The sequence below is a fragment of the Triticum urartu genome, chromosome 4A, assembly GCF_056163025.1.
Source record: "Triticum urartu cultivar PI428250 chromosome 4A, HENAU_Tu73, whole genome shotgun sequence".
Classification (NCBI taxonomy): Eukaryota; Viridiplantae; Streptophyta; class Magnoliopsida; order Poales; family Poaceae; genus Triticum; species Triticum urartu.
The window spans coordinates 593,879,845-593,951,933 of NC_141876.1; the positions used below are offsets into that span (position 1 = coordinate 593,879,845).

At 45.5% G+C, this 72,089-nt stretch overlaps 1 pseudogene; it reads right to left on the reverse strand.

The window, feature by feature from the left end:
• Nucleotides 1–5,463: 5,463 nt before the first annotated feature.
• LOC147976968 (uncharacterized) lies at nt 5,464–60,728 on the reverse strand (annotated as a pseudogene).
• Between the last annotated feature and the right edge of the window lie 11,361 nt (nt 60,729–72,089).

The window sequence follows — 72,089 nt, forward strand, 5'->3', positions numbered from 1 at the left end:
GGTGGCAAGGGGAGGTGTTTCACTCTCCATCATCTCCGGAAGAAGATCCCCCGAAGACGAACTCTGTCGAGAAGGCCTACGATCCGAATTGCAAGATATATGCTTCGGTTATTATCTTTAGAAGTAATGTAAGGTATTTTTACTATTAAGTACTTTTTGTTTACTTACAGCTCGGTAGAGGGTTGATCCCCTTGCGGACACTGTGCCGCAAGAGTACCCTCCGAGGCAGGACCCTGTGGCGGAGATTTCTTCCCCCGTTTGGAAACCTTTGTTTCCGGGTCTTTTGAGGTGGTCCTCTTCCTTCCTTGGGGAGAGGGAATTTCAGATTCTTCTCCCTGGCTATCCTCCTTCACGGAGGCGCTAACTCCCCCGGTTTGGACGAATAGTGAGTGAGGCCCGCTTTCAGCCTCTTTATTCCCCCCTTTATCTTCCTATGAGGGCGCCTGATAAGGCACCGGCTCGAGCATTCTGTCTAGTACTGGATTGGCCGAGCATTCGGGAAGGGGGGCCGAACACCTGATCATCTTCGCCTTTGTTATCCAGTCCTGGTCAAAGAGTGACTTTTCATAATGATGTTATGATAAATAGAAAGACAGCATGTTCGGCCATGGGATTACTTACTTGGGTATCGGGGCGATTATAGCTCAGACCCGCATCCTTGGTGGTGTCCGGACACTCTATTTGGGGTCCAAAGAACAATTTGTACATCTCTTCGAGCGTCATGCCAAGGAAGTGCTGAATAGTTCGCGGTCCTTCCGGGTTGAATTCCCACATACAGAGGGGTCGACGTTTGCAAGGCTGGACTCGATGAACTAGCATGACTTGCATTACCATGACCAAGCTGACATCTCTCTCAAGGAGATCTCGGATGCGACTCTGCAATATCGGCTCATCATTTACTGGCCCCTAGTTCAACCCCTTGTTGATCCATGACGTCAGTTGTGGTGGAGGGCCCGAGCGAAAGGCAGGAGCGGCTACCCACTTGGCACTTTGGGGAGCTGTGATATAAAACCACTCCCATTGCCATAAACCGGACACATCAGCACTTTTGCTTATTGCGGCACCTCCGCACTCTGCATGACGCCCCTCGATCATCTTCGGCTTCACATTGAAAGTCTTGAGCCATAGGCCGAAGTGTGGGGTAATGCGAAGGAAGGCCTCACACATGACGATGAACGACGAGATGTGAAGGAGGGAATCCGGGGCCAGATCATTGAAATCCAGCCCATAATAGAACATGAGCCCCCTAACAAAGGGATCCAGAGCGAGGCCTAGCCTCGGAGGAAGTGAGAGATGAACACACCACTCTCGTTGGGTTCTGGAGTGGGGATGACCTGCCCTCGGGCAGGCAGCCTGTGCGAGATTTCGGTGGTTAGATACAGGCCTCTCTCAGCTTCTTGATGTCCTCCTCTGTGACAGAGGAAGGCATCCACTGACCTTGGAGGTTGGATCCGGACATGGTTGAAGGTCTGAAGCTCCTGACCTGAGCCTTGGATGTTGGAACTCGAGGCGGGGGAAGGATTCGATTGAGCACGAGAGGGAAAAAGGACAGGCCTTGGCCTCTTTATAAAGAGGGTGAATATCAAGCGTCCTCCTCGTGGCCGTTTGGGACTTGCCTAAAATCGAGGAGTCATACCAACAGGCACGATTGGGTTACCCACGTCTGTATTGATGAGAATCCCGTAATAAGGGGGACACGATCTCTGCTTTGCCAATGCGTGACAGGAAAACCGCCTCGCGATACGTGCAGTGCTGGTTGAGAAAAACGGTTCGAATAAAGACCGGGCCATGGCATGATGTCATGCTATCAAAACGTGTCAGCAGATTAGATTTGTGGAAATATTATTCTCTCTACGGTGGTATGTGGAACTTATTTTGCAGAGCCGGACACTATCCTTGTGTTCCAAATCTTCTATGGAGTATTCGGAGGAGGAACCCGCCTTGCAATGCCAAAGACAAAACTGCGCGCCGGACTCATCATCATTGAAGCCTGGTTCAGGGGCTACTGAGGGAGTCCTGGATTAGGGGGTCTCTGGACAGCCGGACTATATCCTTTGGCCGGACTGTTGGACTATGAAGATACAAGATTAAAGACTTCGTCCCGTGTCCGGATGGGACTCTCCTTGGCGTGGAAGGCAACCTTGGTAATATGGATATGTAGATCTCCTCCCTTGTAACCGACTTTGTGTAACCCTAGCCCCCTCTGGTGTCTATATAAACCGGAGGGTTTAGTCCGTAGGACAATACAGACAATCATACCATAGGCTAGCTTCTAGGGTTTAGCCTCTACGATCTCGTGGTAGGTCAACTCTTGTAATACTCATATCATCAAGATCAATCAAGAAGGACGTAGGGTATTACCTCCATCGAGAGGGCCCGAACCTGGGTAAACATCGTGTCCCTGCCTCCTGTTACCATCCGCCTTAGACGCACAGTTCGGGACCTCCTACCCGAGATCCGCTGGTTTTGACACCGACAGCCTCCCCCTTCATTTTTCACCGCGGCACTACTCTTACATATCTCTTATTGTACGTTGACAACATCCTCCTCATTGCTAGCACGTCCACCTTGCTCAACACTCTTGTCCCCTCTCTCGCTAGTGAGTTTTCCATGAGTGACCTCGGTGACATCCACCACTTCCTCGAGGTCGATGTCTGACACTCCATCGTTGATCTCTTTCTCTCGCAAGAGCAGTACACGCTTGAGAATCTTGATCGTGCCAACATGCTCAACTGCAGGCCCATCTCCACACCTGGTGGCACTCATAGCAAGCTCTCTAGCACCGACGGGACTCTGTTTCGCGATCCTACCAATTATCGCAATCTCGCCGCCACCCTACAGTATCTGGCCTTGACGAGGCTGAATCATACTTACGCCATTCAGCACCTCGGCCTTGTCATGCACAACCCCTTGATAGACATTGCCTGCTCCGTAAGTGTGTCCTCCTCTACATCCGTGACACTGCTCATTACGGGTTGCAGCTCCTCCGCTCCTCCCACGATCTACTCGCATACAGCGACACCGATTGGGTCGGGTGGCCCAATACTCGATGCTCTACCTCCGGATTTTGCATCTTTCTTGGCGCCAACCTTGTCTTGTGGCCGTCCAAGCGTCAAAACACCGTTTCTCGCTCCAATGCCGACTGTGCGGTGGTCAACTGTGTAGCGGAGTCATGATGGCTTTGCCGACTTCTCGCCGAACTGCATCATCATCCTCGTCATGTCACCGTTCTCTACTGCGACAACGTCACCAGCGTTTACTTATCGTCTAACCTTGTGCAGCATCAATGGGCAAAGCACGCGGAGATTGATCTCCACTTGATCTTGGCGAGGTGAAGATTCTTCATGTTCCCACCTCCTCCCAGTACTCTGATGTCTTCAGGGAGTTGTGCCATGTTGTACCATTCTCCTGATGATGTTCCTGTAGGTTCTAGTCTTTAGGGAGATGGTTATCACCTGATTGTGCACCTCTGCATGTAGGGGCTTAGCTTGTACTCCCTCCGTCCGAGAAAAGTTGTCACCGTGTACATTTTGCAGAAAACACCTCCAGCTTCCCCCGACACAATCCGCACTCCACACCGCCCATTCTTCCCCTCGCTCCCATGTTCTTTCACTGCTTGCTCGCCGGCGACGCCGTGACGCCGCGCCGCCTCGACCCTCCCTGCCTCCCCCCGATCCATGTCACCTTACCCCTCCCTCCCCATCCCCCATCCACGCCGGTGCCACCTTCTTCCCCCGTGCCTCGTTTGAAGCTTGGAATTTTGCCTGAAGGTTGGAGTTTTGCGCGACGGCCTAGCGAGGCGTCCATCCCCGAGGGCCCCTGGCCATGGCGCCCACCGTCCATGTCTACCTCCTCCGTTAGCCGCCTCCTCGAGTGCTCCCACCTCCAATTATCGCCTCGTCGACCCAACCTCTTCTCCTTGCCGTGGCGCTCCCCCTCCTGCCTGCCCATCTCCACTCCTCCCCCCTTGCCTTAGCTGGCACCTGCAAACTACCCGTCGACCTGGACTCCGTCGACCCCTGCTGGCCCCCTCGCCAGACCACCTTCTCACTGTCGACCACGAAGCTCGCCCCCTCCATGGACGTCGTCGACCCAAGCACTGGGAAGCGCGGGTGGTGAAGGTGGAGGAGCTCACAACCGAGCTCGCCGGGGCACTACGCGCTCAAGGCATCCACAACACCTCCACGTGCTCAAGTCCATAGCTCGCCGGAGCTTCAGATCCAGATTAAGCTCAAGTTCATGCTCTAGTTCTTTGCTGAAGTTGTACTCAAGTTCATGCTATATTTTGAACTGAAGATTATTTATACTGACAGATTTGGACTGGATTTTGCTCAATGAATATGGAAAATTATGGTGCACCAGAGTAGGGAAAATTTAGCTACTGCCTGAGCTTTTTTGTTTTCTTTAGTAATCTTAGTCAATGTCAAAACTGTGAAAACTGAAAACAAATTCAGTAATCTTGGTCAATGTCAATGAGAAACCAGTAACTACTGAAGCCAAAATTCAGTAATTTTGATCTCTATTACTGGCAGGTCTGATTTTTGATCTTTTATGTTGCATTGCTGAAAATTGACAGTAAATTTTCATGTACTGAAGTGAAGCTCAATGCTGCATTGCTGACTGGCATATCAGGGGCAAGTAGCAGACCATAAAACAAACATGTGTAGATTAGAAGTTTGACACCCACTTTTAGCTTCTCTAGGAATTGTACTCATGTTTGCACCTTAATTATATCCAGGGATAGATTTTCACTTTGACTGCATCGGGTAAAATTGAATGAAGAAAGCAACTAAGCCTTCAGAGAATATATTGTTGTTTTTATAAAATGAATACTGGTGTACTGTCAATATTCAGTAGCAGAAATTAAACTTCAGAGTATATTGTACTATCAACATTCAGAAGCAGAAATTCAGTGTTGTACCATTAAATTTAAAGTACTCATGCATATAATCTGAAAAATAAACCATTATTTGATGAATCATGGTTGATTCAATTTGCTCTACATTTACTGAAAATAAACTTGGCCATTATTTATTGAAAATAAAACTGGATGATTCACTTAAACTACTCATGAAACACTATGCTCTACATTTCAGTTTGATGTACTGCAATTTGATCTACTGAAATTCAGTTTGATTCAGTTTGCTATACTGTGCTCAGGTATTACCCTCTGTTCAACATCATGGATATACCAGTATACAATGGCGGAGCTTGACAAGAATGTCTAGGGGGCCAATGACGAAGAAAAATTTAACCAACGGCAGCAAACAAGAACTTGAAGCCTCCAGGCAAATTTATACTTATATTGCCCATATTGCTCGCAAAATACATGTATGATTAGCAATATATACTCCATAAGAGAACTAATTACACCAAAATATACGACTTGTCTACTTGTACCACTCATCCTTCAAACTTCAAAGACATTCTGTGAGCCAATTAAGAACTACAAAAGGAGTGGTACTACAGATCAGCTTTTCGATCACTTATGCTCTTGAATTCTGCTAAAATGTCCTCAAACGTGTATTTCTCTGTGATTTCACGCTCTATGTGAACAACCAAGTTATTGGCAAGATTCTCATCTTCCATCGTATTACGCAGCCTTGTTTTGATGATCTTCAAACTGGAAAATGCTCGTTCAGCACTAGCTGTAGAAACTGGAAGAGTAACAAGTAGACGGAGTAGCCTGTCAATTAGATGGTAGATTCTATCTCTTCCAGTCTAAACAAGGAGTTGGCAGAGGTCAATCAATGTTGATATATATTTCAACTCTACATCACTGGAAGCATCAGAAACAAAGAGTTTTAGTTGGTTTTCCAAGCCATACACGTCTTGTTGACTAAAATCTGCTGGGTAATACTTCTTCACCAACTCACATATACACTACTAGGGAAAAGCTTATACATAGGATCTTACCAGCAGCGAGTTTTAAAATAAGGCGCTGCTGCAATGTAGCAATAGCGCGCTCCATCAATACGCGCTGCTGAAATAGACATACCAGCAGCGCGCCTCCTCTAAGCCGCGCTACTACTATAATTCCCACGACCCCACCGCGAAGCTAGTTCTAGCAGCAGCGCGTTTACTGGGACCGCGCTACTGATAGGTAGTTCAGCAGTAGCGCCTTTGCCTTTGGAGCACTACTGCTAAAACTAGCTATCTCCACACCCACTTACGCTCCTCTCCGCGATCCACACTCACACACTCAGACTCCCCCTCAACCCCCCCGCGCGCCGGTCCTCCCCCGCCGGCCGCCATCGCCCCGGCCAGCCGCCGTTGCCTACTCCTCTTCCCTCTGTGGCGCCGTCAACTCCTCCTCCTCGCTGGACTCGGTACCGCCCTCCTCCTCCGTCCTCCCTCGACTCGCCACCGGCCGGCCCCTCCTCGCTCCATCTTCCGCCTCCGTCCTACTCTCTTCTCCCTCCTCGAGTCGCCCATCCTTCTCCCTCCTCCCTGCTACATTTTGATTTAGTAGGCTAGTTCATATGCAACATTTTGATTTAGTTGATTTAGTAGGCTAGTTGATTTAGAACATTTTGATTTAGTAGATTTAGTAGGCTAGTTGATTTAGTTGATTTAGAACATTTTGATTTAGTTGATTCAGTAGGCTAGTTGACTTAGTTGATTTCATATGAACCATTTTATTATTATTTTTCTGTACATGGATATGTAGATGTTTTTGTTTTTTTTGTAATAAGTTATTTTTTGGCAAAATGTAGGTGCCAATTTAGTTAAAATCACATGCTACTGTTTTTCTTTCCTGTGAAGTGGATCGTTAATCCTTTGCTCATATTGCATTAGGAAAATGGCGCCGCCGCCACCACCACTATGTCGACTGTGCAAGTCAAGGTGCGCCAGCAGCCTTGCAACTGGTAAGCTGTTCGGCATCTACTTCCAGCCGAGTTTTCGTCATGCAGCGGTAAGAAATTAGATGAAATGTAACAACTATTTTATTTTTAGTGTTGACATTCCTGCATTGTGTCATTTTGCTTTTTTTTTTACACAGATCGTCCCATGCAATGTGAGGTTGAAATTCAACAAGCTGACAGGAGACACTGTGACATTTGAGGCTCCTGGGGGGCGGTACACTATGGAGGTTGAGAAAGGAAGCAATATGTCGCAGATTGGAGGAGATGGATGGGCCCGTTTCGTCGCCCACATGCGTCTTACTGGTGGTGAGTTGATCAGGTTCTCCTTCAGAGCAGAAAGACCCAAGATGGCTGTCATTTATCTCAACCTGGTGGAAGATGATGAAGATGATGAAGATGATGAGAACCCACTTCATGAAGCCATCGTAGCTCAAAGAATGAGGCTGAGCGAGGAGGAGGTGCGCAACCTATGGGACATAATTCCGCCACGTGATGACTTTGTCGGGGTGCCATTCATGACCCGCCTGACAAGTACCATCACTAGTGCTGAACCGGGCAATAGCACCGGTTCGTAAGGCCCTTTAGTGCCAGTTCGGTAACCGGCACTAAATTGTGGGCACTAAAGCCCCCCCCTTTAGTACCGGTTCAGCATGAACCAGTGCTAAAGGGCAAGCACGTGGCACGAGCCAGCTTCGGGGGCAGGGAGCCCTTTAGTACCGGTTGGTGACACCAACCGGTATTAAAATGTTGGGGGGGTTGGGTTTATGATTTCTTTTTCATTTAATTTTGTGTTTTCCATTTAATTCTTTTTCGTTTGCTGGTATTTTACGATACTACATATTGTACACGTTATGCATATATATAAATAGAATTTCTAGTAGAATCGATCATAATATATATATATATATATATATATATCATCGAATGTCTCACAACCAGCATTAATTAATTCACACATATATACACACACATGTGTATATATATATATATACAATTAGCTAGCTATCTACAATTTCTCCAAATTGGTGCCTCCGGAGCCAGTGGCATTAGCCTAATTGGTGCCTTCGGAGCACGATAACAATTGGAAGTGGTTCATGGGGGCGGTAGCGGGTAATAGTATTCTCCTTTGGGATCTCTGACCTGGTCGAGCAAAAATCATGTTATTTCCTCTTGAATTGTTTCTATGCCTCTGTTAGGAGCTTCTCCCACACCTCTTTGAACTGTTAAGAAGGAGATCAATATGCATGTGTATTAGTTGTGTGACTAGATATCGATAATGGTGTAAAAATTGTGAATAGTGTTCTGACAAACGTACCCACTCCTGTCTTTGAGATCTGCTCCTTTCGGACGCCATCATGCGAATGTTCTCGCAAACGTAGTATGCACACAGATTATTCCCCTGCGCCTGCTTCAGGGCCTTTACGAGAATGGAATTTGATCAGATAATAATTAATCAAGCATGATAATTAAAGAGATGGCAGCTAGCTAGTACTACTTAATTACTTACCTGGGGTCGATACCATTTCAGATTTTGTTTCCATGGGCCTAGGGTGGCCCTGATGAACTTTGCCCAAGCCCTGCCCGCCGACAAAGGAAATGAATAAATGGGTTATTAAATAGTTGTTATCAGGAAATGACGAACTAATTAAATAGGCCGAGATATAGTTAATAATGATTGAAATTACCTGTTGACTATCCCCTTCACGATGGTGTAGTCACTTGCTTTCTTAAGTAGTGAGTCTAGTACTTCAACTGTTCCTTCATCAACTTTAATGATTAACAAGATCCAGTGAAATCTGCATGCACACACGTTTGCATGTCTTAATTAAGCTGTCATATGTAAGCAAAAACATGTATCTAGCTAGTAGGCAAAAACAGAATTTGTAGTACAAGACAGTGTGACTCACTCGAAGTTGTAAGGAAGTAGTATATCTTCATTGTATTTGAGGCGCTTGAAGAACTCTAGCATGCTTTCCTCTACACTTTTTTCGTAATATGGATCTAATTTCCATGTGTATTCAATAATGGTATTTGGGTCAACGAACCAATGCCATAGCGTCCAACTTTTTTCATTTCATAAATCTTCATCCTGCATAATACCACAGAAAAGAATATAGTGAGGATAATTATAGGTAATGATTGATCAAAATGATCACTACAGCTAGCTTGAGACTTAAATTATAGAAAGAAATCACTTACAGACAATAGCAACTGACGATAGATTTGTCGAGTGTGTCTTGATTGTATAGCTGAAATAGTTCTGAATACTCAACGGTCACAGCTTTCTCATGGTAGTAATGATCCTTCTTGACATTCACCATGAGGGACTCTCGATTGGAAATCTTGGTAATGTCCATGTACCATTGATGCAATTCATACATTCTCGTTGGGAGCTTCTTGACCTCGTCTGACTCGACCAAAGGTTGGCCCCGAACATATTTCCGTTTTATTTCCTCCTCTCTAGTCGGAGACATGGGCTCGATATCGAGGAGTTGTCCAACAGTGATCATGAGCGTTTCATCCTGCTCAATATGCTCCTCGGTTATTACCACATCGCCCAGCCCGGGAACGTTAACGCTTTGCCCACAATAATATTGGCCGCGCCTACTCTCATGTGTTGTTGGCACAACAAGCGGGGGGATTGATTGCGCCGCCTCTTGTCCCAGCTGGGGAACGGTTTTACCGCTCCTTTTGCCAGCTGATTTGCTCGAGCTCGAGCTCGCCTCTTTCTGTAGACATGCTCGATTTAACTTCTTGATGTGGCGCTCATAGTCTGTGTCCACAGGCTTGGGAGCTTGTGCTCTAGCCATATGAATGAAGTGGTCAATCTTTTCCACAGGCACTTTCTCCCTTGGCGGCGGTGGCGGTTTCAGTGCAAAATGGGCTTCCACCTCGGCCTTCGATATGGCTACGTTTTCCTCCTCGGACTTGTCATAAGGCCTCTGCGGAAGAGGCGCGAGGCTTGGACCATATTGAAATCGCTTGCCTCCGCCTGTACCTCTAGTACTACCTCGACTTGTACCGCTACGCACCATAGCTGAGGCGGCTCTCTTCCGTGATTGCTGAGGCGGCGAAGATGGCTGACATGGCTGAGTTGGAGGAGGAGGAGTGGCCTGAAGCTGTGACGGACTTGGAGGAGGAGTGGCCTGAAGCTGTGCCGGACTTGGAGGAGGAGTGGCCTGACGCTTTGCCGGACTTGGAGGAGGAGGAGTGGCCTGAAGCTGTGCCGGACTTGGAGGAGGAGTGGCTTGACGCGTTGATGGACTTGGAGGAGCGGGAGTCTGCTAACTCGGTGGTGGACTTCGACGAGGAGTCGGATGACGCGGTGTCGGTGGCCTTCGAAAGATGATGCAATCCTTTCTCCATAGGATGATACGATGGTTGGCCTCTCCCAGTGTGTGCTCATCGTCACCTCCAGGAATGTCAAGCTCTAGCCCCGAATATTGGTCCTCCACCTCATCAACCAAGACACGAGCATAGCCCGCTAGAATTGGGTTGCAATGGAAGGTTGCCTTGGGGGGATTTTTAAAAGCAAGGGCGTCCTCCACCTTCATGGATATGTTCTTCATTTTGAAGTGTAGCTCGCAGTTAGTGTTCTCCATGATGTCATCCACTGGGTAGCTATCTAGCAATGCGTCGCCCGGGGCGGAACCCATGCTGCTTCTCGGCATGGATGGGACGGTGCTATCCAATGGTGGATCATCCGCTAGCTGCTGAGACCCCCTTTGCTGGCTAAGTGAGTCGACCTGCTCCTGCTGCTGCTGGAATTTGACTGCCAAGTCCGCGTGCACTGATTCTAGGCCTTGAAGGCGTTCATAGTCTAGCTTCCTCTGCTCCTCCTCCATCTTCCTCTTCTTCTCCTCCTCAATCTTCTTTCTCGCATGGGTTCTGTAGTCGGCGTTCCAGTCCGAAAACCCCTCATACCACGGAATAGCGCCCATCCCTCGTGTTCTTCCCAGGTGTTCAGGATTTCCCAGGGCACGCGTAAGCTTGTCGTTCTCTCTGTTGGGCTGGAACACCCCCGATCGAGCCTCTTCTATTGCAACAAGTAGCTTATCTTCGGTTCCGTCCAGACATGCCTTCTTCGAAACTTGGCCTGTCTTCGGGTCCAACTCCCCCCCATGCGCATAGAACCAAGTCCTGCACCTGGGAGGCCAGCTCAATATTTCTGGAGTGACACCTGCATCCTCCATCTCTTTCTCAGACTTATCCCACTTAGGCATTCCCACAGCATAGCCACCTGGCCCCAGCTTATGAAACTTATCCTTTTTTGCGGCATTGGCCTTGTTTATTCTCGACCGTTTCTTAGATAATTCCGAATCCTTGAATTTCACGAAATCGTCCCAATGAGCACTTTGCTTCTCTAGTGTTCCCTCGAATACTGGAGTCTTCCTTCCTCCCTTGACGTACTTGGCCCATTCACGATTCTTGTGGTTCTTGAATGCAGCCGCCATCTTCCTAAGAGCAGCGTCCTTGACTTTCTCCACATCTGCATTTGTGAAATGATCTGGTAGGGTGAAATGTTCCATGAGCGTTTCCCAAAGCAGAAGTTTTTGTCTGTCGTCGACAAAAGTAACTCCTCGACGTGGCTTTGCTGGCTCTCTCCATTCTTGAAGGGAGATCGGGAGTTGGTCCTTCACAAGAACTCCGCACTTACGAATGAACTTGTCCGAAATCTTCTTAGGCGCTAATGGTTCGCTATTAGGTTTGATGGCCTCGATATTGTACTTTACGCCCTCCTTCAACTTTTTGTTCGGGCCTCGTTTCCTGTTGCCTGAAGATTTGCTCGATCCGGATGGCTGAAAGAAGAAAGATTGATTCGTTAATATATCTTCAAGTCATTTAAAACATGTGATGATCACCAGATGCCTGCTTATATAAATATATATACCTCGCCGGTCTTTGTTGTTTCAAGATCAACATTTTCTTTGTCACGTTCATAGTTCATGAATTCATCAATTCGATCGTCGGGATCAAATATCATATCACCCTCCCCGGTGTTGTTTAGATATTCGGAGCTGTCATAATCTTCTTCATTCTGATCATCATCTGGCCCGCGAGGATTGCGTATGATATTGAACAGGGCCTCTTCTCCCTCTCTGTCGGTATTGTCCGCCATAGGTTTTGTTTAACTAATCCAAAAGAAATATATTCAAATTACAATGCATGGATGCAATCAATTAATAAGGAAAAAATGAATCAATCATAGTACATAATAAGCATCATCGAATATAATCTCGAATACGTCGTCTCGAATAATAGACATAATCTCGAATACATCGTCTCGAGTAATATATATAATATCGAATATTATATATCGAATTCATCACTAGCTAGCTAACTAGCTAATAAGGATCAAATACTAGAGAGTAATCTAGGCGGCGAACAACCAAAGTGAAGGAACCATCACTGGATCATAGCTCGGGTGATCTCCCCAAAGAACCTGCCAGGTATTGGAGAACCTGACATCCATAGCAGCCATGTAGTGATGGACGTGCTCGTCCTCCTCCCTGACACGGCGACGTACCACCTCCGACGGGGCCGGCTCCCTCCGCACCGAAAGTGGCCCACGCGAACGCCACCAAAGGAGATGAGGGTCGACGATGGGACCCGGGGCTGGGTTCCTCACCAAGCGTCGCACCCATGAAGGTAGCACCTCCCAGTGCCAGCCCGGCGGAGCCCAGTCCTGGACATGGGTCCTCTGAAGCAGGACGTTGTCGCGAACGGGTCGACGGCGAGGATGCGGGCCGGGCATCATCGACAACAAATACTATATGCCGCAAAAGTAAAGTAACATTTTTTAAATGATGGATTATGATTTCATATATGCAAATTCTAAATTTTATAACTAAAAATATAAGAAACTAAAAAAACATCGATCATCGTCTAACAATTTGAAATTAATCTAATTCATCTAGCTAAAACTAACATTTCCAAAATTTCTAACATTTCTATAACATTTGTATAAAAAACAGAAAAAACCTTTGACATTATATATATTATAACTAACATTTCTATATACTATTTGACATTAATCTTAATCTAATTAATTAATTCATCTAAAACTTTGTATGAAAAAAGAAAAACAGAAAGAAACTAAAAACTAAAAATAGAAAAATTGTGTGTGTGCGCGTGTAGTGTGTGTGTGTGTGCATGTAGTGTGTGTGCGCGCGCGCGTGTGCGTGCGCTACGGCCGGCGTCGGCGCGCGGTGGCTTTGATCGCTTGGAGGGAGGAGAGGGGCCGGGGGAGGGGCTCACAGCGCGCACGGGCAAGGTCGAGGCGACGGCGACGGCGAGGCGAGGTCGATCCAAGGCGACGGCGGCGAGGCGAGGGGACGGCGACGGGCCGGTGCCGCGACCGGGACAGGCTGGCGACGGGGGCGCCGCGGAGTTGACGGGGACGATGCGACGAGGACGGGGGCGTCGCAGAGTCGACGGGGATGGCGCGACAGGGGCGGCGACGGCGCGGGACGGGGCGGCGACAGAGAGAAGTGGGAGATGAGAAACTGAAATTTTTCGAAGTGTTTTCTTATATAGGGGACACCTTTAGTACCGGTTGGAGCCACCAACCGGTACTAAAGGTCTGTTTTGGCCAGGCCAAGTGGCGGGAAGCGCACCCCTTTAGTACCGGTTGGTGGCACCAACCGGTACTAAAGACCCCCCTTTAGTACCGGTTGGAGCCACCAACCGGTACTAAAGGTGGTGCGCTGGCGCAGGTGCGGTGCGAGGGGCGCCCGCACTGGTTTATAAGCCCCAATGCGGTAGCTCTCTCGAGCTCCTCTCTTAAGCAGGCCTTCCGGGCCTACGTCTGCTGCTATGCCCTGATGGGCCTATTGGGCTAGCGGGCCTGCATCCTGGCCCAATTACAATTTGGGTTTCTAGTCATATGCAGGCCGCTGTGGCCCAGTAGGTGGGCTTTTTTCATTTAGTTTTTTCTTTTCTGTTTTACTTATTTTTAGTTGTTTTTTGCTGTATTTAGAGTTTCTTTGTGAATATTTTTGCTTTAGGTACAAAAATTAGAAACTTTCTGTTAGTGCCGGTAGTTTTCAAATTTGAATAGTTTAAATTTTAAATTATTTGAAATTTTTAGTGATTCTTTTTTATTATGTTTAACATTAGTGTGTTTTATCATTATATTCAATTTAGCTGAAAAAATCAGTAAAGGCATGAAAGAATTTGTTTGCACATAAAATTTCTTCGCGTTTCAAATGCCAAAACACATAACTACCCTAACTATTACATAGATTCCCTCCTGGGTGTGAAACACAGAAGAAAGTGATGATAGTGAAGCCAATCACATCCCAGATCTTTGGGTTTGAAACTTTTTCTTCGCGTGTGTCCCTTTGCGCCGTAACCATGGAAAATCTTCATCATTTAACGGGATGCTCGGGTCAATATTCACTGTGAATGGAGCAATTTTATCAAACTTTTCATAATCTCCTGACATGTCTGTCTTGTCATCCACTCTCACGATGTTTCTCTTCCCAGACAGAACTATGTGCCGCTTTGGCTCATCGTACGATGCATTCGCTTCCTTATCTTTTCTTTTTCTCAGCTTGGTAGACATGTCCTTCACATAGAAAACCTGTGCCACATCATTGGCTACGACGAATGGTTCGTCTGCATACGCAAGATTGTTGAGATCCACTGTTGTCATTCCGTACTGCGGGTCTTCCGTTACCCCGCCTCGTGTCATATTGACCCATTTGCACTGAAACAAAGGGACCTTCAAACCACGTCGATAGTCAAGTTCCCATATGTCCTGTATATAACCATAATGTGTTTCCTTTCCCGTCTTGGTTTCTGCATCAAAGCGGACTCCACTGTTTTGCTTGGTGCTCTTCTTATCTTGGGCGATCGTGTAAAATGTATTACCATTTATCTCGTACCCTTTGAAAGTCATTATATTCAAAGATGGTAACTGGGATAGCAAGTATAGGTCATCTTCATAGAGGCGTCATGCATGGTACGTGTCTGCAACCAGCTGGCGAAACTCCTGTTTTGTTCACGTGTAATCCAGTCATCAGACCGCTCCGGGTGTTTGGAGCGTAGCAAATTCTTGTGTTCATCCATATACGGAGCCACCAAGGCGGAATTCTGTAGAACTGTGTAGTGTGCTTCAGTGAGAGAATGTCCGTCCATACATATTATTTGTTCCCCTCCTAGCGTGCCTTTTCCATCCAGTCTGCCCTTATGCCACGATTTAGGAACACCAATCGGCTTAAGGTCAGGAATAAAGTCAATACAAAACTCAATGACCTCCTCATTTTCATGGCCCTTGGAGATGCTTCCTTCTGGCCTAGCATGGTTATGAACATATTTCTTTAAGACTCCCATGAACCTCTCAAAGGGGAACATATTGCGTAGAAATACAGGACCCAAAACGTTAATCTCTTCACATAGGTGAACTAGGACGTGCGTCATAATGTTGAAGAAGGATCATGGGAACACCAACTCAAAACTGACAAGACATTGCACCAAATCATTCTCTAACCTTGGTATGATTTCTGGATCGATTACCTTCTGAGAGATTGCATTAAGGAATGCACATAGCTTCACAATGGCTAATCGAACGTTTTCCGGTAGAAGCCCGCTCCATGCAACCGGAAGCAGTTGCGTCATAATCACGTGGCAGTCATGAGACTTTACGTTCTGGAACTTTTTCTTTGCTATGTTTATTATTCCCTTTATATTCGACGAGAAGCCAGACGGTACCTTAATACTGAGCAGGCATTCAAAGAAGATTTCCTTCTCTTCTTTGGTAAGAGCGTAGCTTGCATGACCCTGATGTATGCCGTCTTTTCCGTGCATACGTTGCTAGTCCTCCCGTGCCTCAGGTGTATCTTTTTTCTTCCCATACACGCCCAAGAAGCCAAGCAGGGTCACACAAAGATTCTTCGTCATGTGCATCACGTCGATTGCGCAGCGGACCTCTAGGTCTTTCCAATAGGGCAGGTCCCAAAATATAGATTTCTTCTTCCACATGGGTGCGCATCCGTCAGCGTCATTCGGAACAGGTTGTCCACCGGGACCCTTTCCAAAGACCACTGTTAAATCCTTGACCATATCATGTACATCAGCACCAGTACGGTGGCGAGGCTTCGTACGGTGATCCGCCTCACCTTTGAAATTCTTGCCTTTCTTTCTTACGGGATGCCTGCTCGGAAGAAATCGATGATGTCCCAGGTACACATTCTTCTTACAATTAGACAAATATATAATGTCAATATCGTCCAAACAATGCGTGCATGCGCGGTATCCCTTGTTTGTCTGTCCTGAAAGGTTATTGAGAGCAGGCTAATCATTGATGGTCACGAACAGCAACGCCTTTAGGTCAAATTCTTTCCCCTGTGCTCATCCCATGCACGTACACCTGTTCCATTCCATGGTTGTAAGAGTTCTTCAACTAATGGCCTTAGGTACACATCAATGTCGTTGCCGGGTTGCTTAGGGCCTTGGATGAGCACTGGCATCATAATGAACTTCCGCTTCATGCACAACCAAGGAGGATGGTTATACAAACATAGAGTCATAGGCCAGGTGCTATGGTTGCTGCTCTGCTCCCCAAAAGAATTAATGCCATCTGCGCTTAGACCAAACCATATGTTCCTTGCGTCATCTGCAAACTCGTTCCCGTACTTTCTTTCAATTTTTCTCCACTGCGACCCGTCAGCGGGTACTCTCAACTTGCCGTCTTTCTTACGGTCTTCTCTGTGCCATCGCATCGCCTTGGCATGCTCTTTGTTTTGGAACAAACGTTTCAACCGTGGTATTATAGGAGCATACCACATCACCTTGGCAGGAATCTTCTTCCTGGGGCGCTCGCCCTCGACATCACCAGGGCATCGCGGCTGATCTTATAGCGCAATGCACCACATACTGGGCAAGCATTCAAATCCTCGTACTCACCGCGGTAGAGGATGCAATCATTAGGGCATGCATGTATCTTCTGCACCTCTAACCCTAGAGGGCAGACAACCTTCTTTGCTTCGTACGTACTCTCGGGCAATTCGTTGTCCTTTGGAAGCATATTCTTTATCATTACCAGCAACTTTCCAAATCCCTTGTCAGATACACCATTCTCTGCCTTCCATTGTAGCAATTCCAGTGTGGTGCCCAGCTTTTTCTTGTCACCTATGCAATTCGGGTACAACAATTTTTTGTGATCATCTAACATGCGCTGCAACTTCTTCTTCTCCAAATCACTTGCGCAGTTTCTCTTTGCATCGGCAATGGCCCGACCTAGATCATTAACGGGCTCATCCGATGCCTCTTCTTCAGCTTCTTCCCGCATTGCCGGCTCAGCTTCTTCCCGCATTACCGGCTCAGCTTCTTCCCTCATTGTTGTATCATCATATTCAGGGCACCCATGGCCTGGATAGCTGTCATCGTCCTCTTCTTCTTCATTGTCTTCCATCATAACCCCTCTTTCTCCATGCTTGGTCCAAACATTATAGTGGGGCATGAAACCGGACTCAAACAGGTGGACGTGAATGGTTCTTGAGGTAGAGTAACTGTGACCATTCTTACAGCCAGCACATGGACAAGGCATAAAACCATCCGCCCGCTTGTTTGCCTCAGCCGCAAGCAGAAAAGTACGCACACCATTAATGAACTCGGGAGAGCATCGGTCATCGTACATCCATTGCCGGCTCATCTTCAATACACAACACCGAAAACACCAAATTAATACAATACATAAAGATCATACAACACTTAAATGCAACAAACAAATAACTCTCTAGCTAAAGAATTTAAATGCAACAACAAATGCGATCAAGATCGCAATTAAGGTAACAATTGATCCAACAGCATAATGATACCAAACCTCACTATGAATGGCATATTTTCTAATCTTTCTAATCTTCAAGCGCATTTTCTCCATCTTAATCTTGTGATCATCGACGACATCGGCAACATGCAACTCCAATTCCATCTTCTCCCCCTCAATTCTTTTCAATTTTTCCTTCAAATCCTCGTTTTCTCTTTCAACTAAATTTAACCTCTCGACAATAGGGTCGGTTGGAATTTCCGGTTCAACTACCTCCTACATACAAATATCTATGTCAACTTTATGGGCATAATTTGTCATAAACACGAAATGCAATGAATAGTTTTAAAAGAGAATATACCACATCCGAATCATAACCCGGACGAGGGCCGACGGGGACGGATATCAAAACCATGGCACTATGTATAAGAAACAACGTATGGGTAAGATAATTATATGAGTAACTATATATCCAAATCACACAAACATCAGTTTTTTATATAAAACTTCATGAACAAGAGGCTCACCACAAGGTGGTGCCGGCGACGGGACGTTGCGAGCGATCGACGGTGGTTACGACGGAGATTTAGAAGGTACTAAGTAAACCACACCTACATATGCAAACTAAGTGTTATTTTTGACCTCAAATTTTCATATAAATCAAATACTAGCACATATATATAATTCCTCCCAAATTACTAAACTCAAAAATCAATCACTATATAAAGCATTGCACGAGCTAATCTAACAATGAGAGATGAAAGGACAAAGTTGCTAACCTTTGTGATCATTTGAATGGATGGGGCCTTCAAGTATTGACAAATTTTGGGCAAAATGTGTGATGAGCTTGAGAGGAAGAGGGAAAAGAACAGAGAGGAGAGGGGAAAGGGGAAGAACAGAAGGGGCTATGTAGGACGACCTTTAGTATCGGTTCGTGATACGACCCGGTACTAAAGGTGCTGGAGGGGCCCCGGACTGGCAACATCCTGCCACCACTCACTTTAGTATCGGTTCATGGCACGAACCGGTGCTAAAGGTTCGCCACGAACCAGTACTAATGAGAGCGGCCGGCTAACCGTTGGAACCGGCACTAATGCACACATTAGTGCCGGCTCAAATTTAAACCGGCACTAATGTGCTTCACATTTGACCCTTTTTCTACTAGTGCATGGTGGATCGGCATGAAATGGTATGTTATACTGACTATAGTAAGTTGATGATATATATATATGCTTTATTGTTATACTTACAAATGCAAATTATCCGATGATATGCTTAGTGAATCCGATGATATGCTTAGTGTAGAGTCCAATGATATGCTATGTGGAATCTAGTCGATGATATGCTATGTGGAATCTAGTAGATAATCCATATATACTTATTAGTATAATTCATGATTAAATAGTACAAATGCGTAGTACTGTGTCTTTTGATAGTGTAGAAATATAGACTTAATATAAATATATTTGTAAGACTATGTGCGAAGCTATTTATTAATTGATATGTTTTTCTTATTCAGAAATTGCTAAAGAACCTATCTGTGAGTTGTGGTATTGAGCCTGATGAAGAAGGCTCAGCTGGACTACGCCTTACCGCAAGGGGCTCCGTCACCACCTGTACTTACCACATGGACACAGACGACGGTCGCACACACTTAAACTCGGTTGGGTGGAAGAGATTCCTCGTTGGCAAGAATCTTCGTGTTGGACAGGCCATCCTAATTACTATCAGGAACACCCGCCGCCCAGGCTTGAGGATGATGATCATCGTCGATATCATCTAGAACTACATATGTGTGTGTGTGGCTATATCATCTAGAACTACATATGATGATTGTCGTCGATATCATGTACAACTACATATGATGATCGTCGTCGATATCATCTAAAACTACATATGATGATCGTCATCGATATCACCTAGTACTGCTTGAGGATACATGTTGAGTATATATGAAATTGTTATCTAGTAATCCCTCCATTTCAAATTACTCGTCGTGGTTTTAGTTCAAATTTGAACTAAAACCACGACGAGTAATTTGGAACCGAGGGAATACTACCTAGTACCTATAATGCTTTATGGCTTTATGAAATTGATATCTAGTAGTACCTAGTATCTCGAAATTGTAGTTTATTGAAGCTGAAACAGGGTTGAAATGATGAAAGATATAGCAGTAGCGCGGGGCTAGGAAATCGCTACAGCTAACTAATAGTAGCGCGTTCTGTAAAAGCGTTGCTGCTATAGTCAATAGTAGTAGCGCGGGTACATACAACGCTACTACTAAGAGTTAGCTGTAGCACCTTATTGGTAGCGCGGCCACCCGCGCTGCTGATAGCCTAAAAACCCGCGCTACTACTAGGGTTTTCCCTAGTAGTGATATCACTACCTTTAAAAGATTGAAATTTATTTCTAGGAATTAATGTGGCACTGGTGGACAGAAGATCCATCATCTTCTCATTGAACTTGCGATCCAATTCATGTAGTTGGCTGTCAAGAGTTGCACGGAATATCTCGACTTGAAAATATTGCTCCTTAGTGAAATGATCAGGCTGATGCCGTGCACGGCCACCACGCATGATATAATTTTCCTTCATGTCTGGAATTTCAGTGCCATGATTCACACAAAATTCAACAACTATGCAAAAGAATTCCTCTCAGCCTTTGTCCGATCTCAACTGACAAAGACACTCTTTTGTTGCAAACACTAGACGAACATCATTTACAATGTCTTGTGACCTCTTTTGTAAAGCCTGACCAAGTCCTTTAGTTATCCCTAATATCTCCTTCATCATACATAAGATAAGGACAAACTCGAACGAGGACAAATAGCTGAAAGAAGTGTCAGCATCAGCACGTATTGATCTCACTACTGATCCATCTGAAGCCAAATCTTGGATAACAAAATTTACCGCATTAAAAAACTTCATAAGGCTATGAATAGAACCAAACTGAGAACCCCACCTAGTGTCCCGGGGTCTTTTAAGTGATCGAATCTGATTTGCCCCTTGACTAGTCTGAATGCTTCCATTTTCTATCATACGTGCTAGTTCTACCAACTGGGCATCATGGAACTCATCATGGCGTTTTGATGAGGAGTCGACAGTGTTAATAATGAAGATCAATTTCTGAAAAAACTGGGCAACATGAACCACCTCTTTGGATGCATCTACTAGTGCTAGCTGCAATCTGTGAGCATAACAATGAACATAGTATGCATATGGGCATACCTTGAGAAAAAGAGACTGCAACCCATTCAGCTCTCCTCTCATGTTGCTAGCCCCATCGTATCCTTGTCCACGGAGATTCTGAATATCAAAACCATTTAATGATAATGCAGAGCACAATTTATCTTTCAGTGTCATGGACTTGGTGTTGGCCACATGTATCAAATCAAAGAACCGCTCTTGTGAAAAGCCAGCTTTATCAACAAATCTGAAAACCAATGCCATTTGTTCTCTTTTAGCCACGTCACATGTCTCATCCACCAGAATAGAGAATTTGGAATCCCCAATTTCTTCATGGATATGTCTCCTAACTTTAGATGCATATATGGACAAGATTTCCTTTTGAATATCTGGAGATGTGTACTTTGAGTTGTATGGAGAATTCCCCAAAATGACTTTGGCAAGATCAGGATTGAACTCTGCGAGAAGGCCTAACAATTCGAGAAAAATTCCTTTATTCTTTGACTCGGCTTTCTCATTATGTCCTCTAAAAGCGCAAGACTGAAATGTGAGCCACCTAACAACCGCAACAGATGGTTTTAGCCTTAAACGGTTTCTTTCTACCTTTTCATCATCCTTTGCTGCTACAACATTTTCTAAATGACCTGCCTGGTTCAACAATGCTTGGCGTTCTATGACTGCATGGTTGTGTGGTGAGCATGGCGTAGAACCTTCATGGCCTAAGAGTGCACAATATTTTCCATCATTCACCCTTTTCCAGTTATCAAATCCATGTACTATGAATACATCAAGCCTCCTTTTGCTAAGATATTTCTGCTAGAAACAAAGCAGAGTAAACAGTATGCGCGATGACTGTCCTCTGAGTACTCTAGCCATGATGGGAAACTATCAAACCACTTATATTGGAAGCGACGCTGATGGCCTTTTTTACCAGAAGCTCTATAATGTTTGAGTTTTGGTTGCATGGGGCCTAACGACAAATATGCCCTCCGCACATTATCTCTCTGATTTGGTGGGTACTGCCAAATTTGTGGTCGCAGTGCAGGGTCTCGCTCGAAGAATTCCTTACCTCGGAATAGAATAGGAAGAGGAACTGAATTATTTATTTAAGGCTCTTCATCTTGATTTTCTTCTTGTTGTTCCCATTCAAGAAGCAGAGGTAAAGGTTGTGTAGCTGGAGGATCTTCAGGTGGTGTTGGGGATATTACTACTAGACGTAAATCGGCCAGGAGTAGCCGGATTAGCTTTATGAAGATTAGAAGCCCATGAAGATGTAAGAATGATGGCGCTTTATGAAGGCCCAGAGGCAAGTTAAGGCCTGTAGATGTAAACCGACCTAATTATGTAACTTGCATTGTAAGATAGGAAGTGTAGAGACCGAACCGGACACATCTATGATCCGGCTTCGGGACTCTGTAAACCGGCGGGCGTCAACCTATGTATATAAAGGGACGACCCGGCAGCAGTTTAGGAACAACAGACAATAACTCGAGAACCAGGCAAGCGGATTCGCTCCCTGGTCTTCGAAACCCTAGCAATACCAATCACAACTAGACGTAGGCTTTTACCTTCATCAAAGGGGACGAACTAGTATAAACTCCCTGTGTCCCCTTGTCTGGTTTAACCCCTTTAAGCTAACCCGTTGCGATGGCTCCACGACTAAGTCCTTTGTAAGTGCATCTAGTGCCACCCCTAGTTGGTTTTGGAGTATTGACGACAAATCTAGTTGAGGGACTAATGTGTTTGTGAGAATTGCAGGATAACACAGGTAGAAGTCCCTCATTGATTCGGTTTTCCTACCAGAGATGACCCATAAAAATGTATGAAGACATTGAAGTCAAAGGTGGTATGTGAAGACATTCACATTGAAGACTATGATAAGAGAAGACATCGCATGAAGACTATGGAGCGCGAAGACTTAGTTGTTTCGTCGTTCTTTTTCTTCTTTGTTGAGTCATAGGAACCACCGTACTGTTAAGTGGGGTCCAAGTGAACCAGTCAGAATGACTGAAGTGATGCTTAACCAAATCCTATGTCTTCGAGTGAAGACTATGAGAGCAAATCTTGTCCAGAGTTGGATAAGTCAGCTTTGCTTCTAGCCCAAGTAAAGTTGCCGTGTGTGTTTGAAATCTGGCTGTTGGAACACGTGTCAGTTCCTTAGTGACCAAGGGTCATTTTGGAAAAATCAGGTCGGGTTGCCTAGTGGCTATAAATAGCCCACCCCCTACAACCATAAATGGTTGGCTGCTCAGAGTTAGTGCACGGCTTTTGTCGTTTGAGAGCAACCCACCTCGAAGCCTTTGAGAGAAAATTCCTTGCGAGGATAAAGCCCTAAACACCCAGAGCCAAAGAGTGTTAGGCATCATTTAAGTCTTCCTGTCTATGTGATCTGAAGACTTATTACACTTGAGGACTTTGAATCCTCCAGCCGGTTAGGTGTCGCGTTCTGAGCATCCAAGAGTCATTCTGGATCGCCGGTGAACAAAGTCTGTGAAGGTTTGGAAGTCTACCTTGAAGACTTACCAGAGTGATTGGGCGAGGACTGGGTGTCCTTAGCTCAAGGGGAATAAGGTGAAGACGAGGTCTTCTGAGTTGAATTTCAGCCTCCCTAACCAGACGTACAGTTGTCACAGCAACTGGAACTGGTCCAACAAATCATTGTCTTCAACGAGTCACTGGTTTCATCTTTCCCTTCCCTTTACTTACTGTTGGTCCTTGTGAAGTCATTGTATGATTGCTTTATCTTTTGCCTTCACTGAGTGACTACTTATTCTGATTGGCTTCACAATATCTTCCTACCTAATCTTTACTGCCTAGCTGCTATTAGTCATTGTGCTTTCACTCCATTGAATACTTGACTATGGTTTGCCTAGTGTAGTCTACCTTCCGCCGCATGGTAATAGGTTTATTTCTATCGTTTGTCTTCGAAACTTCCATGTTTTGAAGACTTTCCTAAAAATCGCCTATTCACCCCCCCCCCTCTAGTCGATCACTAGCACTTTCATCCTTTCACGAGGACATCTGCCGTGACAAACCCACGACAGTTGGCGCCCACCGTGGGGCTATCGCACGATGGTTTCAAGTTCTTAAAGGGCAGCTTTGATGGACTCGAGGGATATGCTGTGGGCCGGATGACAAAGAGTCATCGCGGCAAGCTCTACATCGACAACGCAGGATGGGGCCCTCATGCCAATTCAATCGAATACGGGTACCGAGTCCCCTTTGGTGGGATTCACGTCTTCATCAGCAATTGGCGAACCGGGCCCTGAGCTGGACACCTGCACCGACATCATCGAGACGGCTCAGCGTGTAAGCCCTTCCCCTGTTCAGCCCGTGGCGAAGCATGTTTTCATAGGTGTCATCCATGGAGCAGAATACGAGGACGGACCGGCGTCCAATGGAGAAACCGTTGTCTGTTCCGATGAGGAGTCTTCTAGAGAGACCGAATTGCTCTATTAGTTGCAGGATGGCCGAATTAGTGGAGGTTCTGAGGGCAATAGTATTCCGGACTCTCCTGATCTGCCAAACCGGGCCGCCATCTTCATGGCCGGTAGATAGTCAGCGCCTCACTCATCAGCCACCGCAGCAATACTCTCCGGTTCAACAACGGCCACGCCAGTGGGGGCAGGAAGCTCTGCACCGCCTCCGGCTCAAGTCCTGTCTGACTTGTTCGACACTTTGGCAACATTGATGGCCGCAGAGGTGGATGCAGCAGCCCGGGATGAGCACAACACGGAGATTGCAAAGGTGAAAGATCAGATAGCTCAGGCTAAAGCGGACCTAGTGGCAGACAACGCTAGGATGGCTACAGAACGGGCCGAGTTGGAAGCTCAGGCCTACCGGATTAGGTTGGATCAGAACACTTCCGAAGAAGCCATGAGAAGAAGATACCGATTGCATCTCCCGTCGGGTTATGAGCCACGAAATCTCTTCAATACGCCAGGAGCAGGAACTAGTAACCAGCCAATATTAAACTGGACAGAGGCACCAGGAGCAGGAGCACCGGTTCAGCCGCGCACGATGGACCCGCCTCGTCAGAACAACATTGTGCCACAGTATGTTCCAACACCTCCCGGGCATTACTCCAACCCGTTGGACAACATTGTGGCCGCCGCTTCATGATTGGCAGCCCTCCCGACCGACGGCGAATCACCAGTTGCAATTGAGGCACGATGAGCCAGAGATCTCCTTCAAACAGCTCTAAACCAGCAGCAGGCATATTCACACAGCCGCAAGAGGATTCATTCCACCCCCCGTCCAAGCCGGAGCTACAGCAGACACGTTGAGGATGAACCGGCTGTATCAAGCAGCGCACGTCACCATAATCCGCCGCGAGGGCACAACTCGGCAGGGGGAGGTGCTGATGTGCAGAATGTGGTAGAACATGGTCGTGCGCGTCGAGAGGCCGAGTTAGGAGCTCTGCACGGAGCCCGTCAACCTACTCCGGTTCACCCTACCGCTTCAGTGGAGCCAGGTGTGGTATTCAGTTCCTTAGGGGTGCCGTGTCTTACCCCCACTTTGCGTAATGTGAGACTGCCCAAGGATTTCAAAGGACCCCGTAAGGTACCCAATTATACCACCAATCTGCAACCAGAGGCATGGGTCGAAAGCTATGAGATGGCAATGGAGATGTTAGATGTGGATGAAGCAGTATGTGCTAAATACTTCACCATGATGTTGGAGGGAATAGCTCGTACTTGGTTGAAGAGCTTACCAACTAACTCTGTCGGATCATGGGCCGAATTGAAGCACCGGTTTATCCAGAACTTTAAAGATACTTGTAAGCAGCCCATGTCAATTGTGGATCTGGCCGCTTGTGTCCAAGAGGATGGGGAGTCCACAACTCATTGGGTAAAGCAGGTCTCAGCTATTTTGCATTCGTGAGATCGTATCAATGCAGACACCGCAGTGCTAACGTTGGAGGGCAATTGCTGTTTTCTGCCGCTCAAATAGAAGTTAGGAAGGCTCAAACATCATTGCAATGATATGTCAACGCTTATGGCCGCTTTGGTTAAGTACGCCGATTCAGATAATACCAAAGACCCTGACTCAGAGGAGGACAAATCGGGGAAAGGGAAAAAGAGCGGCAACACCAAGGGTCAGCAACATAATCCGGCAGGCCATGGGAACAATGGTAAACGCAAGGCCGACAACAGTCTGGACTTTGTGGCTAACACCAATGCTCAGGAGAATGGTCAGCGTTGTAAGGGTAAGTAGCCCCAGAGGAGCGAAGGTTCAGACCCCAATTAGGAGCGCCTGTTAAATCAACCCTGTCCAAAGCATGGATCCAAGGAGAAGCCCATCGCATCTTTGGAAGGATTGTTATATCATGCGAGATTTCAAGAACTCCAATATGTCTCAGTATGATAATGGCCCGCCCGGCGGTTCAGGAGGTGGTTTTCACGGGCCGGGTTACGGAGGTGGTAGTTCCGGTTAAGGATTTCAGGGCAATCAAACCGGACACATCAATCAAGGGCACCAAGGCAACCAGGGAGGTTACAACCATCAGGGGAACCAGCAGCAGCAGCAGTCGGGTTATCAGAGCAATCCTAAGCAGCTAAATAGTGGGCAATATCATGTCTTCACCACTAGCTTGTGTAAGCGTGATCAGAAGCTTCACAAGAGGGCAGTAAACTCTATTGAACCGGCGGTGCCTCGGTATTTGCGCTGGTTTGAACAACCCATTTTGTGGAGTAGAGAGCATCACCCACCCCGGGTTGACAATCCGGGTCACTTGGCCCTAGTGGTGGCCCCTCAAGTTGGGGGATATAAGTTCACTAAGGTACTCATGGATGGGGGAAGTAGTATCAATATTTTGTATTATGATACCTTCCGTTGTATGGGGTTGACAGATAAGAGTCTTAAACTGTCAAACACTGTTTTCCACGGTGTGGTGCCTGGCAAGTCTGCATATCCAGTGGGCAAGATAGCCTTGGAGGTGGCTTTTGGAGATGACTATGATTCAAGGTCAGAAACATTGACTTTTGAGGTGTTTAAAATCAAAAGTCCGTATTACACTTTGTTTGGGCGACTGACTTATGCTAAGTTTATGGCGATGCCGTGTTATGTTTATCTACAGCTTAAAATGCCAGGTCATAAGGGGACCATCATAGTGCACGGGAGCAGGAAGATCGCTTTGGAATGTGAGGAAGGTGATGCGGCTTATGCTGAGTCAGTTTGTGCCACGGAGGAGCTGAAGTTTTATAAAGACCAAGTTGATCCGACAGATATGACTTCTTTGAAAAAGCCAACTATGGAGCACGATCCGGCGTTGAAGTTTAAATCGGCCACAGATACTAAGATGTTTGATTTTGTTCCTGGTGATTCATCCAAACAGTTCAGTATCAGCGCTAACCTGGATCCCAAATAGGAAAGCGCGCTCATCGAGTTCATCCGTGAGAACCGGGACATCTTTGCATGGAAACCTTCTGACATGCCAGGTGTACCGAGGGAACTCGCTGAGCACACACTTAACATTGATCCTAAGTTTAAGCCGGTCCGGCAGTTTCTCCGCCGCTTCAATGAAGAAAGGCGCAAGGCTGTTGGTGAAGAGGTAGCTCGATTGTTGGCCGCAGGGTTTATCGTGGAGGTCTTTCACCCAGTGTGGTTGGCTAATCCAGTGCTGGTTCTTAAGAAAAACGGCACTTGGCGTATGTGTGTGGATTACACAGACTTGAACAAAGCTTGCCCTACAGACCCCTTTTCCCTCCCTCGTATTGATCAGATCATTGATGCTACAGCGGGTTGTGACCATTTGTGTTTTCTGGCCGCTTATTCTGGTTATCATCAGATCAAAATGGCAGTTAAGGACCAGGAGAAGACAACTTTCATAACTCCCTTTGGAGCCTTCTGCTATGTCTCCATGCCCTTTGGGCTCAAAAGTGCCCAGGCGACTTATCAACGTTGTGTTCAGAATTGTCTTCATAAGCAGATTGGGCGCAATGTTCATGCGTATGTGGATGATATTGTGATAAAGTTCAGGAAGAAGGAAACATTGATAGATGATTTGAGATAAACCTTTGACAACCTCCGGGTTTACATGATGATGCTCAATCCAGAAAAGTATGTCTTTGGTGTTCCGGCAGGCAAACTCTTGGGTTTTCTGGTGTCAAATAGAGGCACTGAAGCTAATCCGGAAAAAATTCAGCAATTACATCTTTGGCTAAACCGGCGTGTATCAATGACGTTCAACGTTTGGCCGGCCGGATTCCGGCTTTGAGCCAGTTTATCAGTCGTCTTGGGGAGAAGGCTATCCCTTTATATCAGATGCTCAAGAAAACAGATGATTTTGTCTGGAGTGAGGCGGCTGATAAAGCATTTGAGGATCTGAAGAGTCAGTTAGCTGAACTGCCTGTGCTTGTAGCCCCGATCGATAAAGAGCCATTGTTGCTATATGTGGCTGCTAATGCCCGAGCTGTTAGCGTGGCTATTGTGGTAGAACGCAAGGAAGCTGGTAATGAATATCCGGTTCAACGGACGGTTTATTATATCAGTGAAGTGCTCATTGAGTCAAAGTAGAGGTATCCACATTGGCAGAAGCTGGTGTATGGAGTGTTTATGGCAAGCCGGAAGCTTAAACATTATTTTCAGGGTCATCCTATCACAGTGATCAATTCAGCCCCTCTGGGAGATATCATTCAAAACAGAGAAGCAACTGGCCGGATTGCCAAATGGGCTATTGAGCTTGGACCTCATGGGCTCAAATACATATCTCGCACAGCAATTAAATCCCAAGCACTCGTGGACTTTATCAATGATTGGACAGAATTGCAGGCACTAGAGGAAAAGCCAGATAACACGTATTGGACTATTCACTTTGATGGATCCAGGCAGTTGGAGGGCTCGGGGGCTGGAGTCATACTAACTTCCCCACGAGGTGACAAGTTTTGTTATGTCCACCATTTAATGTTCCCTTGTACTAACAATGCAGCTGAATATGAGGCCTTGCTCCACGGTCTTCGGATGGCTAAGGAGATGAACTTAAGCTGGGTTAAGTGTTTTGGGGATTCAGATCTGGTAGCCCAACAGGTGTCTGGCGCATGGGATTCTAAAGACCCACTCATGGCTGCATATCGACGAGAGGTGGACACAGTGGCTGGTCACTTCAAGGGTTATCAGGTGGACCATATAGACCGGCGAAAGAATGAAGCGGCGGACGCTTTAAGCCGCCTTGGTTCTAAGCGTAAACCGGTCCCACCAAATGTCTTTCTTGACGTGCTGCACAACCCGTCGGTCAAGGTACCAACAGACGAGGAGTTGGCTATTCCTGACCCGGAGGCTCAATTGGTGGCACCTTTGCATGTCATCCTGGATTGGACAATCCCATACCTGGCTTACATGAACCGGGGCGAGTTACCAGAGGATGAAACCTTGTCCCGGCAGATAATCCGGCGTTCCAAATCGATGACTATAGTCAACAGAGAATTACATCATTACAGTGTCTCAGGGGCAATTCAACGTTGTGTTTCTCCTCAAGAGGATTGTGAGATTTTGCGAGAAATCCATGAAGGGGATTGTGGTCACCACGCCGGTTCAAAGTCCTTGGTGGCTAAAGCTTTTCGCCACGGTTTCTATTGGTTAACAGCTCATGCTAATGCTGAGGATTTAGTCAAACGATGTGACGGTTGTCAAAAATTTGCACGTCGTGCTCATATTCCGGCTCAGGAGTTGAGGATGATTCCAATAACATGGTTGTTTGCAACTTGGGGGATTGATATGGTTGGACCCTTTAAGCTCTCCAAGGACAAAAAGACCCACTTGTTAGTAGCAGTGGACAAGTTCACCAAATGGGTGGAAGCAGAGCCAGTCAGTAAGTGTGATGCGGCCACGGCGGTTCAGTTCATCAAAAAGGTGATATTCCAGTTTGTCTTTCCACACAGTATTATAAAGGATAATGGTACTAATCTGTTTAAGGGAGAGATGGAGGATTTTTTCCAACGTGAGCACATCCGGCTTGATATAGCATCGGTGGCTCACCCCCAATCCAATGGACAAGCGGAGAGGGCAAATCAAGAAATTTTGCGAGGTATTAAACCCTGGCTTATGGTTCCTTTGAAGCGGTCACCGGGCTGTTGGGTGGAGGAATTACCTTTTGTGTTATGGAGCATCAACACCACACCTAACAGATCTACGGGTTACACACCTTTCTTTATGGTTTATGGAGCGGAGGCGGTTCTTCCTAGTGACATCCATCATGACTCACCCCGTGTGACGGCTTATGTTGAAGCTGATAATGAGAAGGCACATCAGGATTCTCTGGACCTGTTAGATGAGGAGTGTGATCTTGCAGCAGCACGTTCGGCGATTTACCAACAAGATCTCTGACGTTATCACAGCCACCGGGTTAAAACCAGAAATTTTCAAGAAGGCGGTCTGGTGCTCCGGCTCATCCAGGGTCGGACTGATATGCACAAGTTATCCCCACCTTGGGAAGGACCTTTTGTGGTCAGCAAGAATCTGCACAACGGGTCATACTACCTCATTGATGTTCGAGAGCACAAAGACTCACGTAAATCGGAGGAGGAGACCAAGCAGCCATGGAATATAGCTCTTCTTCGGCCTTACTATACTTAAGCCACAGGCTTCTTCATATGTACATATTTAAGACAATGTATATATTATATAATAAACTAGAGCCTCGAATAAAGCGGGGTCTCTATTCTTTTTATATCATGTGTGTGCCTACAAAAGTTTCTACTGACAAAGCAAAATTTTGTTAAACCGGTCTCTGCAGCCGCACTGATACAAAGAGATATCACTAGGGGGCTTGGTTGTTGTCACACCATAGCTACACCTCTTGATCGGTTTAAACACCACAAAGGGATTTCACTAGGGGGCTTGGTTGTTACCACACCATAGCTACACCTCTTGATGGGCGTTAAGCCACAAAGGAAATTAGGTGGGGCCAAAGAGAGTGTTGCACAAAGCACAAACTCAAACATGGGAACCCACTGAGCACAGCTCACAAAGTTACTTGGGGGCTCTTTGTGCAACGCAACAAAGAGTTTGAAAGGACCCTTGTAATTGGCTATCAAGCCACGGCTTGGAAGCCTGGTGTATTCACCTAAAACCCCGGGTTAACCTGCCTTCATCAAGTAAGCCAGTCCTGTCCAGGTAATCCTGGTATGACCCGCCGAACGTTTGACAAGTCAATCTTATACAGACCCTGAACTTGTCAAAGTTAAAACAACGATTGGTTAATTGGAGGCCCATCTTCAAAGGCTTTGTTAAATGGTTTAACTCAGAGGCGTGGCAGCCCATGAAAAGCCTCGATTTGGAGCCTGGCAGCTCGTAAAAAGCCTCGCATATTTCTTTTTCGAGTCCTATTTGCTAAGTTTTTCGCCTTTATTGAGGTTCCTAATGTCTTCTGATAAACCGGTGTCCTTGACCCGACATGGCTTTCAACTACAAGTTGTCAGTACAAGATCAGTTATACACCGGCGTTCATTACCCCGGTCTGGTTTTGACTAACAAGTCGCCAGTGTTATAAGAAAAACCCGGTGTTTATCATATCACTGGTACAGTTTATTATCCTAATCCGACAAATTAAGGACGGAGTTATCACTGCTCCGGATTGGTGTTTACACCTTTACCATACAAGCAGTTGGTCAGCCAACGAGGTATGTTGCACATGTTATTTTTTATATACAAACTTTGATTATCCATCCAAATGTTGTCTTTTCTTGGGCATCATGACCCGTCCAATGGTAAACCACTAGGACACTTTTCAAGTCCTTTTATCCAGGAACACAACTCATCATGGGTTATGCATACATAGATCCCAAAAGGTGGAGCAAGTTTTCACATTATCAAAGCGTCATAAAACATGCTCGATGGCATGACAGATAAAGGAGTTTTTGCTATCCTATTACATGAAGCTTCCAAATGGCTCCAATTGAATAGTTGTTTTTAAGCATTGGCACACAATAGCTGGTAAACCGGCTGCCGGTTTAAAACGCTTCGTTTGGACGGTTTGACGGTTGAGGGTCAGTTGGTGTGATGACTTCTTCTTCATCCCTCCCCAGACGCCGGAAATCAACCGTCGACCAATCGATTCCAGTTAAAGCTTGAAACACGGCTTCTTCATGGATAAGGCTGGAGGGCTTAATGTCAGGAGCGTAAGTATGCTTACAGATTGGAGGCACAAGTTCTTCAACTTCATGGATTTCGGCAGGCTGTCTCTTCCCTTGGGCGTCATAAGCCGGTTGGAAATGAGACAAGTGTGTGTCCTCTGCCAGTTTGCTGGCTATTGGCTGCATTTCTTTGGTCAGCCTTCGGAGGTCATCATTGTCGAAGTTTGAACCGTCCTCCTTCACACCTGGATATCCTTTAATGATGTCCTTCGCTTCAAGATCTAGAATCCATGCCTTGGCTCGGATTAGTGCGGTTAATGCTCCTGCTCTTGCGGCTGCCTTCTTCAGTTCGGTAATCCGGGCTGGTAACATGGCCAGCTTCTCAAGAGTTTCCTTTATCAGTGATGGCGCCGGTTTATTGTAAGCCGTAGTGCAAATAGCACGCTGGGATCCAGAGTACAGCTGTTCAATCAAGGTATAAGCCGCTTTAAGCTTCATCCGCATATCAGCACCGAGATGAGAAATGCGAGTGCCTGTCATGGTTTAATATCAGCCAAACTGATAAACACCAAAGTCTCATGAATTGGACAAGCAGCATAAGGAGATACTTACCAAATACAGCGGATGTCATAGCGTTCATTTGCCACTTCAAACCAGTTAATTCATCTACAACTGGCTTTAGGGCTGCTTCGGCATCCTCAGCTTTTTTGGTTAAACCGGCCTTCTCAGTTTCCCAGTCATCACGTTCCTTGTTAAAAGACTCCTTCATCTTTTCCATCGCTGCCGGGGCTTTGGTCAGTTCCTCTTTGGCTTTTGCAGCTTCTGCTTGTTGGGACTTCACATTCTCTTGCAAGTTAGCGGTTCGGGCATCTCTATTGCTTAGTTCGGCCTGCAACAGTGAAGATATGTTAACAATAGGATATATATTTTCTAAGTACAAAGCATATAACAAGTTATGCACTTCGTACTTGGGGGCTAATGCCTATTTGCTCTGATTCACTACATCTTTTATAATTCTCCAGAACAATGCAAGCATTATCCTTGACACTTGGGGGCTAATGTACATCTGTTCAAAACGGACGCATGGATTAAAACCCGGATTACCTTGCAAAGCAAAACCGGCCTTTGGGGGCTACGCTGAGGAAAACTATATAATTACATTGTTAAAGTATCAGTCTTGGGTTTCACTAAGGACCTGCCATTTTGAGGATCAGTAGGAGAGACTTAAAGTGTTACAAAGACCCGGTTTACGATTAGCATAATAAAACGGCCCTTGGGGGCTACTTGGGCTAGCACTTCAACTTTGGAATCAAGAAGTAAAGGGAGATGAAAATACCTCATAGCGTTTCTTCATCAAGTTCACCAAACCGACTTCATAGTCACGGTTTGAGTGCAGACGGTTTAAGAAACTGGAGTGAAGTTCTTCAGCATTGAGATGGGCATAACTTGATAAGTCAGTATTCCATTTGCCCTTTTCCCTAGCAGCACGCTCTTCTTTGGCACTATGTTGGGCCAAGATTACGGGATGGCCAGGAGAGCTGTGGCCCATACCAGTAATGATAACATCATCTCCTTGGCCTTCAGTGGTTTTTGTGGGTGATGCGGAGTCTCAGTACCTCTCACCGGACTAACCCGGTTTGGAGCTGCCGGTTCAGTATCAGGCACAGCAGGATCAGCTTCTGGTGGTTCATCAGTATTCCGGTCTTGAAGGGGCGGTTCATCAAAGGTGGCCTCAGGATGTGGACCCTCCGGTTCATGAGTTTGGTCTGGTTCACCCATTTGCTCTTCTTCCAAAACTGCCTGGTTTTCTGACGGATTGTTGACCCGAGCTTTCTTGTTGGGTCTGGCTTTAGCTCTGCAAACAAAATTAAAAGAGGTTTAGCACCTTATTCAAGATTTGCAACGCATTAGAAGAGAGGGTTTGAAAGCTTACCCAACCACAGTTTTTAGAGGAGGGAGTTGGGTTGCTGTCGACTCGCCAGAGGATGAGGGAGGAGTCACCTGATAATTTGAATCGGACGGATTAAGAGGTTGTCTGAAATAACCTGCCTTGGGATAAGAATTGTCAGAAGTGGGAGAGACCTCAGACCGGCGCTTCCGAACTGGGGTATCAGGTAAACCGGCCGAAGTGACCTATTGGCCACTGTGCCGGGTTGTCCGGTGAGCTTCATGATGCTGTGTCTTCAAAATAAATGTTGGATCCAAGTAAGCAACAGGATGAGAAAAGCTTACTTTCCGGATTGCTTGATGGGTTTTTTGTGTTGGCATAGAGTCTGAACTGGAGGAAAGGGTAATTACCTCTACATCATTAGCCTGGCTGCCTTCTACTTCCTCCTGATAAAGATCATTATTAATGAGGTGCATGAAAAGGGAGCCAAGTGAGTCAAGTTCTACCTCAACTTCTGGATCATCTGCATCTTCATCAAGCTCCATGCTGATCCGGTCAGCTGTTTTCCACTTTGAGGTACGCTTGACAGCTTTGGTTTTGGGACGGGATGGCTTTGCCGCTTTATCTGTGCATTTCCGTTTCTAGAAGGCATCATCTCCCTGTTCATACACAAACAGAGGAAGGTTCACAAGTTGAACAAATCAAAAGATATCAAAGATAAAAAAGGAAGCATTGTGCTTACAGCAGGCGGTTTATTCTGAGTATAGAAGGGGCTCAAGCCGGTTTGGCGACAGACTGATTCCGGTTCATTAAAAAATTTCTTAACACTTTTAGTGACCTCTTCATCGGTCACCTGAATGTTGATGTGGCGTTGGGGGTCTTCAACCTCACCGGTATATGATGTCTACTACACAACCTCCTTCTTGTAGACGTGTTGGGCCTCCAAGTGCAGAGGTTTGTAGGACAGTAGCAAATTTCCCTCAAGTGGATGACCTAAGGTTTATCAATCCGTAGGAGGCGTACGATAAAAATGGTCTCTCTCAAGCAACCCTGCAACCAAATAACAAAGAGTCTCTTGTGTCCCCAACACACCCAATACAATGGTAAATTGTATAGGTGCACTAGTTCGGTGAAGAGATGGTGATACAACTGGTATATGGATAGTAGATAATAGTTTTTGTAATCTAAAATAATAAAAACAGCAAGGTAGCAAGTGATAAAAGTGGGTGTAAACGGTATTGCAATGCTAGGAAACAAGGCCTAGGGTTCATACTTTCGCTAGTGTAAGTTCCCTCAACAATACTAACATAATTGGATCACATAACTATCCCTCAACATGCAACAAAGAGTCACTCCAAAGTCACTAATAGCGGAGAACGAACGAAGAGATTATGGTAGGGTACGAAACCACCTCAAAGTTATTCTTTCCAATCAATCCGTTGGGCTATTCCTATAGGTGTCACAAACAGCCCTAGAGTTCGTACTAGAATAACACCTTAAGACACAAATCAACCAAAACCCTAATGTCACCTAGATACTCCAATGTCACCTCAAGTATCCGTGGGTATGATTATACGATATGCATCACACAATCTTAGATTCATCTATTCAACCAACACAAAGGACCTCAAAGAGTGCCCCAAAGTTCTACCGGAGAATCACGACGAAAATGTGTGCCAACCCCTATGCATAGGTTCATGGGCGGAACCCGCAATTTGATCACCAAAACAAACATCACGTTAATCACGTGATATCCCATTATCACCACAGATATCCACGGCAAGACATACATCAAATGTTCTCAAATCTATAAAGACTCAATCTGATAAGATAACTTCAAAGGGGAAACTCAATTCATTACAAAAGAGAAGAGGGGGAGGAGAAACATAGGATCCAACTATAATAGCAAAGCTCGCGATATATCAAGATCGTGCCAAATCAAGAACACGAGAGAGAGAGATCAAACACATAGCTACTGGTACATACCCTCAGCCCCGAGGGAGAACTACTCCTTCCTCGTCATGGAGAGCATCGGGATGATGAAGATGGCCACCGGAGAAGGATTGCCCCCTCCGGCAGGGTGCCAGAACGGGTCTAGATTGGCTTTCGGTGGCTATGGAGGCTTCTGGCGGCTGAACTCCCGATCTATTCTGCTCCCAGATGTTTTTAGTGTATATGGAGATATATAGGCGGGAGAAATACGTCAGGGGGCACGAGGAGCTCATGAGGGTGGAGGGCGCGCCCAGGGGGGTGGGCGCGCCCCCCTGCCTCGTGACCTCCTCGTAGATCCCCCGATGTGCACTCCAAGTCTTCTAGGCTTCTTTCCTTCCAAAAATGAGTTCCGTGAAGTTTCAGGTCAATTGGACTCCATTTGATTTTCCTTTTCTTCGAAACCCTAAAACAACGTAAAAACATAAACTGGCACCTAGGCTCTCGGTTAATAGGTTAGTCCCAAAAATGACATAAAAGTGTATAATAAAGCCCATAAACATTCAAACAATAGATAATATAGCATGGAGCAATCAAAAATTATAGATACGTTGGAGACGTATCAGCATCCCCAAGCTTAATTCCTGCTCGTCCTTGAGTAGGTAAAATGATAAAAACAGAATTTTTGATACGGAGTGCTACTTGGCATGATTTCAATGTAATTCTTCTTAATTGTGGCATGAATATTCAGATCCGAAAGATTCAAGACAAAAGTTCATATTGACATAAAAATAATAATACTTCAAGCATACTAACTAAGCAATCATGTCTTCTCAAAATAACATGGCCAAAGAAAGCTATCCCTACAAAATCATATAGTCTGGCTATGCTCCATCTTCACCACACAACGTATTCAAATCATGCACAACCCCGATGGCAAGCCAAGCAATTGTTTCATACTTTTGATGTTCTCAAACTTTTTCAATCTTCACACAATACATGAGCGTGAGCCATGGATATAGCACTATAGGTGGAATAGAATGGTGGTTGTGGAGAAGACAAAAAGGAGAAGATAGTCTCACATCAACTAGGCGTATCAACGGGCTATGGAGATGCCCATTAATAGATATCAATGTGAGTGAGTAGGGATTGCCATGCAACGGATGCACTAGAGCTATAAATGTATGAAAGCTCAACAAAAGAAACTAGTGGGTGTGCATCCAACTCGCTTTCTCATGAAGACCTAGGGCATTTTGAGGAAGCCCATCATTGGAATATACAAGCCAAGTTCTATAATGAAAGATTCCCACTAGTATATGAAAGTGACAACATATGAGACTATCAGGATGTGCAATGATGCATGAGTGACATGTATGAAAGAATTATGAATGGTGGCTTTGCCACAAATATGATGTCAACTACATGATCATGCAAGCAATATGACAATGATGAAGCGTGTCATAATAAATGGAATGGTGGAAAGTTGCATGGCAATATATCTCGGAATGGCTATGAAAATGACATAATAGGTAGGTATGGTGGCTCTTTTGAGGAAGGTATATGGTGGGTGTATGATACCAGCGAAAGTTGCGCGGTACTAGAGAGGCTAGCAAAGGTGGAAGGGTGAGAGTGCGTATAATCCATGGACTCAACATTAGTCATAACGAACTCACATACTTATTGCAAAAATCTATTAGTTATCGAAACAAAGTACTACGCGCATGCTCCTAGGGGGATAGATTGGTAGGAAAAGACCATCGCTCGTCCCCGACCGCCACTCATAAGGAGGACAATCAATAAATAAATCATGCTCCGACTTCATCACATAACGGTTCACCATACGTGCATGCTGCGGGACTTGCAAACCTCAACACAAGTATTTCTCAATTTCACAACTACTCAACTAGCACGACTTTGATATTATTACCTCCATATCTCAAAACAATCATCAAGCATCAAACTTCTCTTAGTATTCAACACACTCATAAGAAAGTTTTATTATTAATCTTGTATACCAAGCATATTAGGATTTTAAGCAAATTACCATGCTATTTAAGACTCTCAAAATAATCTAAGTGAAGCATGAGAGTTCATATATTTCTTCAAAATAAAACTACCACCATGCTCTAAAAGATATAAGTGAAGCACTAGAGCAAATGACAAACTACTCCGGAAGATATAAGTGAAGATCAATGAGTAGTCGTCGAATAATTATGCAACTATGTGAAGACTCTCTAACATTTAATAATTTCAGATCTTGGTATTTTATTCAAACAGCATGCAAAACTAAATAAAACGACATCTAAGAATGGCAAACATCATGTGAAAAAGCAAAAACTTAGGATCAACCGATACTAACCGATAGTTGTTGAAGAAGAAAGGTGGGATGCCAACCGGGGCATCCCCAAGCTTAGACACTTGAGACTTATTGAAATATTATCTTGGGATGCCTTGGGCATCCCCAAGCTTGAGCTTTTGTGTCTCCTTAATTCCTCTCATATCACGGTCTCCCTAAATCTCAAAAGCTTCATCCACACAAAACTCAACAAGGACTCGTGATATAAGTTAGTATAAACCATTGCAAAAACCTTATCATACTCTACTGTAGCAAATCACTAAAATTATTATTCAACATTGTATACTAAATTCCCCTGCATATTTAATAGTCCTATCCTCAAATAGAATCATTAAAGAAGCAAACATATGCAAACAATGCAAACATAACAGCAATCTGCCTAAACAGGATAGTCTGTAAAGAATGCTGCAACATCCATACTTCCCTAGCTCCAAAAATTATGAAATAAAATTCCAACTCTAGTAAATTTATCAGATCTTAATATTCAAAAGGTTTCAACATTTTATCACATTCTGATTTTTCTAGGGAATTACTGCAACAGCGGTAAACTTTATGTTTTCAAACGGCAACATGTATACTTGTAACATAGGCATAGTAAAGGCTATCAATGCCACTTTTATTGAAATAAAAGATGCAAAGCATTGTTCTAAATAACGGCAAGAAAATCCTAACAAAACAAATTAACGCTCCAAGCAAAACACATATCATGTGGTGAATAAAAATATAGCTCCAAGTAAAGTTACCGATGAACAAAGACGAAAGCGGGGATGCCTTCCAGGGCATCCACAAGCTTAGGCTCTTGGTTGTCCTTGAATATTACCTTGGGGTTCCTTGGTCATCCCCAAGATTAGGCTCTTACCACTCCTTATTCCATAATCCATCGTATCTTTACCCAAAACTTGAAAACTTCACAACACAAAACTTAAAGTAGAAAACTCGTGAGCTCCGTTAGTATAAGAAAATAAATCACCACTTCAAGGTACTCTAATTAACTCATTCTTTATTTATATTGGTGTTAAACCTACTGTATTCCAACTTCTCTATGGTTTATAAACTCTTTTACTAGCCATAGATTCATCAAAATAAGCAAACAACACACGAAAAACAGAATCTGTCAAAAACAGAACAGTCTGTTGTAATCTGGATCAAACGTATACTTCTGGAACTCATAAAATTCTAAAATAAATTTCTGGACGTGATGAATTTATCTATTAATCATCTTCAAAAATAATTAACTAAATATCACTCTCCAATAAAAAATGGCATCCATTCTCGTGAGCGCTAAAGTTTCTGTTTTTTTACAGCATGATCACAAAGACTTCCCCCAAGTCTTCCCAAAGGTTCTAGTTGGCAAAAACACTAAATAAAAGCATAAAACCACATCCAAACAGAGGCTAGATGAATTATTTATTACTAAACAGGAGCAAAAATCAAGGAACAAAAATAAAATTGGGTTGCCTCCCAACAAGCGCTATCGTTTAACGCCCCTAGCTAGGCATGATGATTTCAATGATGCTCACATAAAAGATAAGAATTGAAACATAAAGAGAGCATCATGAAGAATATGACTAGCACATTTAAGTCTAACCCACTTCCTATGCATAGGGATTTTGTGAGCAAACAACTTATGGGAACAAGAATCAACTTGCATAGGAAGGTAAAACAAGCATAGCTTCAAGATATTAAGCACATAGAGAGGAAACTTGATATTATTGCAATTCCTACAAGAATATGTTCCTCCCTCATAATAATTTTCAGTAGCATCATGAATGAATTCAACAATATAACCATCACATAAAGCATTATTTTCATGATCTACAAGCATAGAAAATTTACTACTCTCCACATAAGCAAAATTCTTCTCATGAATAATAGTGGGAGAAAACTCAACAAAATAACTATCATGTGATTGAAAATTAAGATCAAGATGACAAGTTTCATGGTTATCATTATTCTTTAAAGCATACGTGTCATCACAATAATCATCATAGATAGGAGGCATGCTTTCATCATAATAAATTTTCTCATCAAAACTTGGGGGACAAAAAATATCATCTTCATCAAACATAGCTTCCCCAAGCTTGTGGCTTTGCATATCATTAGCATCATAGATATTCAAGGAATTCATGCTAACAAAATTGCAATCATGCTCATCATTCAAATATTTAGTGCCAAACATTTTACTGCATTGTTCTTCTAACACTTTGGCACAATTATCCTTTCCATCATACTCACGAAAGATATTAAAAAGATGAATCATATGAGACAAACTTAATTCCATTTTTTTGTAATTTTCTTTTATAAACTAAACTAGTGATAAAAACAAGAAACTAAAAGACTTGATTGCAAGATCTAAAGATATACCTTCAAGCACTCACCTCCCGGGCAACGGCGCCAGAAAAGAGCTTGATGTCTACTATACAACCTTCTTCTTGTAGACGTTGTTGGGCCTCTAAGTGCAGAGGTTTGTAGGACAGTAGCAAATTTCCCTCAAGTGGATGAGCTAAGGTTTATCAATCTGTAGGAGGCGTAGCATGAAAATGGTCTCTCTGAAGCAACCCTGCAACCAAATAACAAAGAGTCTCTTGTGTCCCCAACACACCCAATACAATGGTAAATTGTATAGGTGCACTAGTTCGGCGAAGAGATGGTGATACAAGTGGTATATGGATAGTAGATAATAGTTTTTGTAATCTGAAATAATAAAAACAGCAAGGTAGCAAGTGATAAAAGTGGGCGTAAATGGTATTGCAATGCTAGGAAACAAGGCCTAGGGTTCATACTTTCGCTAGTGTAAGTTCCCTCAACAATAGTAACATAATTGGATCACATAACTATCCCTCAACATGCAACAAAGAGTCACTCCAAAGTCACTAATAGCGGAGAATGAACGAAGAGATTATGGTAGGGTACGAAACCACCTCAAAGTTATTCTTTCCGATCAATGCGTTGGGCTATTCCTATAGGTGTCACAAACATCCCTAGAGTTCGTACTAGAATAACACCTTAAGACACAAATCAACCAAAGCCCTAATGTCACCTAGATACTCCAATGTCACCTCAAGTATCCGTGGGTATGATTATACGATATGCATCACACAATCTCAGATTCATCTATTCAACCAACACAAAGGACCTCAAAGAGTGCCCCAAAGTTCTACCGGAGAATCACGACGAAAACGTGTGCCAACCCTATGCATAGGTTCATGGGTGGAACCCGCAAGTTGATCACCAAATCGTACATCAAGTTAATCACCTGATATCCCATTGTCACCACAGATATCCACGGCAAGACATACATCAAGTGTCCTCAAATCTATAAAGACTCAATCCGATAAGATAACTTCAAAGGGGAAACTCAATTCATTACAGGAGAGAAGAGGGGGAGGAGAAACATAGGATCCAACTATAATAGCAAAGCTCGCGATATATCAAGATCGTGCCAAATCAAGAACACGAGAGAGAGAGATCAAACACATAGCTACTGGTACATACCCTCAGCCCCGAGGGAGAACTACTCCCTGCTCGTCATGGGGAGCACCGGGATGATGAAGATGGCCACCGGAGAAGGATTGCCCCCTCCGGCAGGGTGCCGGAGCGGGTCTAGATTGGCTTTCGGTGGCTACGGAGGCTTCTGGCGGCGGAACTCCCGATCTATTCTGCTCCCGGATGTTTTTAGTGTATATGGAGATATATAGGCGGAAGAAATACGTCAGGGGGGCCACGAGGGGCTCACAAGGGTGGAGGGCGCGCCCAGGGGGGTGGGCGCACCCCCCTTGCCTCGTGACCTCCTCGAAGATCCCCCGACGTGCACTCCAAGTCTTCTTGGCTTCTTTCCTTCCAAAAATGAGTTTCGTGAAGTTTCAGGTCAATTGGACTCCGTTTGATTTTCCTTTTCTTCGAAACCCTAAAACAGGGTAAAAACAGAAACTGGCACCTGGGCTCTGGGTTAATAGGTTAGTCCCAAAAATGACATAAAGGTGTATAATAAAGCCCATAAACATTCAAAACAGTAGATAATATAGCATGGAGCAATAAAAAATTGTAGATACATTGGAGACGTATCATTATACTCGCACATTAAACCGGGGCGGTGGCTTAGTGGCAAGACGCTCCACGATATCCAGCAACGCACAAAATCAACGGCTGTTAAACCGTTGGCCATAAAGGCCCGGAGCTTGGCGATTTGAGGGGCATATTTGGCCCGTTTCGTAGAGCTTAAACGTTGTGGGAGTGGATGAGTGTTGGAAAGCCGGTGATCACGATAGCCTGGAAGAGGGTTTTCATCTTCAGGGGAGGTATCTATGCAGTAGAACCAAGTCTGGTTCCATTCTTTAGGGTGACTGTGCAGTTTGACATGAGGGAATTCAACTTCCTTCCCCTTTTGAATAGAAACACCACCAAGTTCAGTGTTGGGACCGTTTAAAAATTATGTATGCCGGTTCAGATGAAAGAAGTCCCGGAACAGCTCAGCAGTCAGTTCTTCTTGTAAGTACACTTCACAGAAGACCTGGAAGTTGCATAGATTGGATACCGAGTTGGGTCCGATATCTTGAGGATGGAGTTGGAAACTGGCAAGCACATCTCGGTAAAACTTTGACCCTCGCGGTTTGAAACCACGGCCTATGTGGTCGACAAAGACCACAACCTCGCCCTGCCTCGGGGTTGGAGGATTTTCTGTTCCTGGAACTCGCCATCGAAATTCAGTTTTCTTAGGCAAGGTGCCGATGCTGACCATTCCGTTCAACTGTTCCTCGGTGACCCAGGAACGAGCCCAATTGCAAGCGGCAAACTGTTTGGCCATTGTGAAATGAAAATCTGGAAAAGAAATGCCTGTTTACAAATCATTCACGGTGGTACGCGAGATGCAGTGGAATAAAGATATACAGGTATGTGAAATTGCGTAAACCGGAGACTGATATAATAGTGAATGACAAGGTCATATCAAGGGCATACATGTGTTGTTAAACCGGACTATTACAATCAACGTAAAAAAGGTTTGCCGATTTATTAGGGGACTAATGGTATGAGATAGGTTGTTTTTACAAAAGTAAACCGCCTACATGGTACAGAGGATACAGATCTAAGGCGAAAAGGGTTAAGTAAGGAAAACCAAGTTTCACAGGATCACATGGGAATTTTGGATCTACCGAAGACAGAAAGGCAAAAATATTTTGACCTAAAAAGGGTAGGACCCAAGGCAGGTTGTAAAAGTTCAGATCAGTTTTTCGCGTGCAAGAAGTTTGTGGTGGTAGCGGAATATATCAACATTGAGATTTTCTATCTATAGACTAAGGAGGAACAGGAAAGAGCAGCACTGGAACTCCGATGAACTTCAATGAACTGCGAAGAACAGGGAAACCCTAGGCAGATCTACAAGGGGGGAAAGAAAAGGACTTACAGTGACTATTGAAGCAACGGAGGAACGCCGCAGCTCTCTGGTAACAGTCAGGTTGATGCAGCGGCCTTTGTCGAAGCAGAGGAGAAACTCGGTGATGGCAGCGGCGCTCAGGGCAGAGGTGTCGGGATGAGGAAGAAGAAGCGGGGGAGACGAAGGGAAAAAATGATAAGGCCCCGTGGCCCTATTTATAAGGCGAAGCGATAAAGCGACAAGTGCGGGAATCGAGGAGCTCAAAAATGGATAGTTAATAATGGTGTCGCCTCGATGGCTGGATATGCATTAATGAAGGTAATCCTTAGCTTCAACGGATAGATGACGTCAGGGAGGTTTATCATAATCCTGGAGTATGACGTCACGGCGGTTTACAAAATCAAGGTGAAGATGCAAAGGAGGAGTTTTTTGCTAAGTATTGAAGATTGACATGAACAAGTTCAAACCAATCTGGGGCCTAATGTTGGGGATATTACTACTAGACGTAAACCGGCCAGGAGTAGCTGGATTAGCTTTATGAAGATTAGAAGCCCATGAAGATGTAAGAATGATGGCGCTTTATGAAGGCCCAAGGCCCAAGGCCCAGAGGCGAGTTAAGGCCTGTAGATGTAAACCGACCTAATTATGTAACTTGCATTGTAAGATAGGAAGTGTAGAGACCGAACCGGACACATCTATGATCTGGCTTCGGGACTCTGTAAACCGGCGGGCGTCAACCTATGTATATAAAGGGACGACCCGGCAATGGTTTAGGAACAACAGACAATAACTCGAGAACCAGACAAGCGGATTCGCTCCCTGGTCTTCGAAACCCTAGCAATACCAATCACAACTAGACGTAGGCTTTTACCTTCATCGAAGGGGCCGAACTAGTATAAACTCCCTGTGTCCCCTTGTCTGGTTTAACCCCTTTAAGCTAACCCATTGCGATGGCTCCACGACTAAGTCCTTTCACGAGGACATCTGCCGTGACAAACCCACGACAGGTGGTGTCTCTGTTCTTTGTCTTTTGAAGTATGACTGAATGTTGCCGCTGCTGCCTTTAACCATGGTCACTTGATTAGTCTAGCCTTTTGAGTTCCAACTCCAAGTCAAACAACCCATTGTAATTACTCAAAAGAACAAATCTGTGGTGCATTGTGCAAGCAACAAGATATCTGCAATTAGATCAAATGAATAGCATACTAAATTACTAATTGCTAAATTACTAGTCAGACTCCTACATGTACAGGCGTGCTGCCCCCAATTTACTCGTACAGGCAGGCAACGCTACAAAAGGGGATCCAGGTTTCAAGTTGTAATTTGAGCTGGGTAGATGGTACTTACAGAATCCAGTAACCAAATTTGTACGGGGGCGGCCGGCGATGAGCCGATGGCTTGCCGGCCGGCGGACATCGACGACCACCTGCCAGTGGGGAGGAGACGAAAATGACTGTCTCAGGCGAAGTCTGGTTCACCCCTCACGACCTCCTCGGCGCGCGTGGACCAGAGACGAGCTTCTCCTTGCCTCCTCGGCGCTTGCGTCAAGGCAGTGGGACGGCGTGGATGGAGGAGTGAGGCGAGCCACCGTACCGTGGCTGAGCGGCGAGCGACCTAGCATGGCTGGGGAAGGAGACGCGATGCAGCAGAGCCCCGAGCAGGCTGGTCAACTGAGGCTGGTGTAGTCGTTCGTGTGAAGATGGGCTTGTGGCCTGCTACCTGTATGTAGATATGGGCTATTACCACATAGTAAAAAATTGCATTTGGGCTAGGGGGGCACGGCCCCCTCAGAATGCTACATAGTGTTGGGGAACATAGTAATTTCAAAAAATTTCCTACGCACATGCAAGATCATGGTGATGCATAGCAACGAGAGGGGAGAGTGTTGTCCACGAACCCTCGTAGACCGAAAGCGGAAGCGTTAGCACAACGCGGTTGATGTAGTCGTACGCCTTCACGATCCGACCGATCAAGTACCGAACGCACGGCACCTCCGAGTTCAACACACGTTCAGCCCGATGATGTCCCTCGAACTCCGATCCAGCCGAGTGTTGAGGGAGAGTTTCGTCAGCACGACGGCGTGGTGACGATGATGATGTTCTACCGACGCAGGGCTTCGCCTAAGCACCGCTACAGTATTATCGAGGTGGACTATGGTGGAGGGGGGCACCGCACATGGCTAAAAGATCAAACGATCAATTGTTGTGTCTATGGGGTGCCCCCTCCTCCGTATATAAAGGGGGGAAGGAGGAGGGGGCCGGCCAAGAGGAGGAGGCGCGCACAAGGGGTGGGCAATCCTACTCCAAGTAGGTTTTGCCCCCCTTTCCTATTCCAACTAGGAGAAGGGGGAAGGAGGAGGTGGAGAGAAGGACGGAGAAGGGGTCGCGCCCCCTCCCCTTTCCCAATTCGTATTAGGGCAAGGGGGCCGCGCGCCACCTCCTGCTGCCTCTCCTCTTCCACCACTTTGGGCCCATGAGGCCCAATAACCCCCGGGGGTTCCGGTAACCCCCCCGGTACTCCGGTATATATCCGATAACCCCCGGAACCATTCCGGTGTCCGAATATAGTTGTCCAATATATCAATCTGCATGTCTCGACCATTTCGAGACTCCTCGTCATGTCCGTGATCACATCCGAGACTCCGAACAACCTTCGGTACATCAAAACTCATAAACTCATAATATAACCATCATCGAAACGTTAAGCGTGTAGACCCTACGGGTTCGAGAACTATGTAGACATGACCGAGACACATCTCCGGTCAATAACCAATAGCGGAACCTGGATGCTCATATTGGCTCCTACATACTCTACTAAGATCTTTATCGGTCAAACCGCATAACAGCATACGTTGTTCCCTTTTTCATCGGTATGTTACTTGCCCGAGATTCGATCGTCGGTATCTCAATACCTAGTTCAATCTCGTTACCGGCAAGTCTCTTTACTCGTTCCGAAATACATCATCCTGCAACTAACTCATTAGTTGCAATGCTTGCAAGGCTTAAGTGATGTGCATTACCGAGAGGGCCCAGAGATACCCCTCCGACAATCGGAGTGACAAATTCTAATCTCGAAATACGCCAACCCAACAAGTACCTTCGGAGACACCTGTAAAGCACCTTTATAATCACCCAGTTATGTTGTGACGTTTGGTGGCACACAAAGTGTTCCTCCGGTAAACGGGAGTTGCATAATCCCATAGTCATAGGAACATGTATAAGTCATGAAGAAAGCAATAGCAACAAACTAAACGATCAAGTGCTAAGCTAACGGAATGGGTCAAGTCAATCACATCATTCTCCTAATGATGTGATCCCGTTAATCAAATGACAACTCATGTCTATGGTTAGGAAACATAACCATCTTTGATCAACGAGCTAGTCAAGTAGAGGCATACTAGTGACACTCTGTTTGTCTATGTATTCACACATGTATTATGTTTCTGGTTAATACAATTCTAGCATGAATAATAAACATTTATCATGATATAAGGAAATAAATAATAACTTTATTATTACCTCTAGGGCATATTTCCTTCAGTCTCCCACTTGCACTAGAGTCAATAATTTAGTTCGCATAGCCATGTGATTTAATACCAATAGTTCACATCACCATGTGATTAACACCCATAGTTCACATCGACATGTGACCAACACCCAAAGGGTTTACTAGAGTCAATAATCTAGTTCACATCGCTATGTGATTAATACCCAAAGAGTACTAAGGTGTGATCATGTTTTGCTTGTGAGAGAATTTTAGTCAGCGGGTCTGCCAGATTCAGATCCGTAAGTATTTTACAAATTTCTATGTCAACAATGCTCTGCACGGAGCTACTCTAGCTAATTGCTCCCACTTTCAACATGTATCCAGATTGAGATTTAGAGTCATCTGGATCAGTGTAAATTTTTTGCATCGATGTAACCCTTTACGACGATACTTTTTGTCACCTCCATAATCGAGAAACATATCCTTATTCCACTAAGGATAATTTTGACCGCTGTCCAGTGATCTACTCCTAGATCACTATTGTACTCCCTTGCCAAAAACAATGTAGGGTATTAGATGGTGCCCTATTTAACGTGAATGTAGTTGTCTCTAATGCATAACCCCAAAACGATAGTGGTAGATCAGTGAGAGACATCATAGATCGCACTATATCTAATAAAGTACGGTTATGACGTTCGGACACACCATTACACTGTGGTGTTCCAGGTGGCGTGAGTAGTGAAACTATTTCACATTGTTTTAACTGAAGGCCAAACTCGTTAACTCAAATATTTTACTTCTGCGATCATATCGTAGAAACTTTTATTTTCTTGTTACGATGATTCTCCACTTTACTCTGAAATACTTTGAACTTTTCAAATGTTTCAGACTTGTGTTTCATCAAGTAGATATACCCATATCTGCTCAAATCATCTATCTGCTCAAATCATTTGTGAAGGTCAGAAAATAATGATATCCGCCGCGAGCCTCAACACTCATCGGACCGCATACATCAGTATGTATTATTTCCAATAAGTCAATTGCTCGCTCCATTGTTCCGGAGAATGGAGTTTTAGTCATCTTGCCCATGAGGCATGGTTCGCAAGTATCAAGTGATTCCAAAATCCCATCAGCATGGAGTTTCTTCATGCGCTTTACACCAATATGACCTAAATGGCAGTGCCACAAATAAGTTACACTATCATTATTAACTTTGCATCTTTTGACTTCAATATTATGAATATGTGTATCACTACGATCGAGATCCAACAAACCATTTTCATTGGGTGTATGACCATAGAAGGTTTTATTCATGTAAACAGAACAACAATTATTCTCTAGTTTACGTGAATAACCGTATTGCAACAAACATGATCCAATCATATTCATGCTCAACGCAAATACTAAATAACATTTATTTTAGGTTCAACACTAATCCCGAAAGTATAGGGAGTGTGCGATGATGATCATATCAATCTTGGGACCACTTCCAATACACATCGTCACTTCACCCTTACTAGTCTCTGTTCATTCTGCAACTCCCGTTTCAAGTTACTATTCTTAGCAACTGAACTAGTATCAAATACTGAGGGGTTGCTATAAACATTAGTAAAGTACACATCAATAACATGTATATCAAATATACCTATGTTCACTTTGCCATCCTTCTTATCCGCCAATTACTTGGGGTAGTTCCGCTTCCAATGACCAGTCCCTTTGCAGTAGAAGCACTCAGTTTCAGGCTTAGGTCCAGACTTGGGTTTTTTCACTTGAGCAGCAACTTGTTTGCCGTTCTTCTTGAAGTTCCCCTTTCTTCCCTTTGTCCCTTTACTTGAAACTAGTGGTTTTGTTTACCATCAACACTTGATGCTTTTCTTGATTTCTTGGGAACCGTTTCCGTTATCCCTTGCATATTATAGTTCATCAGTTCTACTAACTTGGTGATGGTGACTAGAGAATTCTGTCAATCACTATTTTATCTGGAAGATTAACTCCCACTTGATTCAAGCGATTGTAGTACCCAGACAATCTGAGCACATGCTCACTGCTTGAGCTATTCTCCTCCATCTTTTAGCTATAGAACTTGTTGGAGACTTCATATCTCTCAACTTGGGTATTTGCTTGAAATATTAACTTCAACTCCTGGAACATCTCATATGGTCCATGACGTTCAAAACGTCTTTGAAGTCCCGATTCTAAGCCGTTTAAGCATGGTGCACTAAACTATCAAGTAGTCATCATATTGAGCTAGCCAAACATTCATAACATCTGCATCTGCTCCTGCAATAGGTTTGTCACCTAGCGGTGCATCAAGGACATAATTCTTCTGTGCAGCAATGAGGATAAACCTCAGATCACGGATCCAATCCACATCATTGCTACTAACATCTTTCAACTTAGTTTTCTCTAGGAACATATCGAAAATAAAACAGGGGAGCTAAACGCGAGCTATTGATCTACAACATAGATATGCTAATACTACCAGGACTAAGTTCATGATAAATTTAAGTTCAATTAATCATATTACTTAAGAGATCCCACTTAGATAGACATCCCTCTAATCCTCTAAGTGATCACGTGATCCATATCAACTAAACCATGTCCGATCATCACGTGAGATGGAGTAGTTTCAATGGTGGACATCACTATGTTGATCATATCTACTATATGATTCACACTCGACCTTTCGGTCTCCGTGTTCTGAGGCCATATCTGTTATATGCTAGGCTCGTCAAGTTTAACCTGAGTATTCCGCGTGTGCAACTGTTTTGCACCCATTATATTTGAACGTAGAGCCTATCACACCCGATCATCACGTGGTGTCTCAGCACGAAGAACTTTCGCAATGGTGCATACTCAGGGAGAACACTTGTACCTTGATAATTAGTGAGAGATCATCTTATAAAGCTACCATCAAACTAATCAAAATAAGATGTATAAAAGATAAACATCACATGCAATCAAAATATGTGACATGATATGGCCATCATCATCTTGTGCCTTTGATCTCCATCCCCAAAGCATCGTCATGATTTCCATCGTCACCGGCATGACACCATGATCTCCATCATCTTGATCTATATCAATGTGTCGTCACATGGTCGTCTCGCCAACTATTGCTCTTGCAACTATTGCTATCGCATAGTGATAAAGTAAAGCAATTATTTGGCGCTTGCATCTTATGCAATAAAGAGACAACCATAAGGCTTCTGCCAGTTGCCGATAATTTCAACAAAACGTGATCATCTTATACAACAACTTATATCTCATCACGTCTTGACCATATCACATCACAACATGCCCTGCAAAAACAAGTTAGACGTCCTCTACTTTGTTGTTGCAAATTTTACGTGGCTGCTAAGGGCTTAGCAAGAACTGTTCTTACCTACGCATCAAAACCACAACGATAGTTTGTCAAGTTGGTGCTGTTTTAACCTTCGCAAGGACCGGGCGTAGCCACACTCGATTCAACTAAACTTGGAGAAACTGACACCCGCCAGCCACATGTGTGCAAAGCACGTCGGTAGAACCAGTCTCGCGTAAGCATACGCGTAATGTCGGTCCGGGCCGCTTCATCCAACAATACCGCCGAAACAAAGTATGACATGTTGGTAAGTAGTATGACTTATATCGCCCACAACTCACTTGTGTTCTACTCATGCATATGACATCAACGCATAAAACCAGGCTCGGATGCCACTATTGGGGAACGTAGTAATTTCAAAAAAATTCCTACACACACGCAAGATCATGGTGATGCATAGCAACGAGAGGGGAGAGTGTTGTCTACGTACCCTCGTAGACCGAAAGCGGAAGCGTTAGCACAACGCGGTTGATGTAGTCGTACGTCTTCACGATCCGGTCGATCAAGTACCGAACGCACGGCACCTCCGAGTTCAGCACACGTTCAGCCCGATGACGTCCCTCGAACTCCGATCCAGCCGAGTGTTGAGGGAGAGTTTCGTCAGCACGACGGTGTGGTGACGATGATGATGTTCTACCGACGCAGGGCTTCGCCTAAGCACCGCCACAGTATTATCGAGGTGGACTATGGTGGAGGGGGGCACCGCACATGGCTAAAAGATCAAATGATCAATTGTTGTGTCTATGGGGTGCCCCCCTCCTCCGTATATAGAGGGGGGAGGAGGAGGGGGCCGGCCAAGAGGAGGAGGCGCGCCCAAGGGGGGGCAATCCTACTCCAAGTAGGTTTTGCCCCCTTTCCTATTCCAACTAGGAGAAGGGGAAGGAGGAGGTGGAGAGAAGGAAGGAGAAGGGGCCGCGCCCCCTCCCCTTTCCCAATTCGGATTGGGGCAAGGGGGGCCGCGCGCCACCTCCTGCTGCCTCTCCTCTTCCACCACTTTGGGCCCATGAGGCCCAATAACCCCCGGGGGGGTTCCGGTAACCCCCCGGTACTCCGGTATATATCCGATAACCCCCGGAACCATTCCGGTGTACGAATATAGTCGTCCAATATATCAATATTCATGTCTCGACCATTTTGAAACTCCTCGTCATGTTCGTGATCACATTCGGGACTCCCGACAACCTTCGGTACATCAAAACTCATAAACTCATAATATAACCGTCATCGAAACGTTAAGCGTGCGGACCCTGCAGGTTCGAGAACTATGTAGACATGACCGAGACACGTCTTCGGTCAATAACCAATAGAGGAACCTGGATGCTCATATTGGCTCCTACATATTCTACAAAGATCTTTATCGGTCAAACCGCATAACAACATAAGTTGTTTCCTTTGTCATCGGTATGTTACTTGCCCGAGATTCGATCGTCGGTATCTCAATACCTAGTTCAATCTCATTACCGGCAAGTCTCTTTACTCGTTCCGTAATACATCATCCCGCAACTAACTCATTAGTTGCAATGCTTGCAAGGCTTAAGTGATGTGCATTACCGAGAGGGCCCAGAGATACCTCTCCGACAATCGGAGTGACAAATCCTAATCTCGAAATACGCCAACCCAACAAGTACCTTCGTAGATACCTGTAGAGCACCTTTATAATCACCTAGTTACGTTGTGACGTTTGGTGGCACACAAAGTGTTCCTCCGGTAAACGAGAGTTGCATAATCTCATAGTCACAGGGACATGTATAAGTCATGAAGAAAGCAATAGCAACAAACTAAACGATCAAGTGCTAAGCTAACGGAATGGGTCAAGTCAATCACATCATTCTCCTAGTGATGTGATCCCGTTAATCAAATGACAACTCATGTCTATGGTTAGGAAACGTAACCATCTTTGATCAACGAGCTAGTCAAGTAGAGGCATACTAGTGACACTCTGTTTGTCTATGTATTCACACATGTATTATATTTCCAGTTAATACAATTCTAGCATGAATAATAAACATTTATCATGATATAAGGAAATAAATAATAACTTTATTATTGCCTCTAGGGCATATTTCCTTCACATAGCTCCGCCGTTGCCAGTATATTGATCTACTCCAGTAATTTCCTTCATTGCTTCTTGTCCAGTTTGATTTAGTCCAGACAGCTCAATTGACAACATCTCAATTTTGAACATGTAACTTGCATAGAACTATAACGCCCCGGATACAACTTTTCATAATTGTAACTCCGACTCTTGCCATTTTTGGCTCTAAGTTATGAGATTCCCTTCGTGGTTGGGTTCTTGTCTTTGTTTTGCTTTTGTTCATGTCATGCCTTTCATATCATGTCATCATGTGCATCGTATTTGCATATGGGTTCATCTCATGCATCCGAGCATTTTCCCCGTTGTCCGTTTTGCAATCCGGCATTCCTACATCCTCCGGCGCCCCCTTTTGCCTCTTTTCGTGAGCGGGTGTTAAACTTTCTCGGAATGGACCAAGATTTGCCAAGTGGCCTTGGTACACCACCGGTAGACCGCCTGTCAAATTTCGTGTCATTTGGAGACCGTTTGATACTCCAACGATTAACCGGGGAACCGCAAAGGCCTCGTGTGTGTTGCAGCCCAACAACCCTCCAAATCGGCCCAATAACCCATCCAAACCTCTTCCATATCCTCCGTCGTCCGATCACGATCGCATGGGCGAAAACTACACTTCATTTGGACACTCCTACCTCCTCCTACCTATAAAAATGTGCTCCCCTCCGAAATTTCGGGTCCAAACCTAGATCCACTCCTCCTCCGCGCGTCCGGACACGTCTGCGCCGCGCCGGACTGTCCGCCGCTCCCCCCACGTTGCACCGGCCAATCATGGGTTGCCACGTCAGCTGGCTGCCCCCCTCGCCCAACCGGGCGCCGCCACGTGTCCCGGCGCCCCGCTCCGCCGCCGCCGGCCCGCGGGGCCCATCCGCCACCGCCGCCCGGGCCCGCACGCGCGCTGCCGCGCCTCTCCCTGCAAGCGCTCGCCGGAGCACTCCGACGCCCCGCATCGCTGCACCTCGCCGCCGGCCATCTCTGCGCGCGCGCCGCCATACACCGCCGTCATGCGCCGCCTTGCCTCCCGTGCTGCGCCACCGGAGTCGCCTCCCTCGCAGCCGTTCACCTTTTCGGTCGCCGGTGTAGTCGTCGTGCGCCACCGCGCATCGCCGGAGCCCGCCGGCCGAACCCGGTGGATCGGGATGAGATCCACCGGGATCTCAACCAAACGCGTCGCCCGCGCCTCGGATATCCTCGTCTCGTTGACTTTCCGGAGGTTGATTTTCCTCTAAGTCTTTTCCCTTCAACATTTTATGCCATGTTCATCGCATCATAACTTTGTGACTGTAGATCTGTTTCATGCATATTATATATCGAAATGTTCATCACGATGTGCTCTTCATTTTGTTCCATTGTGTCGTGCTTGTGTGAGTTCATCTTGATGCCCAAAACGTTGATGCAAGAGTGCTATAAATTGTTAGGTGCTGATTCTTATCAGAGTATGAGGATTTGTCATTTTTGCTACATTTGTTTGTGTTGCATATGAGCATGAGCTCTACATTTGTTTTGATCTATGCCATGCCATCTTTACAGGGGTGCTTGACATGTATTTTTGTGATCAATGTGGTGACTAGCACAAGCATGCAAAGTAGCTCTCGTGATATTGCTGATTTCAGGGACTTAGAATTTTACTAAGTCATTTCCTTGCTGTTATTTTTATGCCATGTATTCATGTTGCTACAGTGAGATCCATGCTTCTTTTGAGTATCTTCAGTAAGGATGTTTTGGACATATGGTTATGCTCTATCCATCCATGCCCCTGTTTGAAATTATGGAGTGCCCTATCATGTCTTAATCTTGCTCTACTTTTGCTATAAAATGTTCTTGGCAGATTGTTTACATGTTAATCAATTTTGACATGGTTGTTGTAGTTGATATGGCCATGGTTAGCTTCTTGAGCATGTCATCTTGCTGCAGGTATGCTTGTCTTGTCATGAAATGCCTTGTGGTGAGTGAATCGAGCTCACAAAGATGCCTTCATAACTCTGTTTATGCCATGCTCAGTTTTCTGCTAAGTCTGAATCTGTTAATGAACTTGCTATGTTTACATGGGTGCCATCATATTTTCTGTGCCTTTTTGGCTCATGATCATTAAGAGACTTTCGTTCTATGCTTTGAATAGATTCATTCCATGCCTTTGTTTGCCATGTTCTGTTCCTGTAGCAAGTTGTTTGCTTGCTCTAGACATTGCTTCCTGATGTTATTCCTGACATGTTAGTGAAGTCTGTGAAGCTGATATCTTTTGCACTTTTGCCATGCTTGTTTGAACCTGCTCTTGTGTGATTTAGTCGTAGCTCATTGTTCATGTTTTGTCAAGCATCTTGAGTAGATCGCTGCCATGTGCTTTGTTGTTATGTTGGAGTGCATTAGCTTAGTTTCTTATTGCCTTCTAGATGGCATCGTGCTGTTAATCGCAGAATTGTGTCATTCTTGTTTTGCTTGCATTTGCAAACCGTTCATCCGATTCCGGTGATCTTTATATCGATTTCGACCAATTTCAACTCATCTTTCCGGTGGCGCACTTGGTTTTCCAAGTTGATGCCTTGTTCAATATTTCCCTTCGGGAGCACGCATATGCATTGCATATCACATCCCGCATGTCATGCCATGTTTTGCATCATGTTGTTTGTGCATTGCACCGTGATTGATTGTTGGTCCTTTGCTTGTGTTCTTGCTTTGGGTAGAGCCGGGAGACAAGTACGTGATTCAAGGAACCCATTGAGTACGCTTACGAGGATCAAGCTTTCATTAACTCTAAGAACTTTGCAGGCAAGATGACCATACCCTTGAAATCACTTCTATCTTTGCTTGCTAGTTGTTCGCTCTATTGCTATGCTGCTATACCTACCACTTGCTATATCATGCCTCCATATTGCTATGTCAAGCCTCTAACCCACCTTTCTTAGCAAACCGTTGTTTGGCTATGTTACCTCTTTGCCCAGCCCCTCTTATAGTGTTGCTAGTTGCAGGTGAAGATGAAGTTTGTTCCATATTGGAACATGGATATTGTTGGGATATCATTATTATATCGTATTTACTTTAATGCATCTATATACTTGGTAAAGGGTGGAAGGCTCGGCCTTATGCCTGGTGTTTTGTTCCACTCTTGCCGCCCTAGTTTCCGTCATACCGGTGTTATGTTCCTTGATTTTGCGTTCCTTACACGGTTGGGTGTTATGGGAACCCCTTGACAATTCGCTTTGAATAAAACTCCTCCAGCAAGGCCCAACCTTGGTTTTACATTTGCCTAACAACCTATCACCTCCCCTTGGGTTCTGCAGACTCAAGGGTCATCTTTATTTTAACACCCCCCCCCCCGGGCCAGTGCTTGTTTAAGTGTTGGTCCGGACCTGTCAGCCGCCGGTGGCCACCAGGGGCAACTCTGGGCTGGCCTACCGGAATCTTAGACAATCCAGTGTTGCCCTGAGAATGAGATATGTGCAGCTCCTATCAGGATGTCGACGCATCGGGCGGTCTTGCTGGTCTTGTTTTACCATTGTCGAAATGTCTTGTAACCGGGATTCCAAGACTGATCGGGTCTTCCTGCTAGAAGGAATATCCTTCGTTGACCACGAGAGCTTGTGATGGGCTAAGTTGGGACACCCCTGCAGGGTTTTGAACTTTCGAAAGCCGTGCCCGCGGCTATGGGCAGATGGGAATTTGTTAATATCTGGTTGTAGAGAACTTGACACTTAATCTAATTAAAATGTATCAACCGCGTGTGTAGCCGTGATGTTCTCTTTTCGGCGGAGTCCGTGAAGAGAACACGGTCTCGGGTTATGCTTGAACGTAAGTAGCTTCAGGATCACTTCTTGATCACTTATTAGCTTCTCGACCGTGCTTTGCTTCTCTTCTCGCTCTCTTTTGCATAAGGCAGCCACCATATATGCTAGTGCTTGCTGCAGCTCCACCTCACCACCCTTTCCTACCTATAAGCTTAAATAGTTTTGATCGCGAGGGTGTGAGATTGCTATGTCCCCGTGACTCATAGATACTTCCAAACAGATGCAGGTGCCGATGATGCCAGTGCAGGGGACGCTACCGAACTCAAGTGGGAGTTTGACGAGGATTCGGGACGTTACTATGTGTCTTTTCCGGACGATCAGTAGAGGAGCCCAGTTGGGACGATCGGGGATCTAGCATTTGGGGTTGTCTTCTTTTACTTTGGTTCCGTAGTCGGACCTTGATTGTATTCTGGATGATGTATGTATAACTTGTATTTGTATGAAGTGGCGTTTGTAAGCCAACTTTTTGTCCCTTTCTTTTTCAGTACATGGGATGTGTAAAGATTACCCCTCTTGCGACATGCCTACCATGCGGCTATGCCTCTAAGTCGTGCCCCGACACGTGGGAGATATAGCCGCATTGTGGGTGTTACAAGAACCGTACTCCGATTTTTTAATCTTATCTTATCTTAATGTTATGTCATCAGTCTTGCATAGAACTTGCATAGAAATTTCAGTTATAATGCCAAATCAACATCAATCTTATATTAATGTTCTGTCATCATTATACTCCACTGTCATCATTAACAGCAATTTCTTTTTGGCAGTACTAAAGATTGTCCCATCAGAAATGAACATAAATGTTGAGAAATTGACAGTCCAAAAAACAGAAATTTCAATCATGGCAACCTAAAGATTGTTCCATCATCATTACAAAAATTGACAATAGTCCACTGTAATGTTCTAATTGGAATTTGAGAAACAAAATTGACAGTACTTAACACTCCATGTCATAGTGAACATTACAGAAATTGACAGAACATTTATAATTGTTGAAAATGCTACAGACCATCAATGATTCCAGAGATGTTTTCCTTCCCCCATTTTAGACCATAACAGTTAGCTGAACTTTTTTTTGTAACATTTCTTTAGAGGACATGATCAATTGTGTTTCAAATTACAGAGCAAGCAAGGTACACGGTGCAATGTAAAGAAATTGTGTTCGAAATTGGGGCTTTTGGAGCACATTTTCTCATCGGCAGCAGCACAAGTAAGAGCTTGAGCAAGGTACAGGGCCGAGCCTTGTACTTCTTCTCGGAGTGCTTGCAGAGGAGATACTGGGAGCAAGGTACAGATCCGGAACTGGAGATGAAAAGGCAAGGAGCCCTGTACTTCTTCTCACCGGCAGCAGCACGGCCAGGGGACCTCTGGTGAAAGCACATGAGCCGGGGAGCTCCGGGCGGCAACACGAGCAGGGAAGGAGCAACAACTTTCAAAGGAGCAGCAAAAAAAAGCTCGAGCTTGAGTTCCAGGCCAACGAGAGAGCTTGAGGGAGCTCGAGGTCCAGGCACTCGAAGACCCCGGCGTGCGCAGGTCCTGGGCGGCGGTGGTGCAGGTCGTGGGTGGCGGGAGGGGATATCGGCGGCGCAGGTCCTGGGTGGCAGAGGAGCACGTCCTGGGCGATGGCAGAGCAAGCAATTGGGCGGCGGAGGAGCCCGTCCTGGGCGGTGCCAGGGCAAGCAATTGGGCGGCGCAGGAGCACGTCCTGGGCGGCGATGGAGCAATCAATTAGGCGGCGCAGGTCCTGGACGGCGGAGGAGCAAGCCCTGGGTGACGCCCATGCAGGTCCTGGCGACGACTGACCGTGGCGATGCGCGCGGGCAACGGGCAGAGGAAGAAGGAAGGAGACGGCCACCTGTTTGTAACAGATTTCAAGCTACAAGGGCGTTTTTGCAAAATTGGCAGTACACTACACTGGTGACAACTTTTCTCGGACGGAGGGAGTAGTATATGTATGTGTTACCACAACTGATCAATACAGAGGAGATTCATCTGTCTTGTGTGTAAAGCTGCTCTCGCGATTGAATCCTAATGTACAGTTTGTAATACTAGTCCGGATAATATAATGCATGCCCTTGAGCTAAGGAGATGTATGGCCGGCCCCTGTTGGGTATTGATGATGTTAATCACACAAGGGTTGGATTAGTTGATTTGGCTGGAGATGAAGAGCTGTTGAGCATATATAGCGGAGGAAGAGGAGGTTTTGGTGCTTGGTGAGGTGAGTTTTAAGGAGATTGTTGTAGTTGCGACATGCATGGTACATGTAGGGTGGGAACACGTACGGGAAGTTTTTGGCATGGAGAAGATACTCAATCCACGATGGAGGCAACTTCTTCTAGTTGTTGGTTCACTAGCTGCTAATTAACTTGTCAATTGCTTGCGCTCTGAAAGTCGAGGTGAGATCCGGCCGGTGTAGTTAACTATATATGGAGCAATGCAAACCGATCGAGCTAGGATTAAAGCACAACATACATATGAAGCTAGCGGCCGACGACTCCCTTTCGCTTCAAGGTGTTGTAGACAACAACATATAGTACGTAGTATATGCAAATTAAGTTCATGCATGCAGCGGCAAATAATGAAAAGATGAATAACACCATGCATCAAGCAAGGTGTTCTACTTGGATGCATTCACGGCCCAAAGCATATCAACAATACAATAATCGTCTAGAGACAAGAATGACAAACATCACTTCCATCAAGTCTAGTGACGATCGAACAAAACAACAGAAGAAGGGGCACAATCTGTCATCACTCGATGAGCGATCAGGCGGCGAGCTCCCACGCTCGGACGAAGTAGGACGAGCGGCGCTCCGGGGGTGGCAGCTGGAACAAGTCCTCGGCGATGACCACCCGGCCACGGCGGAGATGGCAGACCCCATGGTGACGAACACGACATCCTTGTGCGGGTGGATGGCCGCGATCCAAGGGATGAGGTCCGTGCGGAGGCCGGCGTCCAGGCGCACCCTGCCGCCGCGCAGCCAGGTACGGTCCGCCTCCTCGAACCTCCAGAGCTCGACGTGGGGCGCATCCAGCTCCATCAGCTCAGCGTAGCGCAGAACTCCCTGACTCATCGCAGCGCAGCGGAGCCTCTCCACCCCGGTGCTGCCTGCTGGAAGCGCCCTCCCCGTGGGCAGGGACACGAACCTGAGCGTGCGCTCCTGGCCGTGCGCGTCCAACAGGAGGAACCCCAGGCGAAGGTCGACCCAGGCGATCCTCCCGCCGTGGGAGACCACGCCGTGGCCGCCGGACCACGGCCTGTCGCCGACCCCATCCACGGACACGGCGAAGCCGCTCCAAGTCCAGGTGCGGCTATCAAAGCATAGCACGAGGGCCATACCTGCTGCTGGTGCCTGCTGGAGCGCCAGCACCAGGAAGCCGTCGCCGTCCACGCAGGAGATGATAGCGATGGTGTCCGGTGCCAGGAAAGCTCTTGGAACAGGCAGCCGAGTCGCCGTACCAGAAGCGAGGTTGCAGATGTAGTAGGGCGCCATGTCGTGGACGTGCTCGGGGCGCGCGCGGAGGAGGAGGTGGTGACCTGGGTCCAGCACCGCGGCCACGTAGGGGTGGTGGTCCTCGGGCGAAGTGAAGGGGCCGCTGATGTGCGGAGACACCGCCAGCGTGCTCGGCCGCGGGGGGGTGTCCGCATCCAGCTGCACCTGCACACCCGGCGCCATGTGGGCGTCCACCAGAGCAACCGAATCCAGCAAGATCCACTCCAATCGATCGCCGGTGGGGATCATCTCGATCCTGCAAGACAGAAAACAACGCCGAGCGCGAGAATTAATGCCCGCGTTTGAGGCCAAATCCAAGTTCCAAGTTCCAACACCGGAGCGCTCCTGCCTTCAATTTCTATGTATGCCGGAGAGGAGCGGAGGAGGTTGAGAGGGGAGAGAGAGGGCACCTGAGAGCCGACCACGATGACGAGATCGGGCGCGGCGTGGTGCGAGGACGAGCAGGGCGGAGCCGAAGCCTCCGCGGCGGCTGGCCTGGGGCCTTGTACATGATCTGCCGTATCCACGTCTCCAGACGATGCCGGTCGAGGAACGCATCCCAAAAGCTCGCCCAGAGGCGGCGAAGGGCCGCGGCCATGCGGTCGTCGTCGTCGGCCGCCTCCCGGAGCTCGTCGCCGTCCAAGACGATGTAGTCGACGCGAGGTCGGCGCACGGTGGCGCGGCGGCGGAGGCGGAGCCGCCCGAGCAGGCGGCGGCGGAGGGCCTCCTCGCCGTCGCCTCCGAGGCGCGGCACCGCCTGGACGAGGTCCCGGAGCGCGGGCCGCAGGGAATCGGTAGAGGGGAGGCTCCAGCGGAGCTCCGTGAGGGAGTCGCGGGTCCGGCGGAAGAGGTCGGCCGGACCCGGAAGCCCGTGGAGGAAGTCCTCCACGGCGGGACGCAGCGACCCGGCGCGGAACCGGGAGCGAGTGGAGTCGGGGGCGCGGAGCAGGGCGGATGCCCGGGTGGCGGCGGCGCGGAGGGCGGCGGTGGAGCCCGCGGTGGCCGTGCGGGCGCGCGCCGCGGCAAGAACACGGACGCGCCCGGCGCCGGCGAGGAGGCGGGTGACGGCGGACATGGCGGCGGGGTGGGGCTCGCGCGTGGTGTGGACTGTGGAGGAGAGGAAGGGAGGACGAGGTGAGGTGCGCAGCGAGAGAGAGGGGTTGGGGGCTTTGATACGCCGGCGGGGAGCGGTGTCTGTTGGTTTGGGCGGTTGGTTTGGGCGGGAATTTTGATACCGCCTCGCCTGCCTTGCTAGTTGCCACGGATCGTCGGAGGCGCACGCGGCCGCCGATGGCCGAGGAGCTTTGCCCAAACCATCTTGTTTTCTTTTCTCTTGCTTTCATATAGTTAACTTAGATAGATAGATAGATAGATACATAGAGTATAGTAGTTCACACAATTTAATCTTCACCATTTCAAAGTTCTTGAAATGCTTCAACTTGAGCTCCAGCTTAGATTAACAATTAGATAATATAATGAAGGATCGAGGGACTGGCCTTGCCATCATGTACCTAGTTCGCAAGTTAATCTTCAAGCACAAACTCACGCCGCCGATCCGATGCCGATGCAACGGAAGGAACCGAGGGCGACCGACGTCACGAGGTCAAGCTCGAGTAGAGCCCAAGATCCATAAAGTAAGAGAGCTCGAGCATCCACAATGTATGAAATTTGTAACCTCTAAGCCGAATACACCAAACTCTATCTTTTAACTTTTTTGATTTATTTGGATACTCCTATTTCAAACTATCTTTTAGCCGAATATATATACCAAACTCTTAAATGGAGCCTCCGAATCCGTCCCATCCGTGTGGTACCATCCCTTGTCTAATTTGTCGCGGTCAAGACGCGGCATGAGCCGCCCAAACCGTCCATCCCCCATCCAAATTAAACGCCATGATCCTCCTCCTCGCTTTAGCTCTCACCTTCCCTCTCTTCCAAAACCTAGCCATCCTTATATAGCGTAATCTGAAAAAAAATACAAACATAAGAGGCATATTGGAACTATCATTTGTCAATGCTCCAATTAATACATGATGCATGCATGACACAGCACGTACAACGTACGTACGGCTGAAGTAGAACTAAAAATGAGTATATTTATGAAAGAAGGGAGTGACTAAGTAGGGCTAGAGATATGGAAATCGCTTAGGGAGTCGTGTGACTACGGTAATCATGTAGTTGTGTTTTTGTTGCTATGATAATTTCAAGATTTTTAAACTGACAAGACGGGAACTTGTCAAATGGTAGATAATGGGAAGAAGACCATGCATGTTTATCCTTCCCGTTGTCACAAATTTTATTTGGTCCCACAACTCCAACACCGAAAACTATTGGTCTCTTATGGTGTCAAAATTGCTTAGTTGGTCCTTTTGTCAAGTAGTCTTATTATCTACTATGTTCCATGTGTGCCGTATCACATGCCATACAAGCTCACAAACACAATGGCTCATGAGACTCATATATACATAGGCAACCGACTTCATAAGGCGTACTACCTAAGTTTTCCTAAAAAAATAGGAGTTGTATCCCTACCAAACTGAGGAGTCTTATTTGTGGATGACCCAAAGTACCTTACGATGAGGTGAGGCTGCCTGCATGCTTTGCATATTATAAAGTCATTTCAATCCGGTACCATAGAGGAGGGCGAAGATCTATTGTGCCCTATTTCAAGATCAACCTGATATAAGCAGGACTAGGGCTATTACCCGCGGAAAGGGTTGAAGCTAGGTTAAACTCGTGTCTTGTGTGTATGTGGTGACATGTGATGACGTCTCTCTCCCAATTATCTCGTGCGACTAACATATTGCTGAGAGGCATCCGATGTAATTGTCCTCAACAGTTTGGTCGATGGATTAATGATTTGCGCTTTCATATACGTGGTGGCTAGGTAGTAATCAAGGAAATGGGAAGGGAGGGGGAATTTATCTGAATACTAAAGTAAGAAGGAAAATTAGGGGGAAATCTGTAAACTACAAGACAAATCGAATTTACTAGCCATAGAAATTTATTCGAAAACACATTTTAAACAACAAATTTAGAAGAAACGTGCAATTTAGAAAAAATATTGATTGTGCCATAGAAAGTTATTGAACTATCAAAGAACAAAAACATGAAATATAAAAAGTGAAACATTTTTAGTTTGAACCATTGCCATGGTTCCAACCGAGTATTTCGAGATGTCAGGCATTTTAAAAATCCTAATAATCTGGAGTAACTTCATGTATAATATGTTTACCCCTTGATCTTTTTTATCTATTTTCTTTTCCATGTTTTTCCTTTTGTTCCATGATTTTGATTAGAGCACGACCATGGGCGATATTAGCAATTATCAAACCATGGACGGTATTAAGAATTATCAACTTTCTTAAGGTCAATCTGGCATGAGTGTTGCCTACTCATAACAAGAAATGAAGAATACCAAGTACATACTCCCTTCATCCAAAAATAAGTGTCGTGGTAAAGCACATGGTAAAGTACATACTCCCAAGACAAAGGGAGTACATGATTGGAGACGCCCGAAAAAAGCACATGGTAATTATTTTTTGGGAGTATATATAGTGAACTTCCGTCATATCCCAACCGTGTGGGAGGCGACCGCAAAAAAAGTAAGGTGTACCACCTCAACATAATTAGTTTTTTCTTGTGTGTGGTATTCATGTAATTTATTGTTTGAAGTAGTTTGTACATGTTTGGATGCGGATGCGTGAACTTGTTTGTACATGTAATTTGTTGTTTGAAGTAGTTTGTACATGTTTGAATGCGGACGCGTGCTGTAGGTTGCATGCAAGATCCGAAATGCTTTATATAGGAAGGCCAAATAGATGAGACGTACTCCCTCCGTTTCGAATTATTTGTCGCAAATATGGATATATGTAGATGTATTTTAATTCTAGATACATCCATTTCTGTTGCGAGTAATTTGGAACGGAGGGAGTAGATAGACATACAGGTGTGATGTCATCCTCGAATAATGCAACATGCATGCATGCATGAGCGGCATACCGCGCGCATGTCGTACGTGGTGCATGGCCCAAGTAAGAGGTACATAAACTCATGAAGCATGCATGAACTGCAAGTCAACAAACTAGTTGAGGGGTTTTCTTTCTTCGAGAGGAAAGAAAGACAAGCGACCTCGGCCAGGCGAGTAGCCTTCCTCGCCGTCCTACGGCAGCTCCTGGTTGTCGGTGATGAGGGGGTTGTCGGATCGGTGCGAGTAGATCATGTAGATTTTGGTTTGACGCCCTAGTAGTTTCAATTTTTTGGGCCGTTCAACATCTTGGCTTTGGCAATAGTGATGGTGACGATGAATAAAGAAGCTCTAAGTACTTTTCCGTCGAGGTGATCAGCCACACAGCTAGGGATGGATTTGGAAACCGGTCTATTCAAGTAAGGATGGTGTGGCGGCGACAACATCCTTATGTTGAACTTGGGTCCTCGGCTCCATCATTGCAACGATGTTTTCTCCAGCGCCTGCGCGGAGTTTGGGAGGTAGTATGGTTTTCTCCTCCGACATGTTAGTGGGGGCGGGGGGTGCTTGCTACCTTGGCATGTTTTTTTAAATGCAATGGCTTCTTTGGTAAACTACTTTGGAGGTTTGAAAAGTTGCATATCAGAGATGAAGCCACGTCGAGCTCAAGTGAAGAGGTGATCCGTTACTTTTTCCTTTGATGGTTGTTGCAGTTGTGCCGGAGGTAGGTGATGGGCGTTGGAGTCAAGCTCAGGGAAAGTCGTCGGTCTTGATTGTAATTTTCTTTCTTGGCTGATGGTCCTTTGTGCAAAGGCTTCATTCAACTGTTCTTTTAGTTTTGTCAGGTTGGTTGTTACGTGACTTATACATGGTGCACCAGCATTGTCCTCGTCAAATTAAAGTCGAAGGAGACATTCAAGTACTAGTTTTCTGTTAAACCGAACTTTATAAACTTTGACTAAGTTTATAAAATGAATTATTAATATTTATAATACCAAATCGTTACCATTAGACTCATCGTTGAGTATATTTTCACATCATGCATATACTTGTTATTGCAAATGTTCATATTATTTCCTACAAACTTGATCAAATTTTATAAAGTTTGACCCATAACAAAGCAAAGGAAAAATTAATGTAAAAATTTGTAACACACTCCCTAATCTCCGCTTTGATTATACAGAATCGTCGTCGTCATCTTGAAACATGTCCCTTGTTGGAAATCGGTGTGAGATGTTTTAGGACCACTACAGGTACAGCAGCGCCGCCGCCACCGCAGGTCCGAGCCTCCGCCCAGGGAGTGGTACTGATCGCGCCACGGGCCGAAGCAGTCCGCGTCCGCTTCGAGCGCTGCACCTGCAGGATGTGGCTAGAAGACGACGCCCCCGAAGTTCCAGTGCCCCTCCCGGTGCCCGCAGTGCGAGACGCAGCTCACGTCGATGGTGTCCGCTGGCACGTGGAACCTCCGCTGCCGTACAATCTCCAGGAAAGTATGCCATTGTAGTACTACTGGAGTAGCTCATAAACCTTTTAGAAAAAACAGCTACTCCCTCCGTCCCATAATATAAGAGCGTTTTTGACACTACACTAGTGTCAAAAACGCTCTTATATTATGGGACGGAGGGAGTAGCTCATATGATAAACCTTGCAATAGAAGTAAAATTTTCTATTTTCCGTTGAACACATACATGACAAGATTATGTAATTGCTTGATATATGTATAGGAGTATGTAGCACTATATGTTTCTTACTGAATGTTGGTCCAGGCATAGGCAAAGGGCCGAAGGGTGCTAGAAAATATACATGTTGCAAAACATGAGCAAAGGTCGGCCACAAGTTTAGCAATGGCTGCTGAATGTAAGTAAGAGCAGGAAAATTGAGTTTTGATCATGACCGGAACACCAAAACCTCTATAGAAACCCTACGGAACCTACTCTTTCTTGCCCCTGTAGTGTGCATCATCTCTCTTCTTCAAAACCATATACCACTATCCACTTCGATCTGAAAGACAGAACGATCTGGCAAGAACCGTATCAGTCCTCCTCGCCATCGGGGCCCATGAACGAGGCAAAGGACTTGCGAAGCTTGATGATGGATTTGTCACCCTACCCTGCAAGACACAAACACAGTGTTACTTACTTGTCCAAGAGAGAGAATTACATGGTAGCACCGGTAAACATTGATTCAACTCCGTTAAAGCTGTGTGGTTACACAAGACCAAAGCAGCAGTTGTAGTAATCGGCACAGAGTGTTGAACAGACCTGCTTCAACTTCTTCAGAGATTCTTCTGCATCTGCTAGCTTCTCTGAAACTCTTTTCTCAACATCAGAAATTGTAGTCTTTTCCTTCTACCCTGTTTAAGAGGTAGGAGTAGTATTTGTGTAAGAGCAAAGGATCTTCCACACACAAGAACTGTTCAAAGACAAGCTACTACAGCAAACATCGTCCCTATTACCTCCGTTTCTAAATATAAGACGTTTTGGCAGTTTAAATTGAACTGCCAAACGTCTTAGGAACAGGGGAGTACATAAGTAGTGTAAGCATCTACTTACTTTGTAGTTCATACTGAACCATCAGCTTCTCCTTTTCAACTTCAAACTTTGAGAAAAGATCTGCAGAACATGACGTGTGGATAAGTAAGTAATCGACAATAGACATCATTCATTATGTGGCAAGAAGCTACAAATTCAGGTCTCATTATGCACAAGTATAACATGAAGATATTGGCTCATCCTTTCAAAGAAATGATAAATAATTAGGTGTATTTACTAGCCACAGTAGCACGATTTTTCATAAACTGCACACAGAGTTTGACCAGCTTTAAAGGTTAACAAAGACATGGTTTTCTTTGGATAACTTTTGACAATAATTCTCCAATATGTGTCAGGGCAATGATAACAAACTCCTTTATAATTAGACAGGATGCAGCTACTGTTCTTCTAGAGCCAAAAGCTAGGGCAAGAGCAGACTATGTTCTACATATAATGTATTTATTGCAACACGTAGAGTGTATATATGCCATAGACTTCAGAAAATATGGTAGCAGATGCCCATTCGGCATCCCTTTGAAATTCTGTATGTGTGAAGCCTTGTCTTTGCAGAACTTGGTGGCTTGAAACTTGGTGTACTCGGTCTTCAATGAACCTTCACACTGCATTGCATACAAATAAAGCTGGGACCCAAACTGTGACAATAGTTTATATAATCGGATGTTCATTGTATCGATAGAAGTTCAAAACCTCTTTGGAAGCCTTCGTTAGAGCTTTAAGAACATTCTGCCAGCTAATGCAGTCAGTAACATTTTTCAGCATTCAGAGTACAGTTCAATGAAATTCACAATTTTTATTGTCGAGAACTAGCATACGTATGTCTTCATGTTGAAGCAATGAGTAAAAAAGAGCATACCAAATCTTCACTATAAAAAGGATAGCAGAAATTTCTATTCCTACACATAGAAAGTAAAAGGCGAGTGAAATAGTTCGGTTGTTCACCTTTCCTTCTCAAACTTTGTCTTGGTGTCCTGTACCATAGATTGAATCTCTGTTGTAACGCTGAAAGTTAAAAGAATATGTTTAAATTCTACCAGCAGCTGAAAAGTGTGCAATAGACATAACTTGGGACCTTTGTCAGACAGGAAAGGCTCAAATTTTGAGCCACTGAATATACATACTGAAATGTCATCAGTTCATTATATGAATCGATCCTTCATACCGGAATGATCATGTATGATATGCTTCCTTATAAGTTCATGATCAACTGCCACAGCATTACAAAGTGCCTAATTTGTCTCTTATAAGTTTATGATCTACTGGCGCAACACTACATGCAAGACCTAAGAAGACCTAAGCAGTCATGACGAATCTGTTAAACCATGGTATGCTGCCCTGCTAATTTGGTGATGCGAACACAGATTTCCAGTGTCTAAATGCAACACAGCAGGTAGAAACAGTAACATGACTCCGAACTCTTTGCAGGCTATTCTGAGAGTGAGTCAAGAGAAAAATAGGAAGGTGGATGCATATATTCAATCAGCAAAAACTAGTTATGGTTCCACAAAGAAGGCGGATAAATCGTGTTCAAACCAATAGGTGCACGAAAAGCTTCCAGGTCCTATCGATGCATCAGTACGTACCCACTTACTCCAATCATCGGATGGGCACCCCGAGCATTCACAACCAACATGACACTCATAAATCCTAGTTCTCATCCGATTGCAGACTTCTGGAACCTAAATTCATATACATGCATACCATCTCATAACTCCAAAATCCTACCATTGAAGGGAACAAATCTCCCATAAGTTTTATTATCAACTGCCACAACATTGCAAAGTGCCTAAAATGTCTCTTACAAGTTTATGATCTACTGGTGCGAAATTACATACGAGACCTAAGCAGTCACAAACAACCTGACAACAATGGTATGCGATCCTGCTACTTTGGTGATGCAAACATAGATTTCCAATATACAAATGCAATACAGTAAACAGAAAACCTAACATAACCCCCAAGTCCTTGCAGGCCATTGTGAGAGTGAGCCAAGGACAAAATGGGAAGGTGGATGCATATATTTGATCAAAAAAACTAGCTATAGTTCCACAAAGAAGGCGGATAAATCGTCTTAAACCAACCCGTGCACACAGCGCTTTCAAGTCCTATCGTTGCATCAGTACCATACCCACTACTCCAATCATCGTATGGCCACTCAAACATTCACAAACAACATAACACTCGTAAATCCTAGTTCTCATCCAATTACAAACTTCTGGAACCTAAATTCAGGTACAGGCATACAGCAGACTAGAAGCACTGATAACATCCATAACTCCAAAATCATACCATTGAAGGGAACAAATCTCCCATAAGATTATTATCAACTGCCACAACATTGCAAAGTGCCTAAAATGTCGCCTTGCAAGTTTATGATCTAAGCAGTCACAAACAACCTGACAACAATAGTGTGCTGTGTTGCTACTTTGGTGATGCGAACATAGATTTCCAATATTTAAATGCAATGCAGTAAACAGAAACACTAATATAACCCCCAAGTCTTTGCAGGATATTGTGAGAGTCAGACACGGACAAAATGGAGAGGTGGATGCGATGCATATATTCGATAAAAAAAACTAGCTATGGTTCACTCTGAACAAGGTGGATAAATCATGCTACACCAACTGGTGCACTCAACACTTCTAAGCACTGTCATTGCATCGGTACCTACTACTTCAATCATCAAAAGGGCACCTGATCATTCACAAACCACATGACACTGGTAATTCCTAGTTCACATCCAGTTACAGACTCCTGTAGCCTAAATTCAGATACAGTGCATACATCAGGTTCAGACACAGTGCATACAGCAGGTTCGGATACAGGGTATATAGCAGGTTCAGATACAGCATACAGGGCATGCAGAAGGTTCGGATTAAGAGCACTCAGAAGCTTCAAGACTCCAGGTACTCGTAGCCACTGAATCCTAGTGTTGCAAGGCAATAAATCACCCATAAGAGTGGGGCTGGTAGAAAGAATGTGCAGACTAGCATTGCGAAATTGACCAGGGAGAAACATGGGGAGCTGAATGGGAGCGGGAGTCACCTGGAGATGGCCTGCTCGGTCTTCTTCTGGCCGTCCTTGTGAGCCTTGTCCTTTCAGGTATGTGGATAAGATCTGCAGAACACCACATGTGGATAAGTAAGTACTCGGAAACAGAGATGATTCATTATGTGGCAGGAAACTACAAATTCAGGTACCATTATGCACAACTATGAACTGAAGATATTGGCTCATCCTCTCAAACAAATAATAAATAATTAAGTGTATTTAATAGCCAGTAGCACAATTATTCATAAACTGCGCACACAGTTCAACAAGTTTTAAAGGTTAACAAAGACATAGATTTCTTTCGATACTGTTTGGCGATATAGTTCTCCATGTGTCAAGGCATAGATAACAAACTCAAATCATACGCAAATATGCTTATAATTCGACAGGACGCAGCTACTGTTCTTCTAGGGTCAAAAGCTAGGACAACAGCAGACTATGTTCTACATATATGCTTTTATCATAACACGTAGAGTGTATATACGCCATAGACTTCAGAAAATGTGGTAGCGGATGCCCATTCAGCATAACTTTAAATTATGTATGTGTGCAGCAATATCTTTGGAAGTATTCATTAGAGCTTTAAGAACATTCTGCCTGCTAATACAATCAGTAACATTGTCAGCATTCAGAGTACATCTCAATGAGCATTTACAGTTTTTATTATCAAGAAGTAGCTTATGTATGTGCTCATGTTGAAGCAATGAGTAAAAAAGAAAATATGAATTCTTCACTATAAAAAGGATAGCAGAAATTTGTATTCCTACACACCGAAAGTTAAAGGCAAGTGAAATAGTTCGGTTGTTCACCTTTCCTTCTCAAACTTTCTGCTGGTGCCCTGTACCATAGATTGAATCTCTGTTGCAATGCTGAAAGTTAAAATAATATGTTACTCCGTCTGTACTTAAATATATAATATGTTATTACAACCAGATATACTCACATATTGGTTGTAACAACATCTTATATTATGGGGCGGAGGGAGTAGTAAAGTAAATTCTGCTAGCAGCTGAAAAGTATGAAATAGACATAACTTGGGATCTTTCTCAGACAGGAAAGGCTCAAAATATCAAGCCACTGAATATGCACTTGAGATGTCATCATTTCATCATATGAATCCATCTTTCATACCGGAATGATCATGTATGCTATGCTTCCATATAAATTTATGATTAACTGCCGCAGCATTACAAAGTGCCTAAAATGTCTCCTAAAGTTTATGATCTGGTGGCGCAACACTACATGCAAGACCTAAGCAGTCATGACCAATCTGGAAACCATGGTATGTTGCCCAGCTAATTTGGTGATGCAAACACAGATTTCTAATGTCTAAATGTGACACAGCAGGTAGAAAGTAGAAACAGTAACATGAGTCCAAAGTCTTTGTAGGCCATTGTGAGAGTGGGCCAGGAGAAAAATGGGAAGACGGAAGCATAAATTCGATCAACAAAACTAGTTAGGGTTCCACAAAGAAGGCGGATAAATCGTGTTGAAACCAATAGATGCACGCAACGCTTCCAAGTCCTATCGTTGCATCAGTATGTACCCACTTACTCCAATCAACAGACGGGCACTCGAACATTCACAAACAGCATAACACTAGTAAATCCTAGTTCCCATCCAATTACAGACTTCTGGAACCTAAATTCAGAAACAGGCATACAGCAGGCTAAAAGCACCGATAACACTCATAACACCAAACTCTTACCATTGAAGGGAACAAATCTACCATAAGTTTATGATCAACTGCCATAACATTGCACAGCGCCTAAATTGTTGAGTTGTGTTGTAATGTGTTGGCTTGCATGCCCATGTAATTAGGATCACAGGCCTGCGTGCCTTATGACTCGGGCAGCGCCCGGTGTATATAAACCCTTGTTGTAACACTTGATCATCAGAGAGAGTAATTTGATCCTCCAACTTGGTATCAGTTACCAGGCCCTCCTCTTCTGTCGCCATGACTGTGCCCGGCTCCTTCTCCGCCGCCTCCGACACCGCGACCTCGCCAGGCTCCCTCTCTTCCTCGGTGACTGCTCCGGCCACCTCCTCGGCGACCTCGCCGGGCTCCACCCCGTTCATCTTCTCCGGCGCCTCTGGCAGCGCCGGTCCCTCTCAGTTCGCCCCTCTGTTCACGTCCTCGCCTTCTGCGCCGCCCGCCCCGGCTCCTCGCAACCCGATCTTCTTCGACCACATCACAAATCATATTAAGTTCCTACTCAATCCGGCGGACCACAACTACCACAAATGGAAGTCTTTCTTCCTTCTCGTTCTCGTTCGCTACGGCGTTACCTACCTCATCGAGCACCCTCCTCCACCCAACGCCGACGCCCAGTACCTGGAGCTGGACGCCCATGTGGTGCTCTGGATCTACGCCACCCTCGCCGATCCCCTCATCGACCACGTCGGCGGCGCCACCACCACTCACGCCCTCTGGACCAACAAGATCCAGGACTTCTTCCTCGCCAATCGGGCTGCGCGGTTCATGGTCCTCAACCGCTAGTACCGTAATCTGAAGCAGGGCGACCTCTCCGTCACCTGAAGCTGCTCACCGACGGCCTCGCCGACATCGACCACGTCGTCAAAGAGGTGGATCTCACGACCCAATTCCTCCATGGCCTCGACAAGCGGCTCGACACCATCCGCGTCGTCCTCGGCGACCAGGCGTCCACCATGCCCTTCGACACCGTTCTCTCCCGTGTCGTCCTGGCGGAGGAGTCCTAGGCCCAGCGCGCTGCTGAGGAGAGCGCCTCGGCGTTCGCTCTCCCTGGCGCCTCTCCTTCCGCTGGCGATCCATCTGGCTTGGACGCGCGCTCTCAGGGTGATCGCGGTGACCGCTCGGGAGATCGCGGCTCCGCTCGCTCCCAGGCTC